Genomic DNA, 72089 nt, shown 5'->3' on the forward strand with positions numbered 1-72089 from the left:
TATTTGCCTCTCGTTTTCCTCTCCCCCACTTCACCCTTGCCGTTTTATTCGCCCTCTCTTTCCCAATCTCCTCCTCTCTTTCTCTTTTGCCTTTTTCTCGTTTGCCTTCCTGTTACCATGGCTGAATCAAAAAGAACTAAGGGATTTCTCCCAAATTCTAGTGCCCTGGATAACCCCTCTATCCTTTCTAAGCTCACAAACAATGATGCTACGGAAAGACCCACTGGGATCACCAATGAGAATTTAGATGATTTTGATGATGATGACTCCGGGATCTTTCGCTATTTACTTGATGAATCTTTAAAAGATGCTTGGGATAGGTTATTAAGGATTCGGGCTAGCTATGTGCCACAATATCAAATCGATGTTTACCTAAAGAGTTTCTATGTTGGCTTGCCCGCCTCTTTCAAACAAGTTCTAGATTCTATTTTTCAAGAAGGTTTTCTTGAAGGGGATGATATAGATACCTATTAGAAAATGAAAACTATATTTGTGCACCCCTTAAATGATAAAGTTGAATCAACTACTCTCTTGTGCTTTTATCAAAATGAAATTATCAAAGAGATGAAGTCTAGCTTAGATGAAAATTTCCACAATGTGCTTAATCTCACCTCATCCATTAATGGCAATGTTCTTAATCTGAATAGAAGGATGAATGACTTAGAAAGGAAAGCCTCTCTTGCTACTTACACATCAAGTGCCAAAAATGGCAAAACTTAGATCTATCCTCGCTTTTATTCCTAGCTAGGGGCGTTAAACGATAGCGCTTGTTGGGAGGCAACCCAATTTTATTTTGTGTTCTTTGTTTTTGTTCCTGTTTAGTGTTAAATTTTGTTTCAATTAGTGTTTGTGCCAAGTAGAACCTATAGGATAAGCTATGATGATAATTGATTTGATTCTGCTGAAAAAAAGAAACTTTGCGCTCACGAGAAAAAATTCAATAAATCACAGGAACGTGCTTTTCCATTGATTCTTTTTGCTGCTGATCAATAAACAAATTTTCCAGTACGTCCTATTTTGGTAGAAGTTTTAGATTTCCAGAAGTTTGCGTTAGTTACAGATTGCTACAGACTATTCTGTTTTTGACAGATTCTGTTTTTCGTGTGTTGTTTGCTTATTTCAATGCATCTATGGCTAATAAATTAGTTTATAAACCATAAGGAAGTTGGAATACAGTAGGTTTAACACCAATATAAATAAATAATGAGTTTATTACAGTACCTTGAAGTAGTCTTTTGTTTTCTTTCACTAACGGAGCTCACGAGATTTCTATTGAGTTTTGTGTTGTGAAGTTTTCAAGTTTTGGGTGAATCCTTTTGATGGATTATGGAACAAAGAGTGGCAAGAGCCTAAGCTTGGGGATGCCCATGTCACCCCCAAGATAATCCAAGGACACCAAAAAGTCAAAGCTTGGGGATGCCCCGGAAGGCATCCCCTCTTTCGTCTACTTCCATTGGTAATTGACTTGGAGCTATATTTTTATTCACCACATGATATGTGTTTTGCTTGGAGCGTCTTTATTATTTGTGTCTTTGCTTGTTAGTTTGTCATAATCATCCTTGCTGTACACACCTTTTGAGAGAGTCATACATGATTTGGAATTTGCTAGAATACTCTATGTGCTTCACTTATATCTTTTGAGCTTGATAGTTTTGCTCATAGTGCTTCACTTATATCTTTTGAGCATAATAATTTTTGCTCTAGTGCTTCACTTAGATCTTTTAGAGCATGGTGGTGGATTTGTTTTAAATAAACTATTGATCTCTCATGCTTCACTTAGATTATTTTGAGAGTCATTAATAGCATGGTAATTTCTTAATGTTAATATACTTGGTGTGCAAGATATGTGAAACTTTCTTTTGAGTGCGTTGAATACTAAGATAAGTTTGATGCTTGATAATTGTTTTGAGATATGGAGGTGATAATATCAAAGCAATGCTAGTTGGGGTGATCATGAATTTAAAGAGTGCTTGTGTTGAAGTTTGTGATTCCCGTAGCATGCACGTATGGTGAACCGCTTGTGATGAAGTTGGAGCACAATTTTATTTATTGATTGTCTTCCTTATGAGTGGCAGTCGGGGACGAGCGATGGTATTTTCCTACCAATCTATCCCCCTAGGAGTATGCATTTAATGCTTTGGTTTTTGATGACTTCTAAATTTTTGCAACAAGTGCATGAGTTCTTTTGATTAATGTTGAGTCCATGGATTATACGCACTCTCACCCTTCCACCATTGCTAGCCTCTCTAATACCGTGCACTTTTCGTCGGTATCATAAACCCACCATATACCTTCCTCAAAACAGCCACCATACCTATCTATCATGGCATTTCCATAGCCATTCTGAGATATATTGCCATGCAACTTTCCACCGTCCCGTTCATATGACACACATTAATTTTGTCATATTGCTTTTTTGCATGAACATGTAGTTGACATTGTATTTGTGGCAAGGCCACCTTCATAATTTTCATACATGTCACTCTTGATTCATTGCATATCCCGATACACCGCCGGAGGCATTCATATAGAGTCATATCTTGTTCTAAGTATCAAGTTGTAATTGTTGAGTTGTAAGAAAAACAAAAGTGTGATGATCATCATTATTAGAGCATTGTCCCAGTGAGGAAAGAATGATGGAGACTATGATTCCCCCATAAGTCGGGATGAGACTCCGGACTTTATGAAAAATAAAAGAGGCCAAAGAAGACCAAATAAATAAAAAAAGAGGCCATAGAAGCCCACAAAAAGAAAAAAAGAAGAAAAAACGAGAGAAAAAGAGAGAAGGGACAATGCTACTATCCTTTTTCCACACTTGTGCTTCAAAATAAGCACCATGATCTTCATGATAGAGAGTCTCATATGTTATCACTTTCATATACTAGTGGGAATTTTTCATTATAGAACTTGGCTTGTATATTCCAATGATGGGCTTCCTCAAAAGTGACATAGGTCTTCGTGAGCAAGCAAGTTCACACCCACTTAGTTTCTTTTGTTGAGCTTTCGTATACTTATAGCTCTAGTGCATCCGTTGCATGGCAATCCCTACTCACTCACATTGATATCTATCAATGGGCATCTCCATAGCCCGTTGATATGCCTAGTTGATGTGAGACTATCCTCTCCTTTTTGTCTTCTCCACAACCACCATTCTATTCCACCTATAGTGCTATGTCCATGGCTCACGCTCATGTAATGCGTGAAAGTTGAAAAAGTTTGAGATTTCTAAAGTATGAAACAATTGCTTGGCTCGTCATCGGGGTTGTGCATGATTAAATACTTTGTGTGATGAAGATAGAGCATAGCCAGACTATATGATTTTGTAGGGATAACTTTCTTTAACCACACTATTTTGAGAAGACATGATTGCTTTAATTAGTATGCTTGAAGTATTATTATTTTTATGTCAATATGAACTTTTGTCTTGAATCTTTCGGATCTGAATATTCATGTCACAATTAAGAAGATTTGCATTGAAATTATGCCAAAGTATCACTCCGCATCAAAAATTCTTTTTTATCATTTACCTACTCGAGGACGAGCAGGAATTAAGCTTGGGGATGCTTGATACGTCTCCAACGTATCTATAATTTTTGATTACTCCATGCTACTTTGTCTACTGTTTTGGACTATATTGGGCTTTATTTTCCACTTTTATATTATTTTTGGGACTAACCAATTAACCGGAGGCCCAACCCAGAATTGTTGTTTTTTGCCTATTTCAGTATTTCGAAGAAACAGAATATCAAACGGAGTCCAAACGGAATAAAACCTTCGGGAACATGATTTCCTCACCGAACGTGATCCAGGAGACTTGGACCCTACTCCAAGAAGTGCCAGAGGTGGTCACGAGGGTGGAGGGCGCCCCCTGGGCGCGCCCCCTGCCTCGTGGCCCCTCTGTTGCTCCAACGACGTACTCCTTCCTCCTATATATACCTATGTACCCCCGTCAGATCAGATACGGAGCCAAAAACCTAATTCCACCACCGAAACCTTCTGTATCCGCGAGATCCCATCTTGGGGCCTGTTCCGGAGCTCCGCCGGAGAGGCCATCGACCATGGAGGGCTTCTACATCAACACCATAGCCTCTCCGATGAAGTGTGAGTAGTTTACTTCAGACCTTCAGGTCCATAGTTATTAGCTAGATGGCTTCTTCTCTCTTTTTGGATCTCAATACAATGTTCTCCCCCTCTCTTATGGAGATCTATTCGATGTAATCTTCTTTTTGCGGTGTGTTTGTTGAGATTGATGAATTGTGGGTTTATGATCCAGCTTATCTATGAACAATATTTGATTCTTCTCTGAATTCTTTTATGTATGATTGAGTTATCTTTACAAGTCTCTTCGAATTATCCGTTTGGTTTGGCTAACTAGATTGGTAGTTCTTGCAATGGGAGAAATGTTTAGCTTTGGGTTCAATCTTGCGGTGTCCTTACCCAGTGACAGAAAGGGTTGCAAGGCACGTATTGTATTGTTGCCATCGAGGATAACAAGATGGTTTTTTTATCATATTGCATGAATTTATCCCTCTACATCATGTCATCTTGCTTAAGGCGTTACTCTGTTTTACTTAATACTCTAGATGCATGCTGGATAGCGGTCGATGAGTGGAGTAATAGTAGTAGATGCAGAATCATTTCGATCTACTTGTCTTGGACGTGATGCCTATATACATGATCATACCTAGATAATATCATAATTATTCGCTTTTATATCAATTGCTCAACAGTAATTTGTTCACCCACCATAGAATACTTATGCTCTTGAGAGAAGCCACTAGTGAAACCTATGTCCCCCGGGTCTATTCTCATCATACCAATCTCCACTAGTTTATTTACTTGCATTGTTTTTACTTTACCTTTTACTTTTTACTTTGCATCTCTATATCAAAAATACCAAAAATATTATTTATCATATCTATCAGATCACACCCTCGTAAGTGACCTGAAGGGATTGACAACCCCTAATCGCGTTGGTTGCGAGTAGCTATCGTTTTGTGTAGGTATGAGGGACTTGTGCGTGATCTCCTACTGGATTGATACCTTGGTTCTCAAAAACTGAGGGAAATACTTATGCTACTTTACTGCATCATCCTCTCCTCTTCGGGGAAATCCAACGCAGTGCTCAAGAGGTAGCAATGGCCTCGGAACACTAGAGACCGAATGGTCGAACGTGAATCATATAGTAGATATGTTCAACATAGAGATGTTCACCATTGATGACTACCCCATCTCACGTGATGATCGGACATGGGTTAGTTGATTTGGATCACGGATCACTTAGATGACTTGAGGGGTGTCTATTTAAGTGGAGGTTCATTAGTAATTTGATTAATTGAACTTAATTTATCATGAAGTTAGTCCTGATAGTATTTGCAAATTATGTTAACGTTGTAGATCAATAGCTCGCGATGTAGCTCCCCATTTATTTTTGATATGTTCCTAGAGAAAAATAAGTTGAAAGATGATAGTAGCAATGATGCGGACTGGGTCTGTGATCTGAGGATTATCCTCATTACTGCATAGAAGGATTATGTCCTTGATGCACCGCTAGGTGACAGACCTATTGCATGAGCAGATGTAGACATTATGAATGTTTGGCAAGCTCGATTTGATGACTACTTGATAGTTTAGTGCGCCATGCTTTACGGCTTAGAACCGGGACATCAAAAAATCTTTTGAACGCCACAGAGCATATGAGATATTCCAAGAGCTGAAATTGGTATTTTAGACTCCTGTCCGTGTCGAAAGGTATGAGACCTTTGATAAGTACTTTGCCTACAAGATGGAGGAGAATACCTCAACCAGTGAGCATGTGCTCAGAATGTCTGGGTACTACAATCGCTTGATCAAGTGGGAGTTAATCTTCCAGATAACATAGTGATTGACAAAGTTCTCTAGTCACTATCACCAAGCTACTAGAACTTCGTGATGAACTATAATATGTAAGGGATCACGAAAATGATTCCCGGGCTCTTCTCTATGTTGAAATCGGCGATGGTAGAAATCAAGAAAGAGCATCAAGTGTTGATGGTTAACAAGACCACTAGTTTCAACCAAAAAGGGCAAAGGAAAGAGAGGGAACTTCAAGAAGAATGGCAAGCAAGTTGCCGCTCCCATGAAGAAGCCCAAAGCTGGACCCAAGCCTGAAACTGAGAGCCTCTGCTGCAAAGGAAATGGTCACTGGAAATGAACTGCCCCAAATACTTGGCGGATAAGAAGGATGGCCAAGTGAACAAATGTATATTTGATATACATGTTATTGATATGTACCTTACTAGTATTCATAGTAGCCCCTGGGTATTTTATACTAGTCCAGTTCTAAGATTAGTAACTCAAAATAGGAGTTGCAGAATAAACAGAGACTAGTTAAGGGCGAGGTCATGATGTGTGCTGGAAGTGATTCCTCCTACTTGGGCACCTCCTATGGCTGCTCCTCCCTCCCTCCCACCTATATATATGTGGGAGGGTGGCGCCTAGCACAGAAAAGACAATTGACTAGCCGTGTGTGAAGGAAATATTCCCTAGAGGCAATAATAAAGTTGTTATTTATATTTCCTTATATCATGATAAATGTTTATTATTCATGCTAGAATTTGTCGGTGGAAACGACACCTATGGGATCAAAACGGGATCCCTACTACGGTTGCGGGGCGCGGGGTTGAGAGGAGAGCAGGATCGGAGGCCAATTCAGTGCACATAGGGCGTTTACCCAGGATCGGGCCACGACTTGCGTAATACCCTACTCCGGCCTAGAATCTCTATTTGGGTGTTCTTGTTGTTCTTGAGCTAGCTACAATGAGTGTAACTTGTCCAAGGATCCGAATCCTTCTCCTGGATGCCTTGGGCCTCCTTTTATAGGCAAGGGGATCGCCACGGTGGCACCAGGAGGTGGCATTTGGGTACCGTGTTTAAGCCTATCGATAGCCATATGGGATAAGGCACATTAAATGCGAACCCATGTCCCGTCAGCTGCCGCTCCACGCTGCTTCGACACGCGCCCGAGCCAGCAAGGCGTGTGGTGCCATGTAGACTAGCAGGCAGCAGAGGTGGCGCCATGTAGGCTGGCAGGTAGTTGAGGTGGTGCAGTGGTAGGGCCTTCACGAAGATTTGTATGCCACCACGTAGGCATGCGCTGAGTTGGCCCAGCAGCCCCCTGTTGACACGCAAGTGCCTGCCCAGCTGGTGGGCTGGCAGCTGCATAGGGAATGGAGGCAGGACGGTGGCAGGCACAGGCCTGGCGTAGATGTCACAGATGTCCTCGGTAAGGGCCTTGCCGGGGCCTTGGCAAGGGTCTTGCCACGGCATTGTAGTCGTACCCGGCAAGGATGCTGCCAGAGGTCTTGTGTGCTTCTTTGGCAAGGATCTTGCCGAGGTTCGTCGCCTTCTATTCCTCCTCTGATTTGGAGTATCTCTTGTCTTCATAAAGATCTGCATGCCACCACAGAAGTGCCCCCCCCCGAGCCCTGGTTCCAATGAGGTTGGGGGAACTTGGGCTCAAGGGTGGCGCGTCCTGCTAGCGTGGGGTTGGGCAAGTTGCCCCGGCAAGACTCTTGTTGGGGCCGCGGATCCTGCCTTGCCGGGGAGAATCATCTTGCCCTCTTGATCTTCTGGTCTTGGCGCTGTGTTGATTGTTTCTGCAGCTCCGGCCCTTCCCCTTACCCTGCTTAGTGTGGTCGTGGCCATGCGACTTCGACTGCCCGTGCACTTAGTAAGGGGTACAAAGTAATGCCCTACTTTAGTACACTGACAGGAGCCCTCGGGCCTGGGCCACACATAAGCTTGGCGCATTTGTTGGGCTAGACCCAAAAACAATGCACGGGCAGGCGGGGCGGTTTTTCCACCATAGTAACTTTTTGTCTATTGTGCTTCCCCATGACCCGCGTTGAATGCGTGACGTGGGGGTCGTGTGTGACATGGGGGGCATGCGCGGAGCGGTCGCTGCAGGCCTGCGTCATGTCGTAATTAATGGTAAAGAGGCGGCCTGTGTGTTCCCCATAAAAAGGAATAACCGCGGGCGCGCGGCTCATTTAGCCTCTGCTCTTCCTCTAACCTTGGCATCGCCGCCCTCGTCTTCTTCTTCCTCAAGCCCCTGTTCGCCACCGCCGCTCCCCCCACTGCCCTTAGCCCCTTGCTCCCTCCCCAACCGCCATGGCGCCTAAATCTGGCAAAGGACATGAAGGAGAAGGAGATGCCGGAGAGCGAGGCGGCGGTGCGGCGGGCGCAATCTGCCTACTTCGTCCCGTTGTCGGTCGATGCCTTCGAGCTCAGGGACTATTTCAAGCCCCTGTGGGGGGCGGCGACGGTGGTGCATCCCGCCACACGCGCCCTCCCTACAGATTGCGACAGGGCGGCCAGGAACGGTACCCATTCCTTGTCGACTTCTTCTACTGTGGGCTCTGCCCCCCCCCCTTCTGATTTCTTCAATGATATCATGCGCACTTTCTGCTTCAACCTGCTGGACCTCACGCCGAACGCGGTGGCATACTTGGCGTGTTTTTCCCACCTCTGCGAGGGTTTTACCGGAGTAGTGCCAAGCACGGCGCTTTTCCGCCATTATTTCTCCCCCCGCGTCCAGCCTGGGGGCGCCCTTTCTGGAACCGTCGCCTGGATCCCGAGGGCCCAGGAAAGGGGCGCGTACCCAGATGGCGCCACGAAGGAGAGGTGGGAAGAATGGCGGGGCCGATGGTGCTGGATCGTGGAGGAGGACCCGCCGGAGTTCTGCCGGAGAGTTCATCGGGAGCCGCTGCCCCGCGGTGCAGACTGGAGCGACCTCGACCCCAACGACAAGAAATTCTCGATTGCCACCACCAGGATCCGCCGCCTCACCGAGGCCAGGCTCACCCTAGAGATGATCGCGGCGGATTTCTTCCGCCGCTGAATTGCTCCACTGCACAAGAAGGGGAGGCCGGCCTGGGACTTTAGGAACGCGGCCGACATCATGAGGCTCCGCACCGGCCTGCAGAACAACCTCACGGTGCTAGGTCACTCTTGGTACTGCCGAAGGCTCTTCCAGCCCGACATGTTCGCCGATGGCAAGATGGAGAGGACCGGCAGGGCGGCGAAGTCCGGCAAGGCCGTCAAAGGGCCCCTGTTCGGGTTGCCACTGGGTGTGGTCCCACTGAGCAACAACACCCGGCAGGCTGAAATCCTTGCCATGATGCTAGCCTTCAACGTGCACGGTCTTGACCGAAACTGGGTCGAGCCCCCGGCACAGCAGGTGTAGAACTTCTTTGACAACCTTGTCGAAGAACTTGCTCACGATGAGCAAGTGCTCATCCAGGACACCACCAGGAGGGGATGAACTACATCGCCTACAGAGAGGCGGAGGCGGAGCTCGCCAGGATGGTCGGCGACGCTGGTGGGGTGGAGAACGAGGTCGCCGCGGCTGCAGAGGAAAAAGAACTCGCCCAGTGGGTGGAGGCCTCCCAAGGGGCTGGTGGCGGCCTCCTAATGCAGTAAAAGAGAGCAGAGCAAGAGAGTGGTTTTGTATCAGAATGAACAAGGGGGTTTTGCTTGCCTGACACTTCTGAAGATAGTATAGTTCTTCATCGGTGTCATCGATCACGTCGTCGGAACCACGTCTATCGAGAGGGGACAAATACCGACAACAGAGAAGGAAACACAATCAATACAATGCATAATATTATGCATGATCATGACCTGACAATATGCTATGGATTGAGCTAATGGAACTAGCAACGGGTTAAATGAAGTTGGTTTGAATCCAAGATTCAAATTCAAACTCCATATGTGGATATTCAAATGTCATTTATTTGACTTGTTCTAAACAGTAGTAATAAGTTGTTCTAACTTGCATGAAACCAGTACAGATGGATAGATTGAATTTTTCTGATCATTTTTCATATATAAATTATTTCATTTGGAGTTATGGTTGAATTTCTATGATTTTTAGAAGTTTATACTATTTTTTGTAATTTCTTGGATTATTTTTAATCCCGAAAATGATTTACTGCGTTAGCCTGACGTCAGTGTGACATCAGCAGGTCAATGGTGGTCAAAGCTGACGTTTGGGACCCACATGCCATTGGCTCACTATTAACTGGGGATTAATCCTGTGTTGACTGGGGTTTGACCCACAGCGGGACCCATTGTCAGTGACTGTGGTGGGGTGATTAGCTCCTAGTTAAGTGCTACATCATCCAGAACGGCGGTTAGCCGTCGACGACCAAATCTCACGGCGGTGGCTCGCCGGCATTGCTCGGGATGGCGCTACAGAGCACCATTTCATGCGCGGTTTGCGGCTATGGAGAGCTGGCGGTGTGAAGCATGTGGTGGTGGCCGCGTGGTGCGCTGGGGCGGCCTGGGGCTGCATTCAACATGCTGGCGTGCTCAACTTCGAGCTGCTGTGGCTCTAGCCACGTCGGCGATGAGGCACGGCGGCGGCGAGCTTCGGTCGTGGTGGTCAGCGGGCTAGTGCAATAAAACGACGGCGAGGAGAGAGGGGCTCGGTAGAGGAGCTCACGGCGAGGTCGATGAGAAGCTCAGCATGCTCGGGGACACTCGGGGGTCGGCGAATCAAGCAACAGCGTTTGTCTGAGCAGGTGAGGAAGATGGCGATGGTGACGACGCTGCGGGGCATCCGCGGGCGCGTTCTTTGGCTTGGAGCTTCACGGCATCGAGGCGGAGCTAGACGTCACAGCCACGGGCAAGGGGACAGTGGTGGGCATGGTGCTTTGTGGCGGCAGACACCGGCTGGTTTCGGCGGTCGTGAGAGAGAGATAGCATAGGAGAGGATGGCCACAGGAGAGAGTGAGAGAGGTCCAGGGGGTGCGTGGCGACGCGGGAGAGATCCAGGGTGACGGGGATGCTGGCAGGCAGGGTGGAGGTGGCCGAGGCATGTGCCGGCGCGCTGCAGCCACGCGCTCTGCCTACTGGCCTGGGGAGGAAGACGACAGGGAGCCCAGGTGGGCTGGGCTAGCCACTTGGGCCGCCAGGTGGCTGGACAGGTGAGTTGGCGTAGGTTAGTCTCTCTCTCTCTTTTATTTCTATTTTCTATTTTTTCTGCAACTTTGTGGATTTATTAAAAATACTAAGTCAATCCTAAAAATCATGAAACTGCCCATGACCACTGTTGGGAATATACCCTACAGAAAAAATTTCAGTCTATGATTATTTGGGCATTTCAAATATTTTATAGCATTTAAATGCCCAAATGCAAATACTATATGATTTAATTCAGCGGCCCTCTATTGTCCTAGAATAGTGTGCACCATTTTTGTCAGAGGTTCTGGACCAAGGCAAAGATGATGAACATTTTAGAAGGGCATTTTGGGTTCATTGAAAATGATTTTAGTAAACCCTAGTTGGTTTAAGGGGGTGCTGGGGGCTCTGTCATCCCCATTTCAGGTTTAAGAGAAATTTAAACATGATGCAACACAAGACTAGCTAACCAAGAGCAGACCATAACTAGGGATGTGACACTCTGCATGTTGCCTCGCATCTCCACCGTTCGTCGTCATTGACAGATTTTGGTAGCGTCCACACCGTTTCTTGGTGGCACCCCAATTCGCACCCACTATCCCTATTGCCTGCTTCATCCTGGCTCCACCGACGGTGCTCATAGTCCCTAGGCCGGACCGTGCTCCCAAGGTTGTCCAGCAAGGTCCCATGACACCGATTCCTCGGCGACGTTGTCCAGCAAGATCCCCCTATCGCCTTTTCAGTTTAAAAAAACAAACAAAATGATAAAAACTTCAAAAATTAAAATCCTTTGAGATGTAGTTATGTTACTACATCTAATAGTTAGGGAAATTTAAAAACATAAATTTCGACATGTTTTGCAAAACAAGTGTTATGAAAAAGTTAAACTATAACTTTTGCACACGATGTCGAAAAAAACGTATAATATATCAAAATGGTCATCACGAAAAGCCGGTTCCGATTTCGACCGCCGTAGGCCGTTTTGCAAATTTTAGAATTCTCAAATTCTGAAAGGAAAAAAAAGTTATCCTCAAATTTAAGTTTTTTTGAATTTTGGTCAAACTATGGTCAAACTACTTATTCAAGAAATATTAGTGTTAATAAATAATTATTGTTATTTAGAATAATAGTTTCAAACTCAAACGGTGAAACATGTGACTTCATGCTGAAGCTAAACTACTAAGGGTTAATAGGATTGACAACTTACTATTATCAGGAAAACAACAAGTGCAGACTTGGAAACTAGGGGGGATAGAACTCGAAAGTTAAGTGTACTCAGGCTGGAGTAGTGTGAGGATGGGTGACCGGGTGGGAAGTTAGACGATTTGGAATGAGTGCTCCACACATGAGCATTGATGAGGGCTGATTAGAGTTTAAATTGTCAAATAATTTTGAAAATTGAAAAAAAATCGATTTTTTTAAAAAATAAATCAGGCTCGTGCCACGTGGTGTGCCTTTGGTCCCGGGCCGTGTTGAACCGGAACTAAAGGGGGGGGACCTTTAGTCCCCACCCTTTAGTGCCGGTTGCAGAACCGAGACTAATGGTCCTTACAAACCGGAATTAAAGCCTGTCTGCACTAGTGGGTGGAGATGCCACCAAGAAGGCCGACTGTCGGCCAATGGACAAGTTCACCTTAGCTCTGAAAGTCGTTGTAGGTAATTTCATAAAGAAAATTTCACCTTAGCTTTGCAAACTGGAGACACCGATCGATGGATGCGACATATTCCACTTATCTAGTTCACCTTAGATTTGCAACATAAAGTTCTTTTTCTATGGATGATGCTTGGATATCTAAACTAATCATGTACTCTCTCCATTCCTAAATATTAGTCTTTTTAGAGATTTTAAATGGACTACCATATATGGATGTATATATACATATTTAAGAGTGTAGATTCACTCATTTTGCTCCGTATGTAGTCACTTGTTGAAATATCTAGAAAGAAAAATATTTAGGAACAGAGGGAGTGGTATGCATTGTGTTGGGGTGTTCTTGTTGGTGTCCATGTGCCGCAAAAGAGAAAACTCGTCGAGGCAAAGCAGATCATCTTTGAGCACAACAGAGGTGTCATCCTATAGTAGCAGATGCGTTCCTACAGTGGCATTGTCGGGGTAGGTGACGACGGTCTCAAGATATTCTCGAAAGAGGAGCTCAAGAAGGCGACAAACAACTTCTCCGCCGATCAGATACTTGGTCACGGTGGCCACGACATTGTCTATAGAGGTGTTCTGGAGAACAAAACCATAGTGGCCATCAAGAAGTCCAAGATGATGGAGGTGATCGAGACCAAGGAGTTTGCGAGGGAGCTGCTCATCCTCTCCCAGATAAACCACCGGAACCTCGTCAAGATGCATGGCTGCTGCCTCGAGGTGTAGGTGCCCATTCTTGTCTACGAGTACATATCTAACGACACTCTCTACCTCTAGTCCATGGTGGCGAGGGCCTCGACACCTGTCTTCAAATAGCAGCAGAGTCTACCGAGGCGTTGTCTTATATGCACTCGTCGGCCACACCCCCAATCCTCACATCGATGTCAAGATGGAAAACTTCCTACTCAATCGTAGCCTTACCACCATAGTCTCTGACTTTGGGGCATCGAAGCTAGAACCAAGTGATGAGGATGACATGCCAACATTGGTGTAAGGCACATGCGGGTACCTAGACCCAGAGTACCTCATGACATGCCAACTGACTGACAAGAGTGACGTGTATAGCTTTGATGTCGTTCTATTGGGCCTTCTGATAGGAAAGAAGGTGATCTGCTTCGATGGGCCAGAGTAGGACAAGAGCCCACCTGATGAATAAGGGTGGTATGTATAGCGTTGGCATCATTGTGCTTGATACGTCCATTTTGCATCATGATTTTATATCGATATTTATTGCATTATGGGCTGTTATTACACGTTATGTCACAATACTTATGCCTATTCTCTCTTATTTTACAAGGTTTACATGAAGAGGGAGAATGCCGGCAGCCGAAATTCTGGGCTGGAAAAGGAGCAAATATTAGGGACCTATTCTGCATAGCTCCATAGTCTTGAAACTCCACGAAAGTCATTTTTGGAATTAATAAAAAATACTGGCGAAAGAATCAGCGTCAGGGGGCCCACACCCTATCCACGAGGGTGGGGGGCGCGCCCCCTAGGGCACGCCCCCTGCCTCATGGCCCCCCTGGCAGCCTTCTGGTGGCCATCTTTTGCTATAGGAAGTCTTTTACCATGGAAAAAAAAATCATAAGGAAGCTTACGGGACGAAACTCCACCGCCACGAGGCAGAACCTTGGCGGAACCAATCTAGGGCTCTGGCGGACCTGTTCTGCCGGGGAAACATCCTTCTGGGAGGGGGAAACCATCACCATCGACATCACCATCGGTCCTTTCATTGGGAGGGGGTCAATCTTCATCAACATATTCACCAGCACCATCTCCTCTCAAACCCTAGTTCATCTCTTGTATCTGATCTTTGTCTCAAAACCTCAGATTGGTACCTGTGGGTCACTAGTAGTGTTGATTACTCCTTGTAGTTGATGCTAGTTGGTTTATTTTGTGGAAGATCATATGTTCAGATCCTATATGCATATTAATACCCCTCTGATTATGAACATGAATATGATTCGTGAGTAGTTACGTTTGTTCCTGAGGACATGGGAGAAGTCTTGCTATAAGTAGTCATGTGAATTTGGTATTCGTTCGATATTTTGATGAGATGTATGTTGTCTCTCCTATAGTGGTGGTATGTGAACATCGACTACATGACAGTTCACCATTTTTTGGGCCTAGAGGAAGGCATTGGGAACTAATAAGTAGATGATGGTTTGCTAGAGTGACAAAAACTTAAACCCTAGTTTATGTGTTGCTTCGTAAGGGGCTGATTTGGATCATTATGCTTCATGCTATGGTTAGGTTTACCTTAATACTTCTTTTGTAGTTGTGGATGCTTGCCATAGGGGTTAATCATAAGTGGGATGCTTGTCCAATAAAGGGCACTACCCAAGCACCGGTCCACCCACATACCAAATTATCAAAGTAACGAACATGAATCATATGAGCGTGATAAAAACTAGCTTGTCGATAATTCCCACATGTCCTCAGGAGTGCTTTTCTCTATATAAGAACTTGTCTAGGCTTGTCCTTTGCTACAAAAAGGATTGGGCCATCTTGCTGCACTTTATTTACTTTCATTGCTTGTTGCCCATTACAAATTACCTTATCACAAAACTAGCTGTTACCGATAATTTCAGTGCTTGCAGAGAATACCTTACCGAAAACCTCTTGTCATTTCCTTCTTCTCCTTGTTGGGTTCGACACTCATACTTATCAAAAGGACTACGATAGATCCCCTACACTTGTGGGTCATCAAGACTCTTTTCTGGCGCCGTTGCCGGGGAGCATAGCGCTTTTGGTGAGTGGAACTTGGTAAGGAAAAATTATATAGTGTGCTGAAATTTACTGTCACTTGTTACTATGGAAACTAATCCTTTGAGGGGCTTGTTCGGGGTATCTTCACCCTGGCCAGTAGATCAAAGAGTTGCTCCTCAACCTACTGAACTTACTGAAAATGTTTACTTTGAAACACCTTCAGGTATGATAGAGAAACTGCTAGCTAATCCTTTTACAGGAGATGGAACATTGCATCCCGATTTGCTCCTAATTTATGTGGATGAAGTTTGTGGATTATTTAAGCTTGCAGGTATGCCCAATGATGTTATGAAGAAGAAGGTCTTCCCTTTATCTTTGAAGGGAGAGGCATTGACATGGTTTAGGCTATGTGATGATATGGGATCATGGAACTACAAACGATTGAAATTGGAACTTCATCAGAATTTTTATCCTATGCATCTTGTTCATCGTGATCATAATTATATATATAATTTTTGGCCTCGCGAAGGAGAAAGAATCGCTCAAGATTGGGGGAGGCTTAAGTCAATGTTATATTCATGCCCCAATCATGAGCTCTCAAGAGAAATGATTAATTCAAAAAATTTATGCTCAGCTTTCTCTCAACAATCGCTCCATGCTCGATACTTCTTGTGCTTGGTCTTTTATGATGAAGACTATTGAATTCAAATGGGGTTTATTGGAAAGAATTAAACGCAACTCTGAATATGGGGATCTCGATGAAGGTAAGGAGTTAGGTATGACACCTAAGTTTAATTGTGTTAAATATTTTATGGATAGCAATGTCTTCCGTGAATTTAGCACTAAATATGGACTTTACTCTGAGATAGTAGCTTCTTTCTGTGAATCGTTTGCTACTCATGTTAACCTCCCTAAGGAGAAGTGGTTTAAATATAATCCTCCCACTGAAGTAAAGATAGTTGCACCTATTAAAGTTGAAGAAAAGACTATCACTTATAATGATCCTATTATTCCTACTACTTATATTGAGAAACCACCTTTCCCTGTTGGGATAAATGATCATGCTAAAGCTTCAACTATGGTTCATAAGAGTAATACTAAAACACCTTCACCATGTGAGAAAATTAAAGTTGAGCCTAGAATTGCTATGGTTAAAGATCTATTGGCTGATAATATTGATGGACATGTTATTTACTTCTGTGATGAAGCTGCTAGAATTGCTAGACCTGATGCTAAAAATAAACAGAGACCTGTTGTAGGCATGCCTACTATTTCTGTTAAAATAGGAGATCATTGTTATCATGGCTTATGTGATATGGGTTCTAGTGCTAGTGCAATACCTCATTCCTTGTATACAGAAATTATGCATGATATTGCACCTACTAAGATAGAAGAAATAGATGCCACAATTAAGCTTGCCAATAGAGATACTATTTCACCAGTTGGGATTATTAGATATGTTGAAGTCTTGTGTGGGAAAGTTAAATATTCTGCTGATTTTCTTGTTCTTGGTTCCCCACAAGATAGCTTTTGTCCTATTATATTTGGTAGACCCTTCTTGAATACTATTAATGCTAAGATAGATGGCGAAAAAGATATTGTTACGATTGGTTTCGATGATATGTCTCATGAGTTTAATTTTGCTAAATTTTGTAGACAACCCCATAATAAAGAATTGCCAAGTAAGGATGAAATTATTGGTCTTGGTTCTATTGCCGTGCCTCCTAATGATCCTTTAGAATAATATTTGCTAGACCATGAAAATGATATGTTCATGAATAAAAGAAGGGAAATAGATGAATTATTCTTTAAACATGGACCTATTTTGAAACACAGCTTGCCTCTTGAAAATTTAGGGGATCCCCCTCCACCCAAGGGTGATCCCGTGTTTGAGCTTAAACCATTACCTGATACTCTTAAATATGCTTATCTTGATGAAAAGAAGATATATCTTGTTATTATTAGTGCTAACCTTTCAGAGTAGGAAGAGGAGAGATTATTGAAAACTCTGAAGAATCACCGTGCTGCTATTGGATATACTCTTGATGATCTTAATGGCATTAGTCCCACTCTATGATATACTCTTGATGATCTTAAGAGCATTAGTCCCACTCTATGTCAACACAAAATAAAATTGGAGGAAGACGCCAAACCAGTTATTGATCACCAACAATGGTTAAATCCTAAGATGAAAGAAGTGGTAAGAAAGGAAATACTAAAGCTCCTAGAGGCAGGTATAATTTATCCCGTTGCTAATAGTCAGTGGGTAAGTCATGTCCATTGTGTCCCTAAGAAGGGAGGTATTACTGTCGTTCCTAATGATAAAGATGAATTGATCCCACAAAGAATTGTTACAGGTTATAGGATGGTAATTGGTTTCCGCAAATTAAATAAAGCCACTAAAAAGGATCATTACCCTTTACCTTTTATTGATCAAATGCTAGAAAGATTATCCAAACATACACATTTTTGCTTTCTACATGGTTACTCTGGTTTCTCTCAAATACCTGTATCAGCAGAGGATCAAGAAAAGACCACTTTTACTTGCCCTTTCGGGACTTTTGCTTATAGATGTATTTTGGTTTATGTAATGCACCTGCTACCTTTCAAAGAAGCATGATGGCTATATTGTCTGACTTTTGTGAAAACATTTGTGAGGTTTTCATGGATGATTTCTTCGTTTATGGATCTTCTTTCGATGATTGCTTGAGCAACCTTGATCAATTTTTGCAGAGATGCGAAGATACTAGTCTTGTCTTGAATTGGGAGAAGTGCCACTTTATGGTTAATGAACGCACTGTCTTGGGGCATAAAATTTCTGAAAGAGGTATTGAAGTTGATAAAGCTAAAGTTGATGCAATTGAAAAGATGTTGTGTCCCAAGGACATTAAAGGTATAAGAAGTTTTCTTGGTCATGCCGATTTTTATAGGAGGTTCATTAAGGACTTTTCTAAAATTTCTAGGCCTATGACTAATCTATTACAAAAAGATATTCCTTTTGTCTTTGATGATGATTGTGTAGAAGCATTTGAAATACTTAAGAAAGCTTTGATTTCTGTACCTATTGTTCAGCCACCTGATTGGAAATTACCTTTGAAATTATGTGTGATTCTAGTGATTATGTTGTAGGTGCTGTTCTACGACAAAGATTTGATAAGAAACTAAATGTTATTCAATATGCTAGTAAAACTCTAGACAGTGCTCAGAGAAATTATGCTACTACTGAAAAAGAATTTTTAGCAGTTGTATTTGCTTGTGATAAGTTCAGACCTTATATTGTTGATTCTAAAGCAACTATTCACACTGATCATGTTGCTATTAAATATCTTATGGAAAAGAAAGATGCTAAACCTAGACTTATTAGATGGGTTCTCTTGCTACAAGAATTTGGTTTACATATTATTGATAGAAAGGGAGCTGAGAACCCCGTTGTAGACAACTTGTCTAGGTTAGAGAATGTTCTTGATGACCCACTACCTATTGATGATAGCTTCCCTAATGAACAATTAGATGTCATAAATGCTTCTCGTACTGCTCCACTTTATGCTGATTATGCTAATTACATTGTTGCTAAATTCATATCACCTAGTTTCACATACCAGCAAAAGAAAAAGTTTCTCTATGATTTAAGACATTACTTCTGGGATGACCCACACCTTTATAAAGAAGGAGTAGATGGTGTTATTAGACGTTGTGTACTTGAGCTTGAACATGAATAGATCCTACGCAAGTGTCACTCCGAGGCATATGGAGGACACCACGCTGGAGATAGAACTGCACATAAGGTATTGCAATCTGGTTTTTATTGGCCTACTCTCTTCAAGGATGCCCGTAAGTTTGTCTTGTCTTGTGATGAATGTCGAAGAATTTGTAATATTAGTAGACGTCAAGACATGCCTATGAACTATTCTCTTGTTATTGAACCATTTGATGTTTGGGGCTTTGATTATATGGGGCCATTTCCTTCCTCTAATGGGTATACTGATACGTCTCCAACGTATCTATAATTTTTGATTGTTCCATGCTATTATATTACCTGTTTTGGATGTTTATGGGATTTACTATACACTTTTATATCATTTTTGGGACTAACCTATTGACTTAGAGCCCAGTGCCAGTTTCTGTTTTTTCCTTGTTTTTTAGTTTTACAGAAAAGGAATACCAAATGGAGTCCAATTGACGTGCCAATTTTTGACGAATTTTTATGGACCAAAAGAAGCCTATGGAGTGCAAGAGTTGGGCCAGAAGAGTCCCAGGCTACCCACGAGGGTGGGGGCGCCCCCCCTAGGGTGCGCCCCCTGCCTCAAGGACAACCCGGAGACCCCCCTGAAGTGAGACCTACGCCAAAAATTCCTATAAATACTGAAACCTCCAGAAAAGAACCTAGATCGGGAGTTCCGCTGCTGCAAGCCTCTATAGCCACCAAAAACCTCTCGGGACCCTGTTCCGGCACCGTGCTAGAGGGGGGATCCATCACCGGTGGCCATCTTCATCATCCCGGCACTCTCCATGATGAGGAGGGAGCAGTTCACCCTCGGGGCTGAGGGTATGTACTAGTAGCTATGTGTTTGATCTCTCTCTCTCTCTCTCTCTCTCTCTCTCTCTCGTGTTCTTGATTTGGCATGATCTTGATGTATCACGAGCTTTGCTATTGTAGTTGGATCTTATGATGTTTCTCCCCCTCTACTCTCTTATAATGGATTGAGTTTTCCCTTTGAAGTTATCTTATCGGATTGAGTCTTTAAGGATTTGAGAACACTTGATGTATGTCTTGCATGTGCTTATCCGTGGTGACAATGGGATATTCACGTGATCTACTTGATGTACGTTTCGGTGATCAACTTGCGGGTTTAGTGACCTTGTGAACTTATGCATAGGGGTTGGCACACGTTTTCGTCTTGACTCTCCGGTAGAAACTTTGGGGCACTCTTTGAAGTACTTTGTGTTGGTTGAATAGATGAATCTGAGATTGTGTGATGCATATCGTATAATCATGCCCACAGATACTTGAGGTGACATTGGAGTATCTAGGTGACATTAGGGTTTTGGTTGATTTGTGTCTTAAGGTGTTATTCTAGTAGGAACTCTATGATAGATCGAACGGAAAGAATAGCTTCGTGTTATTTTACTACGGACTCTTGAATAGATCGATCAGAAAGGATAACTTTGAGGTTGTTTCGTATCCTACAATAATCTCTTTGTTTGTTCTCCTCTATTAGTGACTTTGGAGTGACTCTTTGTTGCATGTTGAGGGATAGTTATATGATCCAATTATGTTATTATTTTTGAGAGAACTTGCACTAGTGAAAGTATGAACCTTAGGCCTTGTTTCCTACCATTGCAATACCATTTAAGCTCACTTTTATTGCTTGCTACCTTGCTGTTTTTGTAATTTCATATTAAAAGTACTCATATCTATCATCCATATTGCACTTGTATCACCATCTCTTCGCCGAACTAGTGCACCTATACAATTTACCATTGTATTGGGTGTGTTGGGGACACAAGAGACTCTTTGTTATTTGGTTGCAGGGTTGTTTGAGAGAGACCATCTTCATCCTATGCCTCCCATGGATTGATAAACCTTAGGTCATTCACTTGAGGGAAATTTCTACTATCCTACAAACCTCTGCACTTGGAGGCCCAACAACGTCTACAGGGAGAAGGTTGCATAGTAGACATCAAGCTCTTTTCTGGCGCTGTTGCCGGGGAGGTGAGTGCTTGAAGGTATATCTTTAGATCTTGCAATTGAATCTTTTTGTTTCTTGTTTTATCCCTAGTTTATTCTATAAAAGAAAACTACAAAAAAATGGAATTAAGGTTGCCACATATGCTTCATCTTTTTAATGTCTTTCGTGAAAATGATGGGATGGAAAATTATGGTCAAGTGCTAGAAGAAGAATTACATAGAATGATTGGCATAAAATATGTGAATGATGAGCATGATTGCAATGTTGTTAGTATGAATTCTTCGAATACCCATGATGCTACTGATATGCAAAGCCACAAGCTTGGGGAAGCTATGTTTCATAAAGATGATATTTTTTGTCCCCCAAGTTTTGATGAGCAAATTTATTATGATGAAAGCATGCCTACTATTTATGATTAGTATCGTGATGACTTGTATGCTATTAAGAATAATGATAACAAGGAAACTTGTCATGATGATTTTAGTTTTCAATTGGATTATGCCTCACATGATAATTATTTTGTTGAGTTTGCTCCCACTACTATTCATGAGAAGAAATTTGCTTATGTGGAGAGTAGTAAAATTTCCATGCAAGTAGATCATGAAAAGAATGCTATAGGTGCTGGTTATATTGTTGAATTAATTCATGATGCTACTGAAAATTATTATAAGGGAGGAACATATGCTTGTAGGAATTGCAATAATATCAACTTTCCTCTTATGTGCTTAAAATTTTAAAGTTATGCTTGTTTTTCCTTCCTATGCTAGTTGATTATTGTTCCCATAAGTTTTTTTCTCACAAAATCCCTATGCATAGGAAGTGGGTTAGACTTAAATGTGCTAGTCATATTCTTCATGATGCTCTCTTTGTGTTTCAATTCTTATCTTTTATATGAGCATCATTGAAATCATCATGCCTAGCTAGGGGCGTTAAACGATAGCGCTTGTTGGGAGGCAACCCAACTTTATTTTTTTTTCTTTACTTTTTGCTCCTGTTTAGTAATAAATAATTCATCTAGCCTCTGGTTAGATGTGTTTTTATGTTTTAATTAGTGTTTGTGCCAAGTAGAGGCTTTGGGAAGACTTGGGTGAAGTCTATATGATCTTGCTGTAAAAAACAGAAACTTTGCGCTCATGAGATTAGATGACATTTTTTACTGGAGAGTGCATTTAGGTTGATTCTTTTTGCAGATGATTAATAGACAAATTTCGCAGGTCCTCCAATTTATTTCAGAATTTTTGGAGTTCCGGAAGTATACGTTTGATACAGATTACTACAGACTGTTCTGTTTTTGACAGATTCTGTTTTCATTGTGTTGTTTGCTTATTTTGATGAATCTATGAGTAGTATCGGAGGGTATGAACCATACAGAAGCTGGAATACTGTAGGTTTAACACCAATATAAATAAATAATGAGTTCATTACAGTACCAAAGTGGTGATTTATTTTCTTATACTAACGGAGCTCACGAGTTTTCTATTAAGTTTTGTGTTGTGAAGTTTTCAAGTTTTGGGTAAAGATTCGATGGACTATGGAATAAGGAGTGGCGAGAGACTAAGCTTGGGGATGCCCCGGAAGGCATCCCCTCTTTCGTCTTCGTTCATCGGTAACCTTACTTGGAGCTATATTTTTATTCACCACATGATATGTGTTTTGCTTGGAGCATCATTTTCTTTTGTTACTATTTGCTTGCTGTTATTTAGAATAATGTTTTGCATCTATATTTTCAATAAAAATGTCAAGGATAGCCTTTACCATGCTTATTTTGCAAGTATACATGTTGCTGTTTCAAAACAGAAAGTTTACCGCTGTTGCAAAAATCCCCTAGAAAAGTCAGAGAATGATATAATATTGAAACTTTTTGCATATTGAGCTCTGATAAATCGTCTACAGTGTAGTATTTTCTCATAATTGTTGGAGTTAGGGAAGTATGATGAATCTTGCATTCTTTATAGACAATACTGTTTTGGCAGATTGCTGTTATGTTTGTATTTTTTGCATATGTTTGCTTGTTTAATGATTCTATTTGAGGATAGGAGTATTAAATATGCAGAGACATTTAGTATGCTATGTTGAATAATAATTTTAGTGATTTGATCCAGGAGAGAATGATAAGGTTTTGCATTGGTTTATACTAACTTATCTCACGAGTTCTTGTTGAGTTTAGTGTGGATGAAGTTTTTGAGATTTAGGAAAACCGTGATATGAGAAGAATTAAGGAGACACAATACTCAAGTTTGGGGATGCTCAAGGCACCCCAAGATAATATTCTAAGAAGTCTCAAGCACCTAAGCTTGGGGATGCCCTGGTAGGCATCCCACCTTTCTTCTTCAACAATTATTGGTTAGAATCGGTTGAACCTAAGTTTTTGCTTCTTCACATGATGTGTGCTATCCTTGAAATGTCATTTTGTTTTGTTTTGCTTGCTTTTTGAATAAAATACCAAGATCTGAAATTCTTAAATGTTAGGGAGTCTTCACATAGTTGCATAATTATTAGAATACTCTATGTGCTTCACTTATATCTTTTGGAGTAGTTTGTGGTTTGCTCTAGTGCTTTACTTATATCTTTTAGAGCACGGCGGTGGTTTATTTTGTAGAAATTATTGATCTCTCGTGCTTCACTTATATTATTTTGAGAGTCTTTTAGAACAGCATGGTATTTGCTTTGGTTATAAATTTGATCCTAATATGATGGGCATCCAAGTTGGGTATAATAAAAACTATCATAGAGAGTGCATTGAATACTATGAGAAGTTTGATACTTGATATTTGTTTTGAGATATGAGTATGGTGATATTAGAGTCATGCTAGTTGAGTAGTTGTGAATTTGTGGAATACTTGTGTTGAAGTTTGTGATTCCCGTAGCATGCACGTATGGCGAACCGTTATGTGATGAAGTGGGAGCATGATTTATTTATTGATTGTCTTCCTTATGAGTGGCGGTCGGGGACAAGCGATGGTCTTTTCCTACCAATCTATCCCCCTAGGAGCATGTGTGTAGTACTTCGTTTCGATGAATAATAGATTTTTGCAATAAGTATATGAGTTCTTTATGACTAATGTTGAGTCCATAGATTATACGCACTCTCACCCTTCCACCATTGCTAACCTCTCTTGTGCCGTGCAACTTTCGCCGGTACCATACACCCACCATATAGCTTCCTCAAAACAGCCACCATACCTACCTATTATGGCATTTCCGTAGCCATTCCGAGATATATTGCCATGCAAATTTCCACCGTTCCGTTTATTATGACACGCTCCATCATTGTCATATTGGTTTTGCATGATCATGTAGTTGACATCGTATTTGTGGAAAAGCCACCTTGATAATTCTTTCATACATGTCACTCTTGATTCATTGCATATCCCGGTACACCGCCCGAGGCATCCACATAGGGTCATATCTTGTTCTAAGTATTGAGTTGTAATTCTTGAGTTGTAAGTAAATAAAAGTGTGATGATCTTCATTATTAGAGCATTGTCCCAAGTGAAGAAAGGATGATGGAGACTATGATTCCCCCACAAGTCGGGATGAGACTCCGGAATTTATGAAAAATAAAAGAGGCCAAAGAAGCCCAAATAAAGAAAAAAAGAGGCCAAAGAAGCCCACCAAAATAAAAAAATGAGAGAAAATGAGAGAAGGGACAATGTTACTATCCTATTTCCACACTTGTGAGTCTCCTATGTTGTCACTTTCATATACTAGTGCGTATTTTACATTATATAACTTGGCTTGTATATTCCAATGATGGGCTTCCTCAAAATGCCCTAGGTATTCTTGAGCAAGCAAGTTGGATGCACACCCACTTAGTTTCTTTTGTTGAGCTTTCATACACTTATAGCTCTAGTGCATTCGTCGCATGGCAATCCCTACTCACTCACATTGATATCTATTAATGGGCATCTCCATAGCCCGTTGATATGCCTAGTTGATGTGAGACTATCTTCTCCTTTTTGTCTCCCCCCACAACCACCATCCTATTCCACATATAGTGCTATGTCCATGGCTCACGCTCATGTATTGCGTGAAAGTTGAAAAAGTTTGAGAACATAAAAAATATGAAACAGTTGCTTGGCTTGTCATCGGGGTTGTGCATGATTTAAATACTTTATGTGATGAAGATAGAGCATAGCTAGACTATATGATTTTGTAGGGATAGCTTTCTTTAGCCATGTTATTTTGAGAAGACATGATTGCTTTGTTAGTATGCTTGAAGTATTATTGTTTTCATGTCAATATGAACTTTTATCTTGAATCATTTGGATCTGAACATTCATGCCACAATAAAGAAAATTACATTGAGAAATATGTTAGGTAGCATTCCACATCAAAAAATTCTGTTTTTATCATTTGCCAACTCGAGGACGAGCAGGAATTAAGCTTGGGGATGATTGATACATCTCCAACGTATCTATAATTTTTTATTGTTCCATGCTATTATATTACCTGTTTTGGATGTTTATGGGCTTTAATATACATTTTTATATCATTTTTGGGACTAACCTATTAACTTAGAGCCCAGTGCCAGTTTCTGTTTTTTTCCTTGTTTTTGAGTTTTACAGAAAAGGAATACCAAACGGAGTCCAATTGACGTGCCAATTTTTGACGAATTTTTATGGACCAAAAGAAGCCCCTGAGTGCAAGAGTTGGGCCAGAAGAGTCCCGGGCTGCCCACGAGGGTGGGGGCGCACCCCTGCCTCGTTGACAGCCCGGAGACCCCCCTGACGTGAGACCTACGCCAAAAAATCCTATACTGAAACCTCCAGAAAAGAACCTAGATCGGGAGTTTCGCCGCCGCAAGCCTCTGTAGCCACCAAAAAAACCTCTCAGGACCCTGTTCCGGCATCCTGCCGGAGGGGGGATCCATCACCAGTGGCATCTTCATCATCCCGGCGCTCTCCATGACGGGGAGGGAGTAGTTCACCCTCGGGGCTGAGGGTATGTACTAGTAGCTATGTGTTTGATCTCTCTCTCTCTCTCTCTCTCTCTCTCTCTCTCTCTCTCTCGTGTTCTTGATTTGGCACGATCTTGATGTATCGTGAGCTTTGCTATTATAGTTGGATCTTATGATGTTTCTCCCCTTCTACTCTCTTGTAATAGATTGAGTTTTCCCTTCGAAGTTATCTTATCGGATTGAGTCTTTAATGATTTGAGAATACTTGATGTATGTCTTGCATGTGCTTATCTGTGGTGACAATGTGATATTCACGTGATCTACTTGATGTACGTTTTGGTGATCAACTTGCGGGTTCAGTGACCTTGTGAACTTATGCATAGGGGTTGGCACACGTTTTTGTCTTGACTCTCCGGTAGAAACTTTGGGGCACTCTTTGAAGTACTTTGTGTTGGTTGAATAGATGAATCTGAGATTGTGTGATGCATATTGTATATTCATGCCCACGGATACTTGAGGTGACATTGGAGTATCTAGGTGACATTAGGGTTTTGGTTGATTTGTGTCTTAAGGTGTTATTCTAGTACGAACTCTATGATAGATCGAACGGAAAGAATAGCTTCGTGTTATTTTATGACGGACCCTTGAATAGATCGACCAGAAAGGATAACTTTGAGGTGGTTCATACCCTACAATAATCTCTTCGTTTGTTCTCCGCTATCAGTGACTTTGGAGTGACTCTTTGTTGCATGTTGAGGGATAGTTATATGATCCAATTATGTTATTATTGTTGAGAGAACTTGCACTAGTGAAAGTATGAACCTTAGGCCTTGTTTCCTACCATTGCAATACCAATTACGCTCACTTTTATCGCTTGCTACGTTGCTGTTTTTATAATTTCAGATTACAAATACTCATATCTATCATCCACATTGCACTTGTATCACCATCTCTTCGCCGAACTAGTGCACCTATACAATTTACCATTGTATTGGGTGTGTTGGGGACACAAGAGACTCTTTGTTATTTGGTTGCAGGGTTGTTTGAGAGAGACCATCTTCATCCTACGCCTCCCACGGATTGATAAACCTTAGGTCATCCACTTGAGGGAAATTTGCTACTGTCCTACAAACCTCTGCACTTGGAGGCCCAACAACATCTACAAGGAGAAGGTTGCGTAGTAGACATCATATACACATATTTTAGTTGCTGTTGATTAGGTTCATAAGTGGGTAGAAGCTATTCCAACTAGTAGTGCTGATCATAACAACTCTATTAAGATCATTGTTGAGGAAATCATTAACTAGTAGCTGCTCGGATGGTTGGCGAGTAGGGGATTAATTGGCTAATCGGCAAGTTAATCGACCATTTAATCAATTAATCAAATGATTTCTCAGTTTATCGGCTACTCGGTCACCCTACGAGTAGGGATTAATCGTCAAGTTAACTGGTTAATCGGAAGAATTCTTGAACAGGGATTAAGATGCTTAAAGAAGTTATTTTTCCAAGGTTTGGAGTCCCTAGATACCTAATGACTGATGGTGGTTGATACGTCTCCAACGTATATATAATTTTTGATTGTTCCATGCTATTATATTACCTGTTTTGGATGTTTATGGGCTTTACTTTACACTTTTATATCATTTTTGGGACTAACCTACTAACCGGAGGCCCATCCCGAATTGCTGTTTTTTTGCCTATTTCAGTGTTTCGCAGAAAAAGAATATCAAACAGAGTCCAAATGTGATGAAACCTTTGGGAGCGATCTTTTTGGAACAAATGCAAACCAGGGGACTTGGAGTGGATGTCACGCAACGAGCGAGGCGATCACGAGGGTGGCCTGCGCGCCCAGTAAGGGTGGGCGCGGCCCCTTGCCTCGTGGGCCCCTCGAGCGTCCACCGACCTACTTCTTCCTTCTATATATATATATATATATATATATATATATATATATATATATATATATATATATATATATATATATATATATATATATATATATATATATCTACGTACCCTGAAACCATCTAGGAGCACCACGAAAACCTAATTCCACCGCCGCAACCTTCTGTATCCACGAGATCCCATCTTGGAGCCTTCGCTGGCGCTCCGCCGGAGGGGGAATCGACCATGGAGGGCCTCTCCATCACCACCAAGGCCTCTTCGATGAGTTGTGAGTTGTTTACCATAGACCTTTGAGTCCATAGCTGTTAGCTAGATGACTTCTTCTCTCTCTTTGAATCTCAATACAAAGTTCTCCTTCCTCTTCTTGGAGATCTATTCAATGTAACTCCTTTTTGCGGTGTGTTTGTTGAGATCCGATGAATTGTGGGTTTATGATCAAGTTTATCTATGAGAAATGTTTGAATCTCCTCTGAATTCTTTTATGTATAATTGGTTATCTTTGCAATTCTCTTCGAATTATTAGTTTGGTTTGGCCTACTAGATTGATCTTTCTTCCCATGGGAGAAGTGCTTAGCTTTGGGTTCACTCTTGCGGTGTCCTTTCACAGTGACAGCAGGGGAAGCAAGGCACGTATTGTATTGTTGCCATCAAGGGTAAAAAGATGGGGTTTATATCATATTGCATGAGTTTATCCCTCTACATCATGTCATCTTGCTTAATGCGTTACTCTGTTCTTATGAACTTAATACTCTAGATGCAGGCAGGAGTCGGTCAATGTGTGGAGTAATAGTAGTAGATGCAGAATCGTTTCGGTCTATTTGTTGCGGACGTGATGCCTATATACATGATCATGCCTAGATATTCTCATAACTATGCATTTTTCTATCAATTGCTCGACAGTAATTTGTTCACCCACCGTAATAATTATGCTATCTTGAGAAAAGCCACTAGTGAAACCTATGGCCCCCGGGTCTATCTTTTATCATATAAGTTTTCCATCTACTTTTATTTGCATCTTTTACTTTCCAATCTATATCATAAAAATACCAAAAAATATTTATCTTATCATATTATCTCTATCAGATCTCACTTTCGCAAGTTCCCGGGAAGGGATTGACAACCCCTTTATCGAGTTGGTTGCGAGGTTCCTGTTTGTTTGTGTAGGTGCGTGGGACTTTTAAGGAGCCTCCTACTGGATTGATACCTTGGTTCTCAAAACTGAGGGTAATACTTACGCTACTTTGCTGCATCACCCTTTCCTCTTCAAGGGAAAAACCAACGCATGCTCAAGAGGTAGCAAGAAGGATTTCTGTCGCCGTTGCCGGGGAGGTCTTCGCTCAAGTCAAGACATACCAAGTACCCATCACAAACTCATCTCCCTCGCATTACATTATTTGCCATTTGCCTCTCGTTTTTCTCTCCCCCACTTCACCCTTGCTGTTTTGTTCGCGATTCTTCCGTTCGATCTTATGTTTGCTTGTGTCTCCATGTGCCTTCTATGTTCTTGCATATTTGCTTGCTGAAAATCTATTGATATGGATCCACTTAAAGTGTTCTACTTGGATCTTCTTTGATCCTTATGCTCTCGTGCTGAAACCCCAACTAGCCCAGTTGATGGGAAATCTTTAGATGAGCATGCTCATTTTGTGCGTCATCATTTATCTAAAAAGGGGAAGCTCTTATGGTATCACATAAATAGTTTGCTATGCTATGCTTGGAATCTTTGTGAAATTTATGATTTTACTTGTTGCTCTAAGAACCCTAAAAAACACCTTCCCTGCCTATGTGAGTTTAATGATAATGAAACCTTATATTCTTATGCAAAGGGTGTTTATAGTTATATGATATCGAACAAATTGAAGAATTTGTTGTTTTTAAGGGTGCTCATGAAGTTGCTTCTTTGATTGAAAAGTGTCATATTACTCTCTACAAATCTGAAAATTCCGACATACTTAAATATTGCTATGAAAACTTTGCTCATAATGCCTATGTTAAGGAATTTATTGAGAGAATGACCGTTTCTTTGGAAGAAAATAATGATATGCATGAATCTATAGATAATTATGATTCCGATGATTTGATTGAAATATCCCTCGATAAACATGATGCTTGCTATTCTTGTGGCCATGATGCCAATATTTATGAAGATGAATTTGCTATAGTTCCTTATGTTAAACATGAGATCGTTGCTATTGCACCCATACTTGATAGTTCCTTCGATGAAAAGCATGATTGCAATGATGTTATTATAAATTCTCTTGATGTCAATTGTGCTAACAATATGCAAAACCCTAAGCTTGGGGATGCTAGTTTTGCTATGTCTACTACTTGTTGCAACGATCATGATTGGGGTTATTCTTCTTATGCTCTTGAAAATTTATTTAAGCCCCATGATGAATATGATATTGATAATAATGTTTGCAATAATATTGAAAGTGGGTTTGGAAGAGTATCAACTTTAGATCCCACATATTTGCAGAATGTTCAATCTTATGATTTTTTTTTATAAAAGTGGGTTTGGAGAGGTCATGAATTTACTTAGTATTGATCCCACTATTTTGGAAGAGTGTCAACTTCGTATGCATGTGGATCATGTTGAGAATATGGTTTGTGATAGATATATTGTTGAATTTGTTTATGATCCTACATGTAATTATTATGAGAAAGGGAAATATGGTCATAGAAGTTTTCATGTTATTAAAAATCCTCTCTTCATGTTGAGATTGCTATTGTTTGTTTCCGCTTCCTTGCATATGCTAGTTTTTGCTTGCTATGATCATTTGTTTTCCTATAATATGCCTATGCATAGGAAGTATGTTACACTTAGATGTGTTTGCCACGTGTTTTATGATGCTCTCTTTGTGCTGCAATTCTTGTCTTTCATGTGAGCATCATTGAAATCTCAATGCCTAGCTAAAAATTCTTTAAAGAAAAGCGCTTGTTGGGAGGCAACCCAATTTTATTTTTGTTCCTTGCTTTTTGTTCCTATTTAGTAATAAATATATCATCTAGCTTCTGATTAGATGTGTTTTTATGTTTTAATTACTGTTTGTGCCAAGTAGAACCTATAGGATAACCTCGGGTGAAAGTTAATTTGATTCTGCTGAAAAACAGAAACTTTGCATGCACGAGAAAAAATTCAATAACAAAGGAACGTGATTTTGCGTTGATTCTTTTTGCTGTATATCAATAGACAAATTTCCTAGTAATTCCTATTTTGGTAGGATATTTGGAGTTCCCGAAGTATTCGAAAGTTACAGATTTCTATAGATTGTTCTGTTTTTGACAGATTCTGTTTTTCGTGTGTTGTTTGCTTATTTTGATGCATCTATGGCTAACATCGGGGGGTATGAACCATAGATAAGTTGGAATACAGTAGGTTTAACACCAATATAATTAAATAATGAGTTCATTACAGTACCTTATGTGGTGGTTTTTCTTTCTTGCACTAATGGAGCTTATGAGATTTCCTGTTGAGTTTTGTGTTGTGAAGTTTTCAAGTTTTGGGTAAAGATTTGATGGACTACGGAATAAGGAGTGGCAAAAGCCTCAACTTGGGGATGCCCATGGCAGCCCAAGATATTCAAGGACAACCAAAAGCCTAAGATTGGGGATGCCCCGGAAGGCATCCCCTCTTTCGTCTTTGTCTATCAGTAACTTTACTTGGAGCTATATTTTTATTTACCACATGATATTTGTTTTGCTTGGAGCGTCTTGTATGATATGAGTCTTTGATTTTTAGTTTACCACAATCATCCTTGCTGTACACACCTTTTGGGAGAGGCCCACATGATTTAGAAATTATTAGAATACTCTATGTGCTTCACTTATATTTTTTGAGCTAGATAGTTTTGCTCTATGTGCTTCACTTATATTTTCTAGAGCACGGCGGTGGCTTTATTTTGAAGAAATTGTTGATCTCTCATGCTTCACTTATATTATTTTTAGAGTCTTTTAGAACAGCATGGTATTTGCTATGGTTATAAATTTGGTCCTAGAATGATGAACATCCAAGTTGGGTATAATAAAAACTATCATAGGAAGTGCATTAAAACTATGATCGATTTGATGCTTGATAATTGTTTTGAGATATAAAGGTAGTAATTTTAGAGTCATTCTAGTTGGGTAATTATGAAATTGAGAAATACTTGTGTTGAAGTTGGCAAGTCCCGTAGCATGCACGTATGGTAAAAGTTGTGTGACAAATTTGTTGCATGGGATGCTCTTTTAATTGCTTTCCTTATGAGTGGAGGTCAGGATCGCGCGATGGTTAACTCCTACCAACCCTTCCCCTAGGAGCGTGCATAGTAGTACTTTGCTTCGAGGGCAGGTAGACTTTTGCAATAAGTATATGAGTTCTTTATGACTAATGTGAGTCCATGGATATACGCACACTTACCCTTCCACTTTGCTAGCCTCTATTATGCCGCCCAACTTTCGCTGGTACCATACACCCACCATTTACCTTCCTCAAAACAGCCACCATACCTACCTATTATGGCATTTTCATAGCCATTCTGATATATATTGTCATGCAACATTCCACCGTTCCGTTTATTATGACACACATCATCATTGTCATATTGCTCTTGCATAATCATGTAGTTGACATCGTATTTGTGGCAAGGCCACCTTCACGATTTTCATACATGTCACTCTTGGTTCATTGCATATCCCAGCACACCGCCGGAGGCATTCATATAGAGTCATATTTTGTTCTAAGTATCGAGTTGTAATCTTGAGTTGTAAGTAAATAAAAGTGTGATGATCTTCATTATTAGAGCATTGTCCCAAGTGAGGAAAGAATGATGGAGACTATGATTCCCCCATAAGTCGGGACGAGACTTCGGACTTTACAGAAAAAAGAGAAAGGCCTTATAAAAAAGAGAAAGGCCAACTAAATAAATAAATAATGAGAGAAAAAGAGAGAGTGGACAATGCTACTATCCTTTTACCACACTTGTGCTTCAAAGTAGCACCATGATCTTGATAATAGAGAGTCTCCTATGTTGTCACTTTCATATACTAGTGGGAATTTTCATTATAGAACTTGGCTTGTATATTCCAATGATGGGCTTCCTCAAAACGCCCGAGGTCTTCGTGAGCAAGCAAGTTGGATGCACACCCACTTAGTTTCTTTTGTTGAGCTTTCATACATTTATAGCTCTAGTGCATCCGTTGCATGGCAATCCCTACTCACTCACATTGATATCTATTAATGGGCATCTCCATAGCCCGTTGATACGCCTAGTTGATGTGAGACTATCTTCCTCTTTTTTGTCGTCTCCACAACCACCATTCTATTCCACATATAGTGCTATGTCCATGGCTCACGCTCATGTATTGTGTGAAAGTTGAAAACGTTTGAGAATACTAAAGTATGAAACAATTGCTTGGGTTGTCATCGGGGTTGTGCATGATTAAATACTTTGTGTGATGAAGATAGAGCATAGCCAAACTATATGATATTGTAGGGATAGCTTTCCTTAACCATGATATTTTGAGAAGACATGATTACTTTGTTAGTATGCTTGAAGTATTATTGCTTATCATGTCAATATGAACCTTTATTTTGAATCATTTGGATCTGAAAATTCATGCCACAATAAAGAAAATTACATTGAGAATTATTCTAGGTAGCATTCCACATCAAAAATTCTGTTTTTATCATTTACCTACTTGAGGACGAGCAGGAATTAAGCTTGGGGATGCTTGATACGTCTCCAACGTATCTATAATTTTTGATTGTTCCATGCTATTATATTACATGTTTTTGATGTCTATGGGCTTTACTTTACACTTTTATATCATTTTTGGGACTAACCTACTAACCGGAGGCCTACCAAGAATTGCTGTTTTTTGCCTATTTCAGTGTTTCGCAGAAAAGGAATATCAAACGGAGTCCAAACGCGATGAAACCTTCAGAAGCGATCTTTTTGGAACAAATGCAAACCAGGGGACTTGGAGTGGATGTCGCACAACGAGCGAGGCAGTCACGAGGGTGGCCGGCGTGCCCAGTAAGGGTGGGTGCGCCCCCTGCCTCGTGGGCCCCTTGAGCGTCCACTGACCTACTTCTTCCTCCTATATATATCTACGTACCCCGAAACCATCCAGGAGCACCACGAAAACCTAATTCCACCGCCGCAACCTTCTGTATCCGCGAGATCCCATCTTGGAGCCTTCGTCGGTGCTCCACTGGAGGGGGCCTCTCCATCACCACCAAGGCCTCTCCGATGAGTTGTGAGTAGTTTACCACAGACCTTCGGGTCCATAGTTATTAGCTAGATGACTTCTTCTCTCTCTTTGAATCTCAATACAAAGTTCTCCTTCCTCTTCTTGGAGATCTATTCGATGGAACTCTTTTTTGCCGTGTGTTTGTCGAGATCCGATGAATTGTGGGTTTATGATCAAGTTTAACTATGAGAAATATTTGAATCTCTTCTGAATTCTTTTATGTATGATTGGTTATCTTTGCAAATCTCTTCGAATTATCAGTTTGGTTTGGCCTACTAGATTGATCTTTCTTCCCATGGGAGAAGTGCTTAGATTTGGGTTCAATCTTGCGGTGTCCTTTCCTAGTGACAGCAGGGGCAGCAAGGCACGTATGGTATTGTTGCCATCGAGGATAAAAAGATGGGGTTTATATCATATTGCATGAGTTTATCCCTCTACATCATGTCATCTTGCTTAATGCGTTACTCTGTTCTTATGAACTTAATACTCTAGATGCAGGTAGGAGTCGGTCGATGTGTGGAGTAATAGTAGTAGATGCAGAATCATTTCAGTCTACGTGTTGCGGACGTGATGCCTATATACATGATCATGCCTAGATATTCTCATAACTATGCACTTTTCTATCAATTGCTCGATAGTAATTTGTTCACCCACCATAATAATTATGCTATCTTGAGAGAAGCCACTAGTGAAACCTATGGCCCTTGGGTCTATCTTTTATCATATAAGTTTTCCATCTACTTTTATTTGCATCTTTTACTTTCCAATCTATATCATAAAAATACCAAAAATATTTATCTTATCATATTATCTCTATCATATCTCACTTTCGCATGTTTCTGTGAAGGGATTGACAACCCCTTTATCGCGTTGGTTGCGAGGTTCTTGTTTGTTTTTGTAGGTGCGTGGGACTTTTGAGGAGCCTCCTACTGGATTGATACCTTTGTTCTCAAAGCTGAGGGAAATACTTACACTAGTTTGCTGCATCACCCTTTCCTCTTCAAGGGAAAAACCGACGCATGCTCAAGAGATAGCAGTGGTTCACATTTTATTCATGGTGCTTTCCGTAAAATGCTTGCTAAGTATGATGTTAATCATAGAATTGCATCTCCTTATCACCCACAGTCTAGTGGCCAAGTAGAACTGAGTAACAAAGAGCTTAAATTAATTTTGCAACAGACTGTTAATAGATCTAGAAAGAATTGGTCTAAAAAACTTGATGATCCATTATGGGCTTACAGAGCTGCATATAAAATTCCTATGGGTATGTCTCCATATAAAATGGTTTATGGAAAGGCATGTCACTTACCTCTTGAACTAGAACATAAAGCATATTGGGCCATTAAAGAGATCAATTATGACTTCAAACTTGCCGGAGAGAAGACGTTATTTGACATTATCTCATTTGATGAATGGAGAACTCAAGCCTATGAGAATGCCAAACTGTTTAAAGAGAAGGTTAAGAGATGGCATGACAAAAGGATACAAAAGTGTGAGTTTAATGTAGGTGATTATGTGTTGCTTTTCAACTCTCGTTTAAGATTTTTTGCAGGAAAACTTCTCTCTAAATGGGAAGGCCCTTACGTTATCGAGCAGGTCTATCGTTCCGGTGCCATAAAAATCAACAACTTCGAAGGCACAAATCCGTAGGTGGTGAACGGTCAAAGAATCAAACACTATATCTCAGGTAATCCAATAAATGTTGAAACTAATGTTATTGAAACCGTAACCCCGGAGGAATACATAAGGACACCTTCCAGAACGTTCCAGACCCCGAAAAGGAATAGGTATGTGGTACAGTAAGTAAACCGACTCCAAAGCAGTTCTAATAGCAATTTTTTGGTTTTGGAATATTTAAGAAAATAGGAAAATAAGAAGTAGTCCGGGAATGACACGAGGCATCCACGAGGGTGGAGGGTGCGCCCTCCTGCCTCGTGGGAACCTCGTGTGCTCTCCGGACTCCATTTTCTTGCACGATACTTCTTTTTGTCGGTAAAAATTCATTATATAATCTCCCGAAGGTTTTGACCACCGTATCATGCAAATATCCTCTGTCTTAGTTTCGAGCTGTTTTTCTGATAGATCTAGGTCACCATGACGTCTTCAAGCGCCCCCAAGGACAAGTTTTTCGAGAAGGTCATCAACCCCTATCTCGCGGAGGTGCTACAACACCCTCAAACCATTGAGATGCGTGAGGGGGTGTTGCACATCCGTGATGTTGAGGGACCAAGGAGGACCGGAAGTGTGGAGACAAAACTCGACGCAATGGAACAACAAGTTTTCAAGTGCCAAGGGATGGTGGAACGCGGACTCAACTCTAACCACATGATGATCGCGGAGTTCACCACCAACAACAAGTTGGACGCCAAGAACATTGGGGATACCATCTTCAAGCTTCATGAGAAAATCGAGCAACTCCAAGCCCAAATCTATGACCTGCAAAACCAAAACTGTGAGTATGAATATAGATTCAAGAGGATGAGTTTGGCTGTAGATTTGAGGATCCCGGAGACTCGATCATTTTCTATGATGGGGAGCCTATGCCTTGGAAGATAGATGACAAGCCTACATCATCAACAACTCCATCATCACCACCAGCGGAGGAGGCATAAACACATGGGTATGGGCACTCCCCTTGGCAACTTCCAAGCTTGGGGGAGGTGCCCCAGTATTGTATCACCATCACACCCCTATCTTTACCGCTTTACTTAGTTCGATCCTTTTAGAAATATCTTGATTTAGTAGAATAAAGTTTTGGTATGATTTAGTTTTGAGTTTTGCTTTATGATCCCTCTATGTAATCAAGTCCGTGAGCTATATATAATAAAGATTAGTGTTGAGTCAAGGGCTTTGCTGTTTTGCTATGATCTTGAGGGAATAAAAATAAAAGAAGTATAAAAAGAAATAAAGAGATCATATTGATCTTATGGAGAGTGATGACTTCACGTATAAAGAGTATGATGAATAAAAGTTGTTGAGAGTTGGCAAACATAGTTTTGGTCATCGTTGCAATTAATAGGAAGTAATAAAGAAAGAGAGGTTCTCACATATAAATATACTATCTTGGACATCTTTTATGATTGTGAGCACTCATTAAAATATGACATACTAAAGTGTTGACGTTGGACAAGGAAGACAACGTAATGAGTTATGTTTTCTTATATTCAAAATAAAGCATATTGTCATGGATCATCCAACATGTTGAGCTTGCTTTTCCCTCTCATGCTAGCCAAATTCTTTGCCACAAGTATAGTTACTAGTTGTCTTTCCGAATATCCCTAAACCCAATTTTCCCATGAGAGTCCACCATACCAACCTATGGATTGAGTAAGCTCCTTCAAGTAAGTTGTCATATTGCATGCAATAAAAAAATTGCTCTCTAAATATGTATGACTTATTAGTGTGAAGAAATTAAGCGTTATACGATCTTATTATATGGAAGCAATAAAAGCAATTGACTGCATAATAAAGGTCCATATCACAAGTGGCAATATAAAGTGACGTTATTTTGCATTTAGATTTTGTGCACCCAACCATAAAAGCACATGACAACCTCTGCTTCCCTCTGTGAAGGGCCTATCTTTTACTTTTTGTCTTATACATTATGCAAGAGTCATGGTGATCTTCACCTTTTGTTTTTACATTTTATCCTTTGGCAAGCACCTCGTGTTGGAAAGATCCTGATATATATATATATATATCATTGGATGTAAGTTAGCATGAACTATTATTGATGACATTACCCCTGAGGTAAAAGGTTGGGAGGCAACACTATAAGCCCCTATCTTTCTCTATGTCCGGTTAAAACTCCATACCCATAAGTATTGCGTGAGTGTTAGCAATTGTGAAAGACTAAATGATGGTTGAGTATGTGGACTTGCTGAAAAGCTCTTATATTGACTCCATCCGATATTATGATAAATTGCAATTGCTTCAATGACCAAGAGTATAAGTTGTTAGTTTTCAATGAAGTTTCTGATTCATACTTGACATTGTGAATAGATTATTACTTAAGCTTAAGAAATCATATATATATATATATATATATATATATATATATATCTGTTGTTGTTATAAGAATGATCATGATGCCCTCATGTCCGTATTTTATTCTATCGACACCTCTATCTCTAAACATGTGGACATATTTTTTGATATCGGCTTCCGCTTGAGGACAAGCGAGGTCTAGGCTTGGGGAGTTGATACGTCCATTTTGCATCATGCTTTTATATCGATATTTATTGCATTATGGGTTGTTATTACACGTTATGTCACAATACTTATGTCTATTCTCTCTTATTTTACAAGGTTTACATGAAGAGGGAGAATGCTGGCAGCTGGAATTCTGGGCTGGAAAAGAAGCAAATATTAGGGACCTATTTTGCACAGCTCCAAAAGTCCTGAAACTCCACGAAATTCATTTTTGGAATTAATAAAAAATACTGGCGAAAGAATCAATGTTAGGGGGCCCACACCCTGTCCACGAGGGTGGGGGTGCCCCCCCTAGGGCGCGCCCCCTGCCTCATGGGCCCCCTGGCAGCCTTCCGGTGCCATCTTCTGCTATATGAAGTCTTTTACCCTAGAAAAAATCACAAGCAAGCTTACAGGACGAAACTCTGCCGCCATGAGGCGGAACCTTGGCGGAACCAATCTAGGGCTCTGGCGGAGCTGTTCTGTCGGGGAAACATCCATCCGGGAGGGGGAAATCATCACCATCGTCATCACCATTGATCTTCTCATCGGGAGGGGGTCAATCTTCATCAACATCTTCACCAGCACCATCTCCTCTCAAACCCTAGTTCATCTCTTCTATCTGATCTTTGTCTCAAAACCTCAGATTGGTACATGTGGGTCACTAGTAGTGTTGATTACTCCTTGTAGTTGATGCTAGTTGGTTTATTCGGTGGAAGATCATATGTTCAGATCCTATATGCATATTAATACCCCTCTGATTATGAACATGAATATGATTTGTGAGTAGTTATGTTTGTTCTTGAGGACATGGGAGAAGTCTTGCTATAAGTAGTCATGTGAATTTGGTATTCGTCCGATATTTTGATGAGATGTATGTTGTCTCTCCTCTATTGGTGTTATGTGAACATCGACTACATGACACTTCACCATTGTTTGGGCCTAGAGGAAGGCATTGGGAAGTAATAAGTAGATGATGGGTTGCTAGAGTGACAGAAGCTTAAACCCTAGTTTATGCGTTGCTTCGTAAGGGGCTGATTTGGATCATTATGTTTCATGATATGGTTAGGTTTACCTTAATACTTCTTTTGTAGTTGCGGATGCTTGCAATAGGGGTTAATCATAAGTGAGATGCTTGTCCAAGAAAGGGCAGTACCAAGCACCGGCCCACCCACATACCAAATTATCAAAGTAACGAATGTGAATCATATGAGCGTGATGAAAACTAGCTTGACGATAATTCCCACGTGTCCTCGGGAGCGTTTTTCTCTATATAAGAACTTGTCTAGGCTTGTCCTTTGCTACAAAAAGGATTGGGCCATCTTTCTGCACTTTATTTACTTTCATTGCTTGTTACCCGTTACAAATTACCTTATCACAAAACTATCTGTTACCGATAATTTCAGTGCTTGCAGAGAATACCTTACTGAAAACCGCTTATCATTTCCTTCTGCTCCTTGTTGGGTTCGACACTATTACTTATCGAAAGGACTACGATAGATCCCCTGCACTTGTGGGTCATCAGTGCTCAGCGTCTTCACAGGGACGAAGGTGCTCTGCTTTGACGGGCCAAAGGAGGACATGAGCCCCGTCTCTCGATTTGCAACGGTCGTGAAAACCGGCCAACACGACAAGCTCCTTGACTGCCAGGTTAGAGCGGAGATGGCCCCCGGGGCATTGGAATAAGTAATGCACCTCGTGATGTGGTGTGTGAGCATTATAAGGGAGGAGCGTCTGTCGATGAAGGAAGTTGCAGAGAAGCTCGATGCATTGAGGACGGATCAATGGAACTCATCGGGTCAGGCTGGTGATGATCCGGAGGAGGAGCAAAGCTTTGGCAGAGAGCAACAACGTGATATGAATTATATTGAGATCGCAAGATGTTCTTGATCTTGAAGATGGTAGTACATACACTTTTAACTTGTAGTACTTTTTTTGCTAGGGCTTTTAGTCTGTAGATTCTTCCAATGTTTGGTGGGGACTGTATTTAAATCAACACAAATGTGTAAAGTCTTTTGGATATAACAGTTGAAATGTAAATCAATTCCATTCTCGTCTACAGCGATGCTTCTTCAAAAATAGTTCTAACAAAGTATTTTAAGGAGAGAAGCAGAGTGTACTTCAAGAGAACAATGAGATAGAAGAGCAGAAGGAACATTTTGAGCACAACAATAACATGGTAGGCTGGAAATGGGACCAGCCCAAATTCTGGAGCGACCACTGGATCGACGGTAGATCACTAGCAAAGATCGCCCCCTTGTGCACTCGCTCGTTCCTCGCCGCCAATGAAAATCACGCACTGTGAGGGATGCTCTCCACCTCAAATCTTGGGTGTAAGACATCAGGGGCGCACTGGGGCCCACTGCCTTGATCTAGTACGTCAAGCTATGGCGGCGTGTAGAACACATTGAGCTTCCGCCCAGCCATGACACCCTCAGTTGGAGATGGACGGCCTCCGGAAAATACTCTGCCAGCTCATGCTATCAGGCCCTATTCATTGGGTCCTGCAAAGATCCCCATTGGAAGCTCACATGGAAGCCATGGGCACCACTACGTATCACGTTCTTCATATGACTCACGATGCAAGTGCGTTGCTGGACATTGGAGCGTCTAGCGCGGCACCGCCTCAGCGATGACGACCTATGTGCCCTATGCGACCAGGAGCCAGAGATGATGCAACATCTCCTCGCGGGCTGTTCGTTCTCTAGGCAAATTTGGCATGAGATACTTGGTTGGGTGCACGCATCAACTATCCTTCCAGATGGTGACACCCCCTTCAAACATGGTGGACAACTTCATCCAACAAAGCACCATCCTCCGCTCGCAAAGGCCTTGTATCCATCATCATCCTCATGTTGGTGAACGTAGTATTTCAAAAAAAATCCTACGATCATGCAAGATCTATCTATTTGATGCATAGAAATGAGAGGGGAGAGTATGTCCACGTACCCTCGTAGATCGAAAGCGGAAGCGTTTAGTAATGCGGTTGATGTAGTCGAACGTCTTTGCAATCCAACCGATCAAAGTACCGAACGTACGTCACCTCCGCGTTCAGCACACGTTCAGCTCGATGACGTCCCTCGTGCTCTTGATCCAGTTCAGGACGAGGGTGAGTTCCGTCAGCACGATGGTGTGGCGACGGTGATGATGATGCTACCGGCGCAGGGCTTCACCTAAGCACTACAACGGTATGATCGAGGTGTGTAATGGTGGAAGGGGGCACCACACACGGTTGGGAGAGAAACTTGTGTGTTCTAGGGTGCCCTCCTGCCCCCGTATATAAAGGAGGGAGCGGGAGGCTGGCCGGCCCCTGTACGACGCGCCGGGAGAGGGGAGTCCTACTGGGACTCCAAGTCCTAGTAGGAGTCCACCTCCCGGGAGAGGGGGAAAGGAATGCAGAGGAAGAGGGAGTAGGAAAGCCCCCCCCCCTTCCCTTGTCCAATTCAGGCTGCTAAGGGAGGCGCAGGGCCTGCCCTTCCACCCTCCTCTCTCTCCACTAAGGCCCATGGTGGCCCATTACTTCCCCGGGGGGTTCCGGTAACCCCTCCGGCACTCCGGTATTTCCCGAACTTCTCCGGAACCTTTCTGATGTCCGAATATAGCCGTCCAATATATCAATCTTTATGTCTCTACCATTTCGAGACTCCTCGTCACATCCGTGATCTCATCCGGGACTCCAAACAAACTTCGGTCATCAAAACACATAACTCATAATACATATCGTCATCGAACGTTAAGCGTGCGGACCCTACGGGTTCGAGAACTATGTAGACATGACCGAGACACATCTCCGATCAATAACCAATAGCGGAACCTGGATGCTCATATTGGCTCCCACATATTCTACGAAGATCTTTATCGGTCAAACCGCATAACAACATACGTTGTTCCCTTTGTCATAGGTATGTTACTTGCCCGAGATTTGATCGTCGGTATCTTCATACCTAGTTCAATCTCATTACCAGCAAGTCTCTTTACTCGTTCCATAATGCTTCATCCCGTAACTAACTCATTAGTCACATTGCTTGCAAGGCTTATAGTGATCAGCATTACCGAGAGGGCCCAGAAATACCTCTCCGATACACGGAGTGACAAATCCTAATACCGATCTATGCCAACCCAACAAACACCTTCGGAGACACCTATAGGGCACCTTTATAATCACCCAGTTACGTTGTGACGTTTGATAGCACACAAGGTGTTCCTCCGGTATTCTGGAGTTGCATAATCTCATAGTCTGAGGAACATGTATAAGTCATGAAGAAAGCAATAGCAATAAACTTAACAATCATTATGCTAAGCTATCAGATGGGTCTTGTCCACACTAGTGCAGAACCGGGCTATATCTCCGGTTCGTAAGGCCCTTTAGTGCCGGTTCTATAACCAGCACTAAAGGGTGGGGACTAAAGGTCCCCCTCTTTAGTACCGGTTCTGCACGACCGCCGCTAAAGGGCCACCAAGTGGCACGTGCCAGCGCCGGGGGCAGGGAGCCCTTTAGTACCGGTTGGTAACACCAACCGATACTAAATGTTTTGGGGGGGTTTGGTCTTATTATTTATTTTACTTTTAATTTTGTGTTTTCCATTTAATTCTTTTTCGTTTGCTGGTATTTTACGATACTACATATTGTACATGTTATGCATATATATAAATAGAACTTCTCGTAGAACAAATCATATATATATCATCGAATGTCTCACAACCACCATTATTCACACACATACACATGTATATATATACAATTAGGTATATATACAATTTTCCCTACATGTTGCCTTTAGAGCCAGTGGCATTTGCCTTGGTGCCTTCGGAGCATGATGACAATTGGGAGTGGTTCATGGGGGCGGTAGCGGGTAATAGAATTCCCCTTTGGGATCTATGACCTGGTCGAGCAAAAATCCCGCTATTTCCTATTGAATTGCACGTATGCGCTCCTCTGGTAGGAACTTCTCCCGCACCGGTTCAAACTGTTAAGAAGGAGATTAATATGCATGTGTATTAGTTATGTGACTAGATATCGATAATGATGTAAAAATTGTGAATATTGTTTTGTCAAACGTACCCATAGCTGTCTATTAGATTTGGTCCTTTCGGACGCCATCATGCGAATGTTCTCGCAAACGTAGTATGCACACACATCAGTCCCCTTTGCCTGCTTCAGGGCCTTTACGAGAATAGAATTTAATCAGATAATAATTAATCAAGCATGATAGTTAAGCTTGCTAGTACTACTTAATTAATTGTACCTTTGGTCAAAACCAATACAGCTTTTCTCTCCATTCGCCTGGAACCTCCTTCGAATTCCTGAACTTTTCCCAAGCCCTACCCGCCAGCAAAGAAAATGAATAAACGAGTTATTAAATAGTTGATATCAGGAAATGACGAACTAAAGAGGCCGACATATAGTTAATAATGATTGAAATTACCTGTTGACTATCCCCTTCATGATTGAGTAGTCACTATCTTTTTTAAGTAGTGAGTCCAGTACTTCAACGGTTCCTTCATCAACTTTAATGATTAACAAGATCCAATGGTAACTGCATGCACACACGTTTGCATGTCTTAATTAAGCGTGCATGTGCATAACACTCATCAACTACCCTAAACCCTATACACTTAATTATTAACATCTAGCTAGCTAGTAAGTAGAAACATAATTTTTAGTACAAGACAGTGTGACTCACAGGAAGTTGTAAGGAAGTAGTATATCTTCATTGGTATTGAGGAGCTTCAAGAACTCTAGCATGTTTCTCTCTACATCTGCTTTATACCATGGATATGTCCATGTTTGTTCATTAATAGTATTTGGGTCAATGCCATAGCATCGACCTTTTTTCATCTCATACATCTTCATCCTTCATAATACCACAAAAAAGAATATAGTGATGATAATTACAGGTAATGATCGATCAATGAGCAGTACAGCTAGCTTGAGACTTAAATTACAAAAAGAAATCACTTACAGACAATATCAACTGACGAGAGCTTTGTCGAGTGCGTCTTGATTGAATAACTGAAATAGTTCTGAATACTCAACGACCAGAGCTAGCTTATGGAAGTAATACTCTTCCTTGACTTTCACCATGAGGGACTCTCGATTGGTACTCTTGGTAATTTTCATGTACCAAACATGCAATTCATACATTCTCATTGGGAGGTTCTTGACCTCCTCGGGCTTGACCAAAGGTTGGTCGCGGACATATTTCTGTTTTATGTCCTCCACTCTAAGCAGATGCATGGGCTCAATCTCTAGGAGTTGTCCAACAGTGATACCGAGCATTTCAGCCTGCCTTCTATGCTCGTCGGTTATTACCAGCTGACTGGCACCAGTACTCTCATGTGTTGGTACAACAAGCGGGGGGATCGATTGCGCTACCTGTTCTCCTAGCTAGGGAACGGTTTTCCCGCACTTTTGGCCAGCTGCTTGGCTCAAGCTCGAGCTCGAGCTCGACTCCTTTTGTCGTGCTCGATGTGCCTTCCTGATTTGGCGCTCATAGTCTGAGTCAACAGGCTTGGGAGCTAGTGCTTTAGCCATACGAATAAAGTGGTCAATCTTATCCTCAGGCACTTTCTCCCTTGGCGGCGGTGGCGCTGGCGGTCCAAAATGGGCGTCCACTTGGGCCTTCACTATGGCTTCATTTTGCTCCTTGGTCAAGTCGTAAGGCCTCCGGGGAAGAGGCCCGAGGCTTGGACCATATTGAAATCGCTTGCCTCCGCCTATACCTCTTGTACTACCTCGACTTGTAGCACTATGAACCATAGCTGCGGCGTCTCTCTTCCGCGATTGCTAAGGCAGCAGAGACGGCTGACGCAGTGTCGGACTTGGAGGAGGAGTGGCACGCGTTGGTGGACTTGGAGGAGGAGGAGTGGCCTCACGCGTTGGCTGAGTTGAAGCAGGAGGAGTGGCCTCACGCGTTGGTTGAGTTGAAGCAGGAGGAGTGGCCTGAAGCTGTGCCGGACTAGGAAGAGCGAGAGTCGTCTGCTCCTCGTCACCTCCTGGGATGTTAAGCTCCAGCTGACGCGGTGTTGGTGGCCTTCAAAAGATGATGCAATCCTTTTTCCATAGGATGATACGATGTATGGCCTCTCCCAGTGTGTGCTCCTCATCACCTCCAGGAATGTCAAGCGCTAGCCCCGAATATTGGTCCACCACCTCATCAACCACGACACAAGCATAGCCAGCTGGAATCGTTTTGCAATGGTAGGTTGCTCCGGGGGGATTTGTATAAGCAACGGCGTCCGCCACCTTCACAGATATGTTCTTTATTTTGAAGTGTAGCTCACAGTTAGTGTTCTCCATGATGTCATCCACAGGCTATCTATCCAGCAGTGCATCGCCCGGGTGGAAAGCACGCTGCTTCTCAGCATGGATGGGATGGTGCTATCCAATGCTGGATCATCCGCTAGCTGATGTAGCTACTGAGACCCCCTTTCCTGGCTAAGTGAGTCGATCTGCTACTGCTGCCACTGGAATTGGAGTGCCAAGTCCGCGTGCGCTAATTCTAGGCCTTGAAGGCGTTCCACTTCCTGCTTCCTTTGCTTGTCCTCCAGCTTCTTATTCTTCTCCTCCTCCATCTTCCTTCTCGCACGGCTTCTATAGTCGGCGTTCCAGTCAGAAAAACCCTCATACCACGGAACAACGCCCTTGCCTCATGTTCTTCCCGGGAGTTCAGGATTTCCCAGGGCGGGCGTAAGCTCATCGTTCTCTCTGTCGGGCATGAACACCCCCTTTCGAACATCTTCTTTTGCTTCAAGTAACTTAACATCAGCTCCTTTAAGACATGCCTTCTTCGAAACCTGGCCTATCTTCGGGTCCAACGCCCCCCATGCGCATAGAACCAAGTTCTGCACTTGGGGGGCCAGCTCAATGTAACTGGAGTGACCTGTGCAGCCAGCATCTCTTGCTCAGACTTATCCCACTTAGGCATTATCACCGCGTAGCCACCTGGCCCAGCCTATGGAATTGCTTCTTTTTTAGGCATTGGCCTTGTTTTTTCTGGACCGTTCCTTAGATAATTCTGATTCCTTGAATTTCACGAAAGCGGGCCAGTGTTCTCTTTGGTTCTCTAGTGTTCCCTTGAATTCTGGAGTCTTCTTTCCTCCTTTGACATAGTTATTCCATACAGTTTTCTTGTGGTTGCTGAATGCAATTGCCATCTTTGTAAGAGCAGCGTCCTTGACTTTGGCCACATCTGCAACTGTGAAATGATCTGGTAGGGTGAAATGTTCCATGAGATCTTCCCAAAGCATAGTTTTTGCTCTGTCATCGACAAAAGTAAGATGTGGACATTTCTTTGTTGGCTCTTTCCATTCCTGAAGGGAGATCGGGAGTTTGTCCTTCACAAGAACTCCGCACTGACGAACGAACTTGTTTGCAATGTTCTTAGGCGCTATTGGTTCGCCATTAGTTTTGATGGCATCGATGTTGAACTTTACGCCCTCCTTCAACTTTTTGCCCGGGCCTCGCACTCTGCCTGTAGAATATTTTCTCGATCCGGAGGGCTGAAAGAAGAAAGATCAATTCATTAATATATCTTCAAATCATCTAAAACATGTGATGATCATCAGATGCATGCTTATATAAATATACCTCGCCGGTCTCTATTATTTCAAGATCAACATTTTCTTTGCCATCATAATCATAGTCGTCGTCCATGACTTCATCAATTCGGTCGTCGCAATCGAATATCATATCATCACCCTCCCCATTATTGTTCAGATATTGGGAGCCGTCATCTTCTTCATTTCGATCATTTGGCGCGCGAGGGGAGCGTATGATCTCGAACAGGGCCTCTTCTCCCTCTGTGCCGGTATTGTCCGCCATAACTTTTATTTAACTAATCCAGAAGAAATATAAAACAATTTAGTATTCAAATTACATTGCATGCATGCAATCAATAAGGAAATCCTGAATCATCTTACATAATATGCATCGTCTCGAATAATATATAATCTCGAATACATCATCTCGAATATTATATACTGAATACATCACTAGCTAGCTTGCTAATAAAGATCAAATACTACAGAATAATCTAGGCCACTCGCGGTTCCTGAGGCGCGGGCGGTGGACATCCAAAGAGGAGGAACCATCACAGGATCATAGCTCCGGTTATCTCCCCAAAGACCCTGCCATGTATTGGAGAACCTGACGTCCATAGCAGCCATGTAGCGACGGACGTTCTCGTCCTCCTCCCTGACATGGCGACGCACCACCTCCGGCGGGGCCGGCTCCCTCCACACCGAAAGTGGCCCACGGGAACGCCACCAAAGGAGCTCAGGGTCGACGACGGGACCCGGGTTCCTCACCAAGCGGTGAGCCCCTGAAGGTAGCACCTCCCAATGCCAGCCCGACGGAGCCCAATCCCGGACATGGGTCCTCTGAAGCAGGACATCGTCGCGAACGGGTCGACGGCGAGGATGCGGGCCGGGCATCGTCGAGAACAAATACTATACACCTCAAAAGTAACTTTTTTAAATGATTGGATTGTGATTTCTTATATGCAAATTCTAAATTTCTATAACTAAAATTATAAGAAACTAAAAACTAACATTTCTAACATTTCTATAACAATATGAAACTAATCTAATTCATCTAGCTAAAACTAACATTTCTAAAATTTCTATAACATTTCTAAGATTTCTATAAGAATTTGAAATTAATCTAATTCATCTAGCTAAAACTAACATTTCTAAAATTTCTAACATTTCTATAACATTTCTAACATTTCTATATACTATTTGACATTAATCTAATCTAATTAATTAATTCACCTAATACATTTGTATAAAAAAAGAAAAAATAGAAAAAACTAAAAACTAAAAATAGAATCATGTGTGTGTGTGTGCATGTGTGTGTGTGTGCATGCACGCGTGCGTGTGTGCACCTATGGCGCCGGTGGTGCGGCGGCTTCGATTGGAGGGAGGAGAGGGGCCGGGGAGAGGGGCTCACAGCACGGGCGAGGTCGAGGTGACAGCGACGGCGAGGCGAGGGGACGGTGAGGCAGAGAGGACGGCGACGAGCCGGTGCAGCGACGGGGACGGTCGGCGACGGACTGCAATGGGGACGGCGACAGGGGCGGCGACGAGGGGCGGCAACGGGGGCGGCGACGAGGGGCGCCGGCGACGGGGCAGAGGAGAAGAAGCAGAGGGAGAACGAAACTAACAAAATTCGTAAGTGCTGCTTATATAGAAGGCACCTTTAGTACCGGTTGGAGCCACCAACTGGTACTAAAGGGCTGTTTTGGCCAGGCGAAGCGGCGGGAAGTGCACCCCCTTTAGTACCGGGTGGTGGCTACAACCGATACTAAAGACCCCCCCGCCCTTTAGTACCGGTTGTAGCCACCACCCGGTACTAAAGGTGTGCGCTGGCACAGGTGCGGTGCGGGCAAGTTTAGTCCCACCTCGCTAGCCGAGGGGCGCCCACACCTGTTTAAAAGCCCCAGCGCGGCTGCTCTCTCGAGCTCCTCTCTATATCAGACTTCTGGGCCTAACTCTGCGCTCTGCCCTGTGGGCCTATTGGGCCTTGCGGGCCTGCATCCTGACCCAACTACAGGTTGGGTTACTAGTCGTATGCACGCCGCTGTGGCCCAGTAGGTGAGCTTTTCTTTATTTAGTTTTTGTCTCAAAAAAAATTAGTTTTTTTTCATATTTTTTCTTTAGGTACAAAAAATTAGAAACTTTCTGTTAGTGCTAGTAGTTTTCAAATTTGAATATTTTAAATTTGAATTATTTGACGAACTAATTTATAGAAGAAGTGCATCCAGTTTTTGCTGTAAATGCATGAAAGAATTTGTTTGTACATAAAATTTCTTCGCGTTTCAAATGTCAAAACACATAAGTACCCTAACTATTACAAAGATTCCTCCGGTTTGTTCGAAGCGGCACTTTCCAAATATATAAGTCCGGAAAGTCACTGGAGAAGAAAGTGATGACGGTGAAACCTATCACATCCTAGAGTGGGATCTTTGGGTGTGAAACTTTTTCTTCGCGTGTGTCCCTTTGTGCCGTAACCATGGACAATCTTCAACGTTTAACTGGATGCCCGGATCAATATTCACTGTGAATGGAGCAATTTCATCAAACTTTTCATAATCTTCGGACATGTCTATCTTGTCATCCACTCCCACGATGTTTCTTTTCCCTGAAAGAACTATGTGGCGCTTTGACTCATTGTATGATGCATTCGCTTCCTTATCTTTTCTGTTTCTCGGCCTGGTAGACATGTCTTTCACATAGAAAACCTACGCCACATCATTGGCTAGGATGAATGGTTCGTCTGCATATGCAAGATTTTTGAGATCCACTGTTGTCATTCCGTACTGCGGGTCTTCCATTACCCCGCCTCGTTCATATTGACCCATTTGCACCGAAACAAAGGGACCTTCAAAGCACGTCCATAGTCAAGTTCCCATATGTCCTCTATGTAACCATAATATGTTTCCTTTCCCGTGTTGGTTGTTGCATCAAAGCGGACACCACTGTTTTGGCTGGTGCTCTTCCTATCTTGGGCGATCGTGTAATATGTATTCCCATTTATCTCGTACCCTTTGAAAGTCATTATATTCAAAGATGGTAACTGGGACAGCAAGTACATGTCATCTTCAATATCGCCATCATGCGTGGAACGTGTCTGCAACCAACCGGCAAAAGTCCCTGTTCGTTCACGTGTAATCCAGTCGTCAGACTGCTCCGGGTGTTTGGAGCGTAGAAAATTCTTGTGTTCCTCCAAATACAGAGCCACCAAGGCGGAATTCTGTAGAACTGTGTAGTGTGCTTCAGTGAGAGAATGCTCGTCCATACATATTATTTGATCCCCCAAGCATGCCTTTTCCATCCATTCTGCCCTTATGCCGCGATTCAGGAACACCAATCGGCTTAAGGTCAGGAATAAAGTCAATACAAAACTCAATGACCTCCTCATTTTCATGGCCCTTCGAGATGCTTCCTTCTGGCCTAGCACAGCTATGAACATATTTCTTCAAGACTCCCATGAACCTCTCAAAGGGGAACATATTGTGTAAAAATACAGGACCCAAAATGTTAATCTCTTCGCATAGGTGAACTAGAACGTGTGTCATGATGTTGAAGAAGGATGGTGGGAACACCAACTCGAAACTGACAAGACATTGCACCAAATCATTCTGTAACCTTGGTATGATTTCTGGATCGATTACCTTCTAAGATATTGCATTGAGGAATGCACATAGCTTCAGAATGGCTAACCAAAGGTTTTCCGGTAGAAGCCCCCTCAATGCAACCGGAAGCAGTTGTGTCATAATCACGTGGCAGTCATGAGACTTTAGGTTCTGGAACTTTTTCTCTGCCATATTTATTATTCCCTTTATATTCAACGAGAAGCCAGACGGTACCTTCATGCTGAGTAGGCATTCAAAGAAGATTTCCTTCTCTTCTTTGGTAAGAGTGTAGCTGGCATGACCCTGATGTATGTCGTCTTTTCCGTGCATACGTTGCTGGTCCTCCCGTGCCTTCGGTGTATCTTTTGTCTTCCCATACACGCCCAAGAAGCCAAGTAGGGTCACGCAAAGATTCTTCGTCACGTGCATCAAGTCGATTGCAGAGCGGACCTCTAAGTTTTTCCAATAGGGCAGGTCCCAAAATATAGATTTCTTCTTCCACATGGGTGTGCGTCCATAAGCGTCCTTCGGAACAAGTTGTCCGCCAGGACCCTTTCCAAAGATTACCTTCAAATCCTTGACCATATCATGTAGATCAACACTAGTACGGTGGCGAGGCTTCGTCCGGTGATCCGCCTCACCTTTGAAAGGCTTGCCTTTCATTCTTATGGGATGCTTCCTCGGAAGAAAACGACGATGTCCCAGGTACACATTCTTCCTACAACTACACAAATATATACTGTCGGTATCATCCAAGCAGTGTGTGCATCCGCGGTATCCCTTGTTTGTCTCTCCTGAAAGGTTACTGAGAGCAGGCCAATCATTGATGGTCACGAACAGCAACGCCTTTAGGTTAAATTCTTCCTGTTTGTGCTCATCCCACACACATACACCTTTTCCATTCCACAACTATAATAGTTCTTCAACTAATGGCCTTAGGTACACATCAATGTTGTTGATGGGTTTCTTAGGGCCTTGGATGAGCACTGGCATCATAATGAACTTCCGCTTCATGCACAACCAAGGAGGAAGGTTATACAAACATAGATGCACAGGCCAGGTGCTATGGTTGCTTCTCTGCTCCCCAAAAGGATTAATGCCATATGCGCTTAGACCAAACCATACGTTCCTTGGGTCACCTGCAAACTCCTCCCTGTACTTTCTCTCGATTTTTCTCCACTGCGACCCATCAACGGATACTCTCAACTTTTCGTCTTTCTTATGGTCTTCTCCGTGCCATCGCATCGCCTTGGCATGCTCTTTGTTTTGGAACAAACGTTTCAACCATAGTATTATAGGAGCATACCACATCACCTTGGCAGGAATCTTCTTCATGGGGCGCTCGCCCTCGACATCACCAAGGTCATCGTGGCAGATCTTATAGCGCAATGCACCGCATACCGGGCACACGTTCAAATCCTCGTACTCACCACGGTAGAGGATGCAGTCATTAGGGCATGCATGTATCTTCTACACCTCTAACCCTAGAGGTCAGATAGCCTTCTTTGCTTCGTATGTACTCTCGGGCAATTCGTTGTCCTTTGGAAGCATATTCTTTATCATTACCAGCAACTTTCCAAATCCCTTATCAGATACACCATTATCTACCTTCCATTGCAGCAATTCCAGTGTGGTGCCCAGCTTTTTTTTGTCAGCTTTGCAATTCGGGTACAACAATTTCTTGTGATCCTCTAACATGCGCTGCAACTTTTTCTTCTCCTTTTCACTTGCGCAGTTTCTCTTTGCATCGACAATGGCCCGACCTAGATCATCAGCGGGCTCATCTGACGCCTCTTCTTCAGCTTCTTCTCACATTGCCGGCTCAGCTTCTTCTCGCATTGTTGTATCATCATATTCAGGGAACCCATGGCCAGGATAGCTATCATCGTCCTCTTCTTCTTCATTGTCTTCCATCATAACCCCTCTTTCTCCGTGCCTGGTCCAAACATTATAGTGGGGCATGAAACCAGACTCAAACAGGTGGACGTGAATGGTTCTTGAGTTAGAGTAATTGTGATCATTCTTACAGCCAGCACATGGACAAGGCATAAAACCATCCGCCCGCTTGTTTGCCTGAGCCGCAATCAGAAAAGTATGCACGCCACCAACGAACTGGGGAGAGCATCGGTCATTGTACATCCATTGCTGGCTCATCTGCATTACACACCACCGAATAGACCAAATTAATACAAGTTCATACATAAAGTTCATACAAAAAGTTCATACAACACTTAAATGCAACATACAAATAACTCTCTAGCTACAGCATTTAAATGCAACAAAAATGCGATCAAGATCGCAACTAAGGTAATAATTGATCCAACAGCATAATGATACCAAGCCTCACTATCAATGGCATATTTTCTAATCTTTCTAATCTTCAACCGCATTTTCTCCATCTTGATCTTGTGATCATCGACGACATCGGCAACATGCAATTCCAATTCCATCTTCTCCCCCTCAATTCTTTTCAATTTTTCTTTCAAATACTCATTTTCTCTTTTAACTAAATTTAACCTCTCGACAATAGGGTCGGTTGGAATTTCTGGTTCACATACCACCTAGATAAAAATATCTAGGTCAACTTGATGGGCATAATTTGCCATAAACATGAAATGCAACAAATAATTTTAAAAGAGAATATACTACATCCGAATCATAACATGGACGAGGGCCGACGGGGATGGATATCAAAACCATGGCACTATGTATAACAAACAACGTACGGGTAAAATAATTATACAAGTAACTATATATCTAAATCACATAAACATGATTTTTTTTTATAAAAAAGATAAGAACAAGAGGCTCACCACAAGGTGGTGCCGGCGACGGGTCGGTGGACACGATCGATGGTGGTTACGACGGAGACAGGAAGGCACTAAGTAAACCACACCTACATATGCAAACTAAGAGTTATTTTAAGCTCAAATTGCATATAAATCAAATAAACTACCACATATAATTCCTCCCAAATTACTAAAACCCACAAATTAATCACTACATAAAGCATTGCAAGAGCTAATCTAGCAATGAGAGATGAAAGGATAAAGTTGCTAACCTTTGTGATCACTTGAATGGATGGGGGCCTTCAAATCTTGACAAAATTTGGGCAAAATGTGTGATGAGCTCGAGGGAATGAGGGGAAGAACAGAGAGAAGAGGGGAAAGGGGGAAGAACAGAGCGAGCTGGACGAAGGGTTTATAGGTAGGATGACCTTTACTACCAGTTTGTGGCACGAGCCGGTACTAAAGGTGCTGGAGGGGCCCCAGTCTGACAACATCCTGCCGCCACTCTCTTTAGTACCGGTTCGTGGCACGAACCGGTGCTAAAGGTTTGCCATGAACCGGTACTACTGAGAGCGGCCCGCCTAGCCGTTGGAACCGGGACTAGTGAGCTGCACATTAGACTCTTTTTCTACTCGTGCCATCACATCATTCTCTAATGATGTGATCTCATTCATCAAATGACACATGTCTATGGTTAGGAAATATAACCATCTTTGATTAATGAGCTAGTCTAGTAGAGGCATACTAGGGACCATATGCTTTGTCTATGCATTCACACATGTACTAAGTTTCCCGTTAATACAATTCTAACATGAATAATAAATATTTATCATGATATAAGGAAATATAAAATAACAACTTTATTATTGCCTCTAGGGCATATTTCCTTCACCTCACCGCGGGGTGGATTTGGAAACATCGCAACGGATGTGTCTTTGACCATGATCGGCCATCGGTCTCTCAGTTTATCATCACCATCAAAGACAAGGCGCGCCTCTGGGCCAAGGCCGGCGCCGCAGGGATAAGAAACATCATCCCTGAGAGTTAAACTTTTTTGTTTTGGGGGATGAGCAACCCCATTGATCTGTATGCTCCAACACCCGCAAACTTGCCTTGCGAGTGTGTGTAACCTAATGCTGAAACTCTTCTTCTATCAATGAAAAGATACGCAACTTGCGTATTTGTGAAAAAAAAGTTTTAGTAGCCAGTTGTTAGAGAAACTATTCATCGAAATATCTGTATTACACACAAAAACAATACTTTAATTTACAATCTCTACTCCTAATGTCTGAGTTGATAGTCTCGCCTCACGATTTATTTTCGCCTCCACGTCCCACCACCCCCTGGTTTTTTGGTCGTATCGATTTTTTCTGTCAAAACCGATACCCCACCCCGCACACAGAAAAGAATTATAGCCTTCCCCACCGACTTTACACATCGTGGGTGTCCTGCAGCGATTTTCTAGCGCTCTAGCCTCCCCCGCCGGTTTTTCTAATCAACACTTTCCTTCTAATCAGCGAACGATCAAAAGATCAAAACTCTTTCCTTCTAATCAACACTTTCCTTCTAATCATTTAGAAAACACTTTCCTTCGAATCAGTGAACACCAATCAATCAAATAAATGACCAAATATCAACACTTTCCTTCTAATTAATCTTTTTTTAACATCAGTACAGACGCAAACGCTCATATACACGCGCATACACTCACCCCTATGAACGCACACACGCATATCCTACCCCTATGAGCACCTCTGAAAGAATGAGCCGGGATATCATCTTGAAATTTACGAAGTCACCGTAGGCGCCTCGTCGTCGATGAGAACGTCTCCTCCCATTGAATGTGCATCGCTGGAAATCCTGAAATAAATCTAGAAATAAATGCGAGCACCAGGACTTGAACCCTGGTGGGCTGGGAATACCACAGTCCCTCTAACCATCCAACCACAGGTTGGTTCGCACTTTCCTTCTAATTAATCAATAGTACTCTCTCCGTTCCTAAATACTTGTCTTTCCAGAGATTTAAACAAGTAACTACATACGGATGTATATAGACATATTTTAGAGTGGAGATTCACTCATTTTGCTTCGTATGTGGTCACTTGTTGATATCCCTAGAAAGACAAATATTTAGGAACGGAGGGAGTATCATTCTAATCAAAACTCTCCGTATACAACTCTCCATATGCGCCAGTCTCACCCACCGGCATTCCGAGGAGTTTTCTTTTCGGTCGCCGTGATTTATGGCTGCGGCATTTGGGTGTCTCGCTGATTTGGTGTGTGGATTTGTTGGTGTGGCAGGGTGGCTGGGGATTTGGATGCCGGCGGTGTTGTTCACGGAGGGCCTGGACCGGGATGCGATCAAGTTGGTGTGGGAGGTGAGCTGGCAGCGGCCTCATCACACTGCCGGAGAAGTTCAGGAGCAGCCAGGTGCCGCGCGCGTCAGTGCCGCTGCGCGCCGCATATAGGAGCGTCTCCACAGCCTTCGACGTTGACAAGTCCTCGAACGCCGAGGAGGTTGAGGTCTGCAGCTGCGGCAGTTACTCCTACGGGCCTCGCCTCGCCGCCGCACGGGCGTGCCCCTGTACCCGTACGGCAACATGTCCGCCGCCACACGGCCGCCGCCGCCATGGATCCCCACGGACGACACAGACGCCCCCGACCAGTGCAAAGCGTGGTCGCGTTCCCCGTGCGGCCATACTAACAATCACTTCGCCTGAGGTCGCCTATCATGGCTGCCACCGGTGTCGGCGGGAACGACTCCCCGATGGCACCTGAGGACTCCACAGTGGTTTGTAAATCTGTTATGATTGGCGAACTCACCGTTGTTCAGCTTCCCTGCTAGCTATCTCTTATTGTTCAATGTTTTCAGTATCGTCTAGGCTGGGAGAGGTGAAGAGGGTAACCAAGGACACAGATGTACATATGTCAAGATCAACCTGAACGACACTGGTGTTGCGGACTGCAACACATGGATACTGTTGGGGATATAACTATTGGGTATGACCCGTCCAGAAGGGGCCGGGTCATACCACTAGTGGTTCATAATGACAAGGCCCATAAAGATGTTGAAGATGGCGGTTCACGAAGCAAGCTTACTGAAGGCCAAGGCCCAAAGGTGACTTAAGGCCCACGAACGTAAACCACCATATGTTAGCTTGTATGTTAAGGAAAGTATAGGTTCTGTCACTGAGCTGGACACGTTGTGTATGAGCCGGCCGGGACTCTGTAAGCCGCCGGGCATTAGCCTGTGTATATAAAGGGGTGACCCGACGGAGGTTTAGGGAAGAAAACAACAAGTCGGGAACTAGGTCAAGCGTATTCGCTCTCTGGTAATCGAAACCCAAGCAATACAACCTAAAGCAGGAGTAGGCCTTTACCTCGTTGCGAGGGGCCGAACCTGGGTAAACTCTCTGTGTCCCTTGTCCCGTTTTAACCCCTTCAAGCTAACCTCGTAGTGATGGCTCCACATCTAAGTCCTCATGCTAGGGCATCTGCCGTGACAATTCCACGACAGATACTGTTTTTGGATCACATGCTTGATGTGAGTATGGTTTACTCCTCATGTTATTAGTTGTGGTTTCAGGATTTTTTCCAGACAATATATCTTCCATTTTTTACAAAAAAAAATGTGTAGCTATTTTTTTCCACCTAGGGTTTTTTGAAAGCAAGAGTGTGATTTCTATGGCATTTGCGTGAAGAAGACAAGACAAAACAAAATCTTAACTTGAACGCACAAAATGGATAAACAGACAAAAATGGCAGGTAGTGTTCTGAATTTGTGTTGGTCAAAACCTTTATATGGAGGCCATTCTAGGTTTAGGTGCTTATAAGAGCATGATGAGTACAATCATGTTATTATTCGGAGAAAGTGATGTATACACGACTAAGCCTGAAGGGGCCTGTTGTAGAAAAGTCTACTACCTTCCAAATTGCACGTGTTAGGTGATGTTGAGCAGTTGGGATGTCAATTCTTATTTGATTTTTCTTTCCCAAGGGTGATGTGATCCATGCAAAATTGTTACTACTCTTCTTAATAACTAATGTTTTTATGTGTGAAATGTGCACTTGGTTATTCCACAACAGTGACAAACTGAAAGCAATGGCCACCGTGGGTGTCAATCCCTTACGTCTGAAATTAATAAGTGAAATGAAACTACAGTAAAGTGCTTCCGAGTAGCAGAAACCAATGCAAGTAGGACAAAAATATTGGGATGTATTTTTCTTTGACGGCGACGGCGGCATACGTGACGCAGGGTGATGGAGAGCTCCACAGGTCAGCGCATCCTCTCTTCTCTCCCATGGAAGTCCTTCCCTTCTCAGGTCTCTCTGTGTCGCTTTTCACGGTTGCTGCAACTGGCACTCATCGCAGATAAGGACTGCGTGCTTCGGTAACCCTGAGGATGGCGAGCGACGTTCGTTGGCGAGTCCACTACGCGGCCGACTTTGCCACGGCGAGGCAGGTCCGATTCGGCGACGGCGAACTGTGGCTCGGATCTGGGGCTTTCAGGATCATCCTGCTCGACGCCACGGGCTACACGATTGATGCGCGCTTCCTCAAGGAAGGTGATTTCATCGACATTGGCGGCATCGTTCCTTTTCCGTGCCATTTCACGAGGGTTTTGGACAGAATTCCGGCGATCTCCGCGTTTTCCGGTGAGGGTACGTCGACTCACGCTGCAGGGCCGTCACGTTTGGGGGGCCACCGCGGTACACGGGCACGAGCGCGGGCGCATGTCCCTGGGTGCGCGTCGCCTCCCACCTCCCGTGACAGATGGACCCGGGGTCCTCGGGCGCGCGCCGAGCCGCCATGGCCCTGATGCGCGACACATGGGGAAGGGCGCATCCGACCGCCATGAGCGCAGCGGACCTAGGGTTTCCGGGGGCTCCGCGCATATAAAACCCACATCAGCCGCCCCCTCTCCCATTTTGGATCTGGACGAGGGTTTCGCTCACTTCTGGAGCGCTCCGCCTCCTGTCGGATCTAGGGTTCGTCAATCCTTCGCCTGGTGGGAGGGCAAGATTCGTGGTGATAGCCGATCTTTCGCTCAAGTAGTTGCCTCTCCCCGTCCCTCAAATCCACTTGATCCACCTAGAGCTGTTGAGATGAGAGAAGAGGGCTTCGGTGCGGGTTGCCATGGCCGCGGGGCTGGTCGTTTCGACCGCGGTCGTGGCTGTCTATTCGATCATGTGTGGAAGCGCAAGCCGGAGGTGGTGCATTCGTCCTCAACCAGAGCATCCGGATCTACAGGATCTAGATTCGACACGTGGGATGAGGCCGCCGGCGAGCGCCCTGCCATTGTTCGCCAGTCCCGCTGGGAGGGCAACACGGAGGCAGGGCAGATGCATGTCGAGATGGAGGCAGCAGGGAAGCTGACGGCCCCTTCCTCGCAAGGGAGTCAGGGAGCCCTGGGCAGCGACGACATGGATCCGTGCGTCTCCACCAAGAACAAGGCCGCGGCGGGGGATCGAGATCTTCACACTTCCTCTGGTACTCATGTTCCCTCGTTCGATGTCTGTCAGATCTGCAATACTCCTGGCCACTTCACTGCTAGATGCCCGCAAGCTCTTTGTGATCGATGCAAGAAGAGGGGTCACTTGTATGTTGTTTGCAATGAATTCTTTCCATGGGAATACACCCCTGCGATGTGTGCTTTTCAATCCAAAGGGCAAGGTTTCTTTTACATCCCTCACTTTGGTGTTGATAGGCAACCTAGAGAGCGCATGTTTAATATCGTTGTCACTATCACTGAAGGGTCCGCTCCTACCAAAGATATTGAACATGAGCTAAGTGTGTACGTGGGTCAGGGGTGGAGATGTTTGGCTAGATTCTTTGCTCCACAAAAATTTGTTATGAGAATGCCAAATCCTAGAGAGGTTGATAGAGCTCTTTTTGTTGAACATGTTAGACTTATGCAATGTGGAGTTAGTGTGAAATTTTCTCCCTGGTCTGAGGATATTGATTCTGAGGGGCTTATGGAAGTTGTGTGGGTCAGGATCGGTAAGATTCCACCTAACAAAAGATCTGATAAAGTTGTAGCTTATGTGGGGGCCTTGGTTGGGATCACTCTGGAAGTAGATATGTCGACCATTAATCGCCCTTCCTCTGTCAGAGCAAAAATTGGTTGCAGATCTATGTCCCAACTGCCTGGCACTGCTGAAGGTGTACTTGGGGGGCATTTCTATAAATTCACCTATGAAGTTGAAGAGATCCTTGTTAAAAATCCTGTTGATGAAGAGCTTGTGGAACCTGTTGTTGATGATAAGAACAATCCTGAGTACACTCCTAAGAGGAAGCGTACGGATCAGGAGAAAAAAAAGAGCCCGCCTGATAAGTATAAGTCTGGCAAAAATGATTACTCCTATCGTGGGGGCAATGAACAAAGTGAAAAGTAGTAATATAAGAAGAGGAAATAACATAGTATTTCCCGTTTCATGCGGATAGGCAAAAGTGTTTTTAGCCCCAAAAGACGTAGAAAAAAGCCTTTTTCAAGGATTCTATAGAGAAGGCCTGTCGCCTGCTGTCTATTGATAATGAAGAAATTGAGGAGGAAGCATCTTCTGATAGTGGGGCATACACCTCCCTACTCATTGAAACTATGCAGAAGGAGATTGATGATTGCGTCAGAGAGGAGAAGCTGGACTCCTCCAAGTGGATCGTGCCCATTGATACCACTAATGCTGTGAATGATTCACAAGATGTTCAGGTGAATATCGATGCTTGCAAGGTTGATATCTTAAATCCTTTGGCCACTGCTACTAATGTTGATCAGGTTGTGGAGGTGGTGGGTGAAACAGATCCAGGCATGAAAATCTCAAGTGACTATGTGGTACAATCCCCGGACCACTTTGAGGAGTTTGTCCTCACGCCTCCTCTTGCAACTAAAGCTACACTCAGGTTCAGCAAACGTAACGCATCTAGAATGCAGGACAAGATGGAAGAAAGGGCGGTGAAGCTAGCCTGCAAAAAAGACCCTGAAGGTATGTCACATCCCTAGCTTCTGGTGCTGCCTAGTGTTTGCATCATGTTTAAATTTTTGAAACTTGAACTGAAGAAATTTGGAAGCCTCAAAAACTTAAATAAAAGAAGGGCAAAAACCCTAAAATCTCATTCATTGTTCCAAAATGCTCTTCTTAAATGTTTGATAATTTTTGCCAAGGGTTCTGGTCCCAACCAAAATATTGAACATTTTTAAGGACTTAATCTTGGGACTTTGAATTTAAATCATTAGCTATTTGAATTTGAATTATATTCATATAATTAGAATATAATTTCAAATACCCCTGAAATATTTTATGAGCTTTTGGAAAAGTCCATCTAGCAAAATAAAAATATTCAGAGGAGTTTTTGGCATTGTTTGAATTATTTTAAATTCAAAACAGTGGCAAAACAAATTTAAAAAAATAAAACAAACAGACAATAAAACAGAGCAGAGAAAACTTACCTGGCGCCAGCAACCGGCCCAGCTCCTGTGCAGGCAGCCCACCTGTGCGGCCCAGCCCACCAGGCGCCTCCCCCTGTCGCCCTCCTCCTCGTGCCAGTAGGCAGAGGAGGGACACTGCGACGCCGCCGAGCTCGCCACGCCACCACCCTGCCTGGCTGCCTCCTCCTCTCCCTGGGCGTCTCCCGCAGCTCCACGCCACCCCCTGGAACCCCCTCGCACTCTCCCTCGTCCCCAACTCCTCCTCTGTCGCTCTCTCCCACGACGCCTGAACACACCGGAAAGCGCCGCCGCACGCCGACGCGGCCACAGCCTCCCTCTCGCCTCGCTGTCGTGCCCACGTGCCCCGCCACTGTGGGCTACGCCTCCTCGTAGAGACGCACGGCGTCGGACGCCCTGGAACGCCGCCATCACCATCGTCTTCCTCCTCGGGCTCCGCCGCCCGCTGCCGTCGATTCGCCGCACGCAGGACGTCCCCGAGCACACTGGCCTGCTCTGCGAGTCCGCCGTGAGCCCCTCTTCCTTTCCCCTCACCTCTCTCTCTCGCGCGTGCCCTGTAGCCGCTGCCCCGCGAGCGCCCGAAGCCGCCGCCCGCCATGGCCGGCGAGCTCCGTGCCCCCGAGCACCTCCGCCTCGCGTAGTAGCTCCGACGTGCTCCTGCTGCCCCGTAGCTACCGCTTGTGCTCTCCGTCCGCTCGAACGCGAGCTGCAGCCCCACGCCCGCGCTATCCCGAACTCCGGCCAGCGCCGAAGTCGACGCCGCGCTCGACTCAGGCCACGTCTCACCCTCCTGATGCTACCAATGGATGCGCGCAAGCGCCAGCAACCCATAGCCGCAAACCTCGCTCGAAACCGTCGTCCGTAGCTCAAACCCGAGCCCCTCCGCCGCACCTATCGTCGCCGGCGTTGAGCCGCCGGCGAGTTAGCCTCAGTTGACCAGGGGGTTGACCCCCCCCCCTGTGTCCATGACATGTGGGGCCGGCCTTTGGCTGAATTAGTGTAGGATTTTAATTAGTGCTAATTGCTCTGTTAGTTTAGATGTTAGATTAGTTAACACTAATTAATTTAGTTAATTAATTAAGCCACTGACATGTGGGCCCAGCCCTGCTGACATTTTCGTTAGTATTAGTTTAACCCTAATCAACCCAGTTAACCAACTGAGTCACTGACCAGTGGGCCCCACTGGTCAGGTTTGACCTGAACCCGCCCTGTTGACCTGATGACGTCAGGGTGATGTCATGCTGACGCATTAAATGTTTTCTGAAGTTTTAAATAAATCAGAAATGATTTATTTATTTCAGAAAATATCCAAAACTTCAAAAATTCATAGAAATTCAACCGTAACTCAGAATGAAATAATTTATATATGAAAAATGATCAGAAAAATCCAATCTATCCATCTGTACTGGTTTCATGCATGTTAGAACAACTTATAGATGCTGTTTAGCACAAATCATATTAATGGCATTTAAATATCCACATATGGAGTTTGAGTTTGAATCTTGGATTCAAACCAACTTCATTTAATCTGGTTTTAGTTGCATTAGCACAAACCACAGCATATTGCCATGTCACATTCATGCATCATACTGTGCATTGCATTGATTGTGTTTTTCCTCAGTTGCCGGTGATTGCCCCCTCTCAGTAGACGACGTTCCGACGATTGTTCGATGACACCGATGAAGAACTATATTATCTTCAGAAGTGCCAGGCAAGCAAAACCCCCTTGTTCATTCCGATACAATCCTACTCTCTCGCCCTGCTCTCTTTTACTACATTAGGACAACAACGAGTCATTTGTTACATGCTGCGGTAGTTGAACCCCTTTATCCTCTGCATGACCTGTCATTGCCACAGTAAATAGATGAAACCCACTAGCATGAGTAGGAGTTGTTTGAGCCCTGTTGTGCCTACTCATTCATGCTTGTTTGTCATGCCTACTACTGCTTAGAGTTGAGTCAGGTCTGATTCATCGGGGATGAATCAGAGGTGCGTGAACATGTCCTACTGTTGAGAGCTAAGTGTGTGAACACGATTTGGTAAAGGTAGCGGTGAGAGGCCATGTAGGAGTACATGGTGGGTTGTCTCATTGCAGCCGTCTTCAGGAACTGAGTTCTGTGTTTGTGATCCATGACCAGTTACTACCACACATTGGGTTCCGGTAACTCGACCCCTCTCGACTTATTAATCAACATGATCTCTGTCCAGGAGTTGCAACTAGTTTCTGGTGTTTGTAGGTAGTGTTAGTAGTCTACCAAGTGGCACCCGGTACAGGTGGGCTTGGGACAGACTAGGCACAGTGGCCCGGTGTACCAAGTGGCACCCGGATGGTGGACTTGGGAACCCTGCACACATCGTTTGGGGCCGTGAGCGACACCCCGGCCGGATCTCCTTGCGGATGGAACCCGAATAGGCGATAAACCTGGACGAGAGACTTGTTTGGTTAGCCAGGTCGTGGCCGACTCCCTCGCCCGGCTTCCGCTTGAAGGTTGCCGAGGTACATGACGTGTACAGGGCGATAAGTGGCAGGAGCGTGTGTGAAGAAGTACACCCCTGCAGGGTTATCACTATCTATTCGAATAGCCGGATTCCTCGGATATGGAAACTTGGACCCCTTGCATAGTTCATAGACAAGTGAAAGTGGATACTCTAAAATGCGCAAGATAAGCGTGAGTACTATGGATGGCGTTCTCGTAGGGAGACGGGAGCGGATCCATAGTGGTGTATTGATATGGTGAATATGTGGACTCGTGTGTGCCACCTCAAAAGAGTTACTTGCAGTCGTAGTTTAGGATAGCCACCGAGTCAAAGCTGGCTTGCTGCAGTTAAACTCCACCACCCCCTTGTTGATAATGATGCATATGTAGATAGATCTGATGTAAGTCTTGCTGGGTACATTTGTACTCACGTTGCTTAATTTATGTTTTTGCAGAGAGACTTCAGTCTCGCTAGTAGTACCGCGTGGACTTCGACGTTTAGCTTGTTACCTCAGCTACGATCTTGTGCCTCAGCAGGATTTGGTAGATAGTCAGGCTTCTCAGCCTTTTTCATTTATAGATGTCTGTACTCAGACATCATAGCTTCCGCCTGTGCTTTGATTTGTATGCTCTGAATGTTGGGTCATGAGACACCTGTTTGTAATATCTCGCTCCTCGGAGCCTATTGAATAATACTTTGAGTCGTAGAGTCATGTTGTGATGCCATGTTGTATTTGCACATATCGAGCATATTGTGTGTATGTTATTGAAATGCTTGGTATGTGTGGGATCTGACTATCTAGTTGTTTATCCTTAGTAGCCTCTCTTACCGGGAAATGTCTCCTAGTGCCTCCACTGAGCCATGGTAGCTTGCTACTGCTCCGGAACACTTAGGCTGGCCGGCATGTGTCCTTCTTCGTTCCTGTGTCTGTGCCTTCGGGGAAATGTCACGCGATGAATACCGGAGTCCTGTTAGCCCGCTACAGCCCGGTTCACCGGAGTCCTGCTAGCCCAGTGCTACAGCCTGGATTCACTCGCTGATGACCGACACGTTCGATGTTGGGTCATGGATGCCTGTCCCTGTAAGTTTGTGCCACTTCGGGTTTACGACTAGTCATGTCAGCCCGGGCTCCTTATCATATGGATGCTAGCGACACTATCATATATGTGTGCCAAAAGGCGCAAACGGTCCCGGGCAAAGGTAAGGCGACACCCGTGGGAATACCGTGCGTGAGGCTGCAAAGTGATATGAGGTGTTACATGCTAGATCGATGTGGCATTGAGTCGGGGTCCTGACAGCGTTGGTATCAGAGCTTGACTGCCTGTAGGATTACCAAGCCAAACTGGTCGAAGTTGTGTCTAGAAATGCTTTAGTTATGTAAGGGAATTGATTGTGGGATGGAACGTAAGGCTCTTTTTACTCCTTATACCTCGTGGCCTTGTGATCTGAGTCAACCTCTTCTCTTCTACGGGGATTAAGAACTAGGCTTCTCATCTATCTACTAGGATGACGAGTTACTATGTTAGAGACTTATAGGATTGATAGTTTCAAGCCTCAATTCAGTTTCTACCTCTGTATGCTAACTATTGATCTCGGAACCTTGATATTGTGCTTCTGAGTGGCTATGCCACCATTTTTGTGAATGTCTCAAATCTTTTCTGAGCATTTACAGCCGTTATGCTGTCCGAGTCATCCCAGGTTTCTAAACAGTCTGATGCATTTGCAAATCCCTTCTTCCCGTTCCTGATGTCCTTTTGGTCAGATTAATCACACAAATCAGTGAGTTGAGGTACTTTATTGCCTTGACATATATGTTGGAGCTAGTATTATGACCCTAGGTGTCTTAGGGGATCATCTAGTGGTCTAGCCATGATTTGTGTCCCAGTGTGATGATTCTGGCCTTTATTCTCGAAAGCATTCCGTGATGCTACTTAGTAGTAGGTATTCTATTCCTGGGTTTTGAACCTGAGATTCACTCTACTTACTTCATGTTGATAGTGTTTGCTAGTTCCTTTAGGATATTAGTAACTTTGCGATAGCCCTCGAAGTTCGTGGTATTTCCTTCTTCCAAATACTATAAACCACTTTATGGCAGAAGTTTGTTGGATCAAAAGATCACAACTAGAGTGCTTTTGATGAGTTCTCCATTCTATATTGTGAATCTGCCAGTTCTACCTCTCTGCATGGGTTATCCGGAAGAAATATGTTGAACTTCGTTCGACATGCTAAACCATGCATCCACAACTCAGAAAATCGTATGTTCCTTTGAGTTGTCCCTCTTTAGTTGTCTTCTGACCCTCGTCTATCAAATGATAGTCAAGATCATGTGTGCATTCGTTCATCGATGCCTATTACTCTTGTGGTCTATCAAGCCATTCTATTCCGGAATGACTAGGAGGAACAAACTCCAGTACCTCATCCATATTTAGGATTGGGTCAAAGTAGTTGTGTTCCGCAGATCAAGTTGCAATCCAGCTTCTGGTCTGTTCTACCTCGAGGTATTGCCATTTTTATATCAGGAATATCATGGGAATTGCACACCATCCTATGAACTCTCGATACAGTGATACTCTCTCCATCATTATTCACTCCTCAGTCCCCGTGTTGCTGCAACCGGAATGCCGACATGTCAACTATGATGTGTGAAATCAATCCTCCTAGAAACCTTGTTACTTGGTAGTAAAGGACAATAATTTCATTCTTAGTGTGTTGGTTCTTGAATCACCATTCTAAGATAGATTGTGCTACCTAGTCCTTATTTCCTGGTGCACTCTTTGATTGATGAGTTAGGATTTTGTCAAGTCCTCGCTCATTTGATCATATCATCTTGCCCTGAAAAGCAAGATTGTTCTCGAGCTTAGTAACATATCGGTGGTTCGTGATTTTCCGTATATCTTCTCGGAAGTATTACCAGGTTGTCACCTGACGCTATGTTGAGTTCGTGATCAAGTTGGTTTATTCCTGTAAACCACCCTTTCTCCAAGAATTCGTGTTGCATACCTCTGAGCTAGTTGGTTAAGCTAAACGACAACTTGGAGAGTTGGAAGATAAAATCTTACCTAACTTAGTTCGTTTCAAGGGATATTCTTGTGTAGTGTGTGTTGAAGAAAGATGATATCTTCATCGATTGGTCCATGTGATCAGTTGCTGGACCTATTGTCTTATCAATCCTTTGATTTGAGTACGGGTTATCGTCAAATCAGATCAGAACCAACGATATTCGTAATGTTGTCTTACTCGTGGCTGTCCCTCGAGCATACACCATTATATCTTTTGGTCTGACCAATACTATCACCTTGTTCACATAATGGCGGAATTCCAGTGATATGGAAATTCTGATGAGTTGTTGTTGAGCCCATCAGCAGCATTTTGTCTCCCCCATGATTCATGTTGAACATCAACCTAGTGTTGGAAACTTTGTAAGCAATGCCTTCGTGTTTTGTTCATGAAGCCTATGCTTGGATGGAAGAAGTGACTTCCTCTAATTCATGTGCATTTGGTGCAAGTTGCCTCCGTGGGTTTGAGAAAGGTTTGTTTTGTTTCCTCTGGAATCGTCCCAAGTCAGTCATGCATGTGCAAAGTATACTATGGTTTGGTAGATTAATTACCTCCACTCCATATGTATTCCGTAGCACCCCAAGCCACTAATTGATTTGTTCAAGGAGAAGGAGTTCCTTCATAAGAGCTAATCTGTACTTATGAAAGAACTTCGATATCCTCAATGATGGTTCCCTACCAGAACTCGGTAGTGTTTTATTGTAAGACTACCATGTGATCATGTTTGCCTGGAACAGCGTGTTCACACGTGCGTAGCAGAACCAGCTCATGCTTTGGAGCTTGCTATCGTAGTTCATTTCCCGAGAATCTCGCAACGTCATCTCGTCGATTTGTGTTGCAAATTTTCATTTTTCTTCCTAGACTCGATGAGTCTGGAATATTCTGACACCAACCAGTTCTGAATCTCAGGCAGATATGATGGTTGGAACATTTCCCAAGAACTATAATATTGGTCCCTCGATAACCAGTAAAGTGGATGTCGTGGCTAACACACCCAGCCGGAAGACCTATAATTGTAGTATCTTGTTTGAAGAAGTTGGCCACCTCCCCATAAGGATTTCGCAGGATTTACCTCCCTAGTTATTCCTTATGGATTCTTGTGCTCCCGAAGTCCGACCTTTTACTTGATGTTCTAGATATCAAACCATAATTATCTATGGATTACGCTAGCACATCAAGGAGAACATTAGAAGCGGAGTGCTAAATGTCTCTCGGTCGATCATCCAGAGTTTGTTTCCTTGGCCTCGCTAAGGTGAAATCTGAGAAGGTGTTATCTTCCTTTGCATCTGCATCTTCCACCGGTATTCATCATGGTAGTAAGTTGTGTTGCCAGGATCCTTGACACGGATATTGGTAAAACCTTGATAAATATGGAAATGCTCAAGTTCTTGAGAGCATGCACAAGCAAAATCATTCCTTGTGCTGTTTTCAACAAGGTAATCCACATCATCCATTCTAATCCGGGTATGCCATTCTACCAAACCCCTCCAAACGATCGCTCGAGAATTGCCTTAGGCTGGTATAAAGAGTTTCAATGATCTTTGAATCAAAGGTAATTCTTTTTGCCACTTAAGGGGATATTTCTACGAGTCACCATCCCTAAGGTGCCCCATTATGGTATCATGGCAATTCAACTCCTCGCTACGTTGACAACCGATCACCACATTCTTAAGTCTGGAATTGTTGTCTACTTAGCGAGCCCTCGTCATCTGTCTCACTCCATTTCTTCAGATGTATGCTTCGTGTCTCAGCTCAAGAGTTGTTGCTATGACTCACTTTGTGAGCTGATCCTAAGTTGACTGATCTTCGAGAAGATCGATTCTTCCGGAGTTGTCCTTTTCCTCTTGCTGTCATGCTAGTTGGAGTTCTCAGAGCAAGACGACAAGACAAAGATGGTGATTGAATCAACGTTCATTTGAAGTGCAACCTGGATCGTGAAGATTGTGTTAGTTTGCGTGCCCCCTTCGTCTTACCCTACGCTTGAATCTCGGGTCGAGATTCTTGTTTAGTGGGGGTGAGTTGTCACATCCCTAGCTTCTGGTGCTGCCTAGTGTTTGCATCATGTTTAAATTTTTGAAACTTGAACTGAGGAAATTTGGAAGCCTCAAAAACTTAAATAAAAGAAGGGCAAAAACCCTAAAATCTCATTCATTGTTCCAAAATGCTCTTCTTAAATGTTTGATAATTTTTGGCAAGGGTTCTGGTCCCAACCAAAATATTGAACATTTTTAAGGACTTAATCTTGGGACTTTGAATTTAAATCATTAGCTATTTGAATTTGAATTATATTCATATAATTAGAATATAATTTCAAATACCCCTGAAATATTTTATGAGCTTTTGGAAAAGTCCATCTAGCAAAATAAAAATATTCAGAGGAGTTTTTGGCATTGTTTGAATTATTTTAAATTCAAAACAGTGGCAAAACAAATTTAAAAAAATAAAACAAACAGACAATAAAACAGAGCAGAGAAAACTTACCTGGCGCCAGCAACCGGCCCAGCTCCTGTGCAGGCAGCCCACCTGTGCGGCCCAGCCCACCAGGCGCCTCCCCCTGTCGCCTTCCTCCTCGTGCCAGTAGGCAGAGGAGGGACACCGCGACGCCGCCGAGCTCGCCACGCCACCACCCTGGCTGGCTGCCTCCTCCTCTCCCTGGGCGTCTCCCGCAGCTCCACGCCACCCCCTGGAACCCCCTCGCACTCTCCCTCGTCCCCAACTCCTCCTCTGTCACTCTCTCCCACGACGCCTAAACACACCGGAAAGTGCCGCCGCACGCCGATGCGGCCACGGCCTCCCTCTCGCCTCGCCGTCGTGCCCACGCGCCCCGCCACTGTGGGCTACGCCTCCTCGTACAGACGCACGGCGCCGGACACCCTGGAACGCCGCCATCACCATCGTCTTCCTCCTCGGGCTCCGCCGCCCGCCGCCGTCGATTCGCCGCACGCAGGACGTCCCCGAGCACACTGGCCTGCTCTGCGAGTCCGCCGTGAGCCCCTCTTCCTTTCCCCTCACCTCTCTCTCTCGCGCGTGCCCTGTAGCCGCTGCCCCGCGAGCGCCCGAAGCCGCCGTCCGCCATGGCCGGCGAGCTCCGTGCCCCCGAGCACCTCCGCCTCGCGTAGTAGCTCTGACGTGCTCCTGCTGCCCCGTAGCTACCGCCTGTGCTCTCCGTCCGCTCGAACGCGAGTTGCAGCCCCACGCCCGCGCTATCCCGAACTCCGGCCACCGCCGAAGTCGACGCCGCGCTCGACTCAGGCCACGTCTCACCCTCCCGATGCTACCAATGGATGCGCGCAAGCGCCAGCAACCCATAGCCGCAAACCTCGCTCGAAACCGTCGTCCGTAGCTCAAACCCGAGCCCCTCCGCCGCACCTATCGTCGCCGGCGTCGAGCCACCGGCGAGTTAGCCTCAGTTGACCAGGGGGTTGACCCCCCCCCCTATGTCCATGACATGTGGGGCCGGCCTTTGAGTGAATTAGTGTAGGATTTTAATTAGTGCTAATTGCCCTATTAGTTTAGGTGTTAGATTAGTTAACACTAATTAATTTAGTTAATTAATTAAGCCACTGACATGTGGGCCCAGCCCTGCAGACATTTTCGTTAGTATTAGTTTAACCCTAATCAACCAAGTTAACCAACTGAGTCACTGACCAGTGGGCCCCACTGGTCAGGTTTGACCTGAACCCGCCCTGTTGACCTGATGACGTCAGGGTGATGTCATGCTGACGTAGTAAATGTTTTCTGAAGTTTTAAATAAATCAGAAATGATTTATTTATTTCAGAAAATATCCAAAACTTCAAAAATTCATAGAAATTCAACCGTAACTCAGAATGAAATAATTTATATATGAAAAATGATCAGAAAAATCCAATCTATCCATCTGTACTGGTTTCATGCATGTTAGAACAACTTATAGATGCTGTTTAGCACAAATCATATTAATGGCATTTAAATATCCACATATGGAGTTTGAGTTTGAATCTTGGATTCAAACCAACTTCATTTAATCTGGTTTTAGTTGCATTAGCACAAACCACAGCATATTGCCATGTCACATTCATGCATCATACTGTGCATTGCATTGATTGTGTTTTTCCTCAGTTGCCGGTGATTGCCCCCTCTCAGTAGACGACGTTCCGACGATTGTTCGATGACACCGATGAAGAACTATATTATCTTCAGAAGTGCCAGGCAAGCAAAACCCCCTTGTTCATTCCGATACAATCCTACTCTCTCGCCCTGCTCTCTTTTACTGCATTAGGACAACAACGAGTCATTTGTTACATGCTGCAGTAGTTGAACCCCTTTATCCTCTGCATGACCTGTCATTGCCACAGTAAATAGATGAAACCCACTAGCATGAGTAGGAGTTGTTTGAGCCCTGTTGTGCCTACTCATTCATGCTTGTTTGTCATGCCTGCTACTGCTTAGAGTTGAGTCAGGTCTGATTCATCGGGGATGAATCAGAGGTGTGTGAACATGTCCTACCGTTGAGAGCTAAGTGTGTGAACACGATTTGGTAAAGGTAGCGGTGAGAGGCCATGTAGGAGTACATGGTGGGTTGTCTCATTGCAGCCGTCTTCAGGAACTGAGTTCTGTGTTTGTGATCCATGACCAGTTACTACCACACATTGGGTTCCGGTAACTCGACCCCTCTCGACTTATTAATCAACATGATCTCTGTCCAGGAGTTGCAACTAGTTTCTGGTGTTTGTAGGTAGTGTTAGTAGTCTACCAAGTGGCACCCGGTACAGGTGGGCTTGAAACAGACTAGGCACAGTTTCCCGGTGTACCAAGTGGCACCCGGATGGTGGACTTGGGAACCCTGCACACATCGTTTGGGGCCGTGAGCGACACCCCGGCCGGATCTCCTTGCGGATGGAACCCGAATAGGCGATAAACCTGGACGAGAGACTTGTTTGGTTAGTCAGGTCGTGGCCGACTCCCTCGCCCGGCTTCCGCTTGAAGGTTGCCGAGGTACATGACATGTACAGGGCGATATGTGGCGGGAGCGTGTGTGAAGAAGTACACCCCTGCAGGGTTATCACTATCTATTCGAATAGCCGGATTCCTCGGATATGGAAACTTGGACCCCTTGCATAGTTCATAGACAAGTGAAAGTGGATACTCTAAAATGCGCAAGATAAGCGTGAGTACTATGGATGGCGTTCTCGTAGGGAGACGGGAGCGGATCCATAGTGGTGTATTGATATGGTGAATATGTGGACTCGTGTGCGCCACCTCAAAAGAGTTACTTGCAGTCGTAGTTTAGGATAGCCACCGAGTCAAAGCTGGCTTGCTGCAGTTAAACTCCACCACCCCCTTGTTGATAATGATGCATATGTAGATAGATCTGATGTAAGTCTTGCTGGGTACATTTGTACTCATGTTGCTTAATTTATGTTTTTGCAGAGAGACTTCAGTCTCGCTAGTAGTACCGCGTGGACTTCGACGTTTAGCTTGTTACCTCAGCTACGATCTTGTGCCTCAGCAGGATTTGGTAGATAGTCAGGCTTCTCAGCCTTTTTCATTTATAGATGTCTGTACTCAGACATCATAGCTTCCGCCTGTGCTTTGATTTGTATGCTCTGAATGTTGGGTCATGAGACCCCTGTTTGTAATATCTCGCTCCTCGGAGCCTATTGAATAATACTTTGAGTCGTAGAGTCATGTTGTGATGCCATGTTGTATTTGCACATATCGAGCATATTGTGTGTATGTTATTGAAATGCTTGGTATGTGTGGGATCTGACTATCTAGTTGTTTATCCTTAGTAGCCTCTCCTACCGGGAAATGTCTCCTAGTGCCTCCACTGAGCCATGGTAGCTTGCTACTGCTCCGGAACACTTAGGCTGGCCGGCATGTGTCCTTCTTCGTTCCTGTGTCTGTCCCTTCGGGGAAATGTCACGCGATGAATACCGGAGTCCTGTTAGCCCGCTACAGCCCGGTTCACCGGAGTCCTGC

The 72089-nt window shown here is 43.6% G+C and overlaps 1 pseudogene; it reads left to right on the forward strand.

The window, feature by feature from the left end:
* Window positions 1-9300: 9300 nt before the first annotated feature.
* On the forward strand, window positions 9301-40151 carry LOC119321511 (annotated as a pseudogene).
* Window positions 40152-72089: the final 31938 nt, after the last annotated feature.

This window comes from Triticum dicoccoides, chromosome 6B (genome assembly GCF_002162155.2).
Source record: "Triticum dicoccoides isolate Atlit2015 ecotype Zavitan chromosome 6B, WEW_v2.0, whole genome shotgun sequence".
Lineage (NCBI taxonomy): Eukaryota > Viridiplantae > Streptophyta > Magnoliopsida > Poales > Poaceae > Triticum > Triticum dicoccoides.